Raw genomic sequence first — 72,089 nt, 5'->3', positions numbered from 1 at the left:
CAGATGAAGCGTAGTTTTGTTGAAAGTCGTCTTCCATTTCCAAAAAGCGAAGTTCCTCTGGAGATATCTCTAGATCATTGTTAAATAAAAAACTTTTTCCACCGTGCCGTCAATCATCATAGTAGAAGGCATATCCATTTTCTTTAAATATTTCTTTCATCAACCTGAATTTGGCATCGTCAGATACCGACTTGGCCGAGAGCTTTTTGATTAACGGAGGGATCACGAGATTTCCTGGAAGCAATTCCACTGCAGCAAGTTCAAACTTATTCCCATACCGGTCACCAAACAGCCTACGTAGCTTAAGCAGCTCAGGCAAATCACCGCCACATCTTGCAGAAGCATATATTAAACTTGATGCTGCTCCATTAATGTCATTCCGGAAGTCCCTGCTTTTCCAAATATACGGTAAGTTGATCATAATGAATTCACAGAAATTTTCAAGTAGTTCATAAACATCCACTGTACCCTGGTCCTCGTAAAGCTTCTCAGCTCGGTCGAAGGCTCTTTGGTTTTGACCATTTTCTAGAAGTCGAAGAATGTCTTCACGCGACTGTCTTATAATTAAATCGCGCTTGTCCTTCAATAACTTTAATCGGCATTGAAGTCGTTTTATCACTGTCTTGCATTTAGACGCTTTGCTCCATCTAGAGAAAACTGAAAATAAGTTGTTCATGTTCTTAAACACTAGTAAAACCACATGTGCTATGCACATACTTGAATTGGATTCTTTTAACAACATCAAATTTGATAATAATGAAGAAAAAAAATTCTTAAAATAAAAATTTAATATTCTTGTTTATACTCATTACGTAGATAATTTAAAGAGCTTTCCAAATATATTAATTTACAAAAATCTGATGTGTATTTTTAAAGATAACTAAGTTTAATTCTTTTTGATCTATTTTTAAACAATGGCTGTGAATATACAAATATTGATTAAAGGCTTAGTTAATGGGAGTATTATTGTCATGTGAAAAGGCTTCACCAAAATAACCTGGCTAAATTAGGGTCTATACCACTTAATTGGGGCCTATAGGTTTTTCCTTCTCCCACCCCAAATTACTCTAGGCACCCAAACCTTATAAAAAATACTAATTTACCTCCACATTAATTTCTAAAACTCACTCATATAAATTTTAATCTTTCTATTTTCAGTAAATCCAAAATCAAAAAAACCTAAACCTAAAAAATCTTTCCATTTCTATCATTAACTTTCCAAATTCTCAAAACCCTAATCATTTTTTTTTTTCATCCTCTACTCCGACGATCTTCGATCCAACCAAGAAGAAGGTAAATCTCCATCAACCCATCTTCTTATCTTATTGATTTACATCTTTAAATCATCGTTTTTGACAAATCAAAATTCTAATTACACCCAGAATCGGTTTTTATTGACCTATCGAATAAACCGATTCTTGATTTTTTTCGACCATGAAGAGCATGCATAGTAATTGGTTTACATTAGGATTAACATTATCCGATTCTGGCTTAGAAATGAAATATAAAAATACATCTCCAGAATCGGTTTATATATGTAATATGTATAATCCGATTAATATGGTATTTTCATCTTTCTTTTATAATCGGATTTTATACATGTACCTCATAAACCGATTTTAGTGGTCTCTTCAGAATCGGGTTACATATATTTCTTTATGTACTGATTTTTAACTTGATTTTTGTTTATTTTTTGTGTAGAATGGACTTCGGACACCTACCATTCTACAATCGCGATTTAACCCTGGAGGATATCTTGAGGCAACAGTGTCGGTGAGGAACCTATACAAGTTTGCATTCGGAGCTGAAACCCGGCTTGAACAAGCCCTGGCATTGATTGATAAGCTTTCGCTTGAAGAGCTTATTGAGGTCATCACCTTCGCCAGGATGAGGAGAAACATGATTTCATCTGGGAGGGAGGTCCATGCAGAAATGCAAGATATGTGGGAACTAATGGCTGAAGCACAAGTTGCTTCTCCTGATGGTGGTGCTGCTGGTGATGATGGTGCTCCTGCTGATGGTGGTGATGCTGGGCCGGTGCTCCTGCTGTTTAAGTTTTAGATATTAAAAGTTTAAGTTTACAAGAATTGTGGTTATTTTAAGTTCTTAACACTCTTTTAAGGTTTTTATTTTGGATGATATCTGTGTTGAACTTGATGAACTTGAAGCTTTAATTATAATTATGTGTTGCTCTATAATTCTAGCTTGACATGTCAAGAATCGGTTTACTCGATATGTCATTATAAACCGATTATGCAAGACAATCTTTCTGGATGTTATAGAATCGGATCACATGTGGAAATATATAAACCGATTAGTGTCGATGAAATTCAAAATTTAAAATGACTCTAATCGGTTTACTTTGGTCGCAAGAAAGACCGATTCCTTGTGGCATATAAACACAATCGGATTTTATAGTCCTTCTAAAAGACCGATTATTTCAAATTATTACACGTTTTTCAAAAAAAAATAGTCGTTTTGGACTTTCTCTATAAATAGAGACCTCACCCTTGGACCCTATTTGCTCCAAAATTGATCATTTTATTCCTCCTCACTCCATATACTCCACAACTACTCATTTCATACATATACATACAAGAAATGGCATCATTCGACTCCGCGGAAAATTTGACAATCACGAAAGCATGGTATGCGGAAAATCGGCTTAGACGTCAATCCTCCGAAAGAGAGGATTCAACAACCTTTTAGGTTAAAGTACACAACAAATTTATCCAAGAATTTGTAAATCCTAACGCAGTGTTCAAGCCATCCATGAAAGACACCTAGTCATCGAAAATGCGATACTTGCTTTTTTATCTCTCCAACATCCGATTTTTAACGCTCGCCCCTTCACCTTGTCCGTTGCACAACTTTTAAGTAATTTTGTGGGTTTTTTTACGTACCCTATGTTGTGTTATCTTCCAACGAAACACCACTAACAAATGTAATCTTGTTTTTGTATTTTTGTAGCACGAAGTCGTGAAAGCGCGCTACTTGGAAGTAAATGGGGAAGCATTCGCATTCGATGCAAGCTACCACTTCTTGGCAGATAGAATCCCGGAGGATAACCCGGACTACTTGGATGTGGTATCGTCTTTGTCGGAGGAAGATTGATGGCTTTAGAAGTTTTTGTAAAGGTTTTGTGGGTAGACCTCTATGTAAATCCTCACGAGACTATAACTCGTCCACTAGGGTCACCTACAGGTTTAAAGGCTTGATGCATGTGCTAAATGCATCCTACAATAATAATGCGATGAATGAAAATTGGTAATGAAAGGAAACAATCAGTTTATATATGTCATAAGAAAAATACGATTTTCATAATCGGATTATAATACATGTCAAAGTAAACCGATTATGGATGTCCTCTGGTAATTCTAAACACCAATCCAGAATCGGTTTACAAGTGTTCGAACATAAACCGATTCTTTGTAACTTTTACGAAAAAAAATCAAAATGTTGATGTTTTGATGAACTCTCTAATATTAGTTAATCTCACGTCCAAAATAAAATTAACCCCTAATATGATTAATTAGTGCTAATTAATCATGGGTAAAATAGGTAGTTTGGTAATTATTTTGATAAGGGGTGGTGTGAAGTGATTTCTAGTGACCTTTTTGTCGTCTAGCTATAGGTCCCAATTAAGTGGTCTAGGCCCCAATTTAGTCAGGAAATATAAGGCTTCACCAAACAAAGGGGTCTTTTCTCTGTATCAGTATAAGATATACTACAAATTGTTTTTATTTATTTTTTGGGGTCAATTACAGAATGGTCATACTTTTTGTAATTCAGTCACAAAATGATCATACTTTTGTAATTCATTTACAAAATGGTCTTTTTCCATCCGATTTAACACTTTTGAATTAAAACGGTGTTATCTTTTCCGAAAATACCCTCCTTTAAAATACCCTTCCTAGTTAACTAATTGGTTGAAGTGGTGGTAATGAAGCGACAATGGCGGTGGTGGAGCTTAAGAATCTGCTAAACCCCGCAGGGGAAGCGGTGAACCCTTTGGGTGATGCGGTGTAACGATACTGAATGCGGTGTAACGAACCTGAATGCGGTTTTACGATCCTGATTGCGGTGTAACGATATGTAAGCGGCACCATCACCATCTACAAATAGCACCGCCGTCAAAAAATTATAATGAAAGCAAAAATTAAAATTATGTATGGAGGGATAAATATGAAGGACACATAGATAATTTCATTAACATATTTAATTGTGAGTCACCACTTAACTCTCTTTTTAACGGAAGTATGATTATTTTGTTAATAGTTTGTAACAGTAGGATGCTTTTGTGAATCGGATCATAATACTAGGACTGTTTTGTACATTTTCCTATTTTTACTAGGAGACCAATCAAGTATATATATAGCTTTAACTATTTCTGAATAGGGCAACAACTTCTAATTACAAACATAAATGTGAACAAGGCAACTAATTCTAATTACAAAACATAGATAGTCGTCACGTGGCCTACAATCTGTTTGGTGAACCCGATTTTTTTTAATTTTTTTTAAAAAGAATCAGTTTCAAATGGTTTTGAAATCTCGTGTGGATATTTCTTCTCTACCATCTTCTCTCGAAGCAGTAATAATATACACAAGATCGTCAAGCAAGGAGAGAATCGAAAGTCTAAGGTATCGATATTTATCTTAATACGGTTAATTCATCCGGTAGAAATGAGTTGGTGAAGAGGGTTATACCTATATAAATATTGGTAGACATCATCTCTAGAGTACCGGTTGGGGAAGTTTTTGCAAGCAAACTTGTATGCAAAACTTGGTTAGGTGCGTGTAAGATGCCTGAGTTTGGCGAAAAACATCTACATTCTCAGTTACTTCGATTTCTCCATTTCCGTAATCATAAATATTATCCTCATTTGAAGAATAGTAATGGTTCGGGTGATATGAGAATCCTGTTTTACGTTGTAGAGCGTGATGTGGAAGATGAAGATTAAGATTATTACGGTCTGGCTTATGCACAGTACAATGAGAATGGTAATAACGAGAATACTATTACATATCCAAAGAAGTTGTGGCACATTAACATGTGTAAAGCTGATCAACTAATTGGTTCGTGCGATGGATTAGTTTGTTTATCCAGAAAAACTGATGCATGTCTCTATATGGAATCCTGAAATGGGAGAGTATATTGACTTGCTAGGATGTGGAAAAAATAAGGAAGTATGTTATGGATTTGGTTGTAGTGATACGAAGAATTACAAGGAGGTGAGAATAATCCATGACAAAAAAGAACAACATGAACGTGATGCGCTGGTTCAAGTTTACACTTTGGGTAGCGGTGCTGGTTGGAGAAACAAGGGAAGAATTGCACATTCTTTCATGAATGATCCTGGTGTATTTGTAGATGGTTCACTTCGTTGGCTGGACAACAATGGGAAAATATGGGCTTTTAATTTGGCTGATGAAGAATTCAATTTTGTCACACAGACTCCCAGCGAAAATGGGAACTTTCGTCTAGCTATTCTTGGAGGGTGGTTGTCTTACTTTCAGCATGGTAGTAGTCGCACTCGCACAACCTTGTGGTGTTTCAACAAGATTACAGAAGAGCAGCAATCTCGACAATGGAGTGAAGTTTTCTCACGATGGATACCATATAACTGTCTGCCATTTGCTCTTACAAATACAGGTAGAGTTCTCTACTGGGAAGATAACAAATATGTCTGTAACCCGGAAAATGAAGCTCCTGGGAACTTGCATATCAAATACTTGAGAAAAATGAATTCCAGGTTTTTAGGAATCTTACATGTGAACAGTTTTCTTTCGTTAAAAACTATAGGAGAAAAATATGTGAAGACAGTTGGTGCTGATGGACGTTCTAGAGTTTTAAGAGATTAATGTTTTTTGAATTTGTAATTCTTTTGTTTTGATTTGAATAAACTTGCTCTGTTGGACCTTGATATATTTGCCACAGTTCATGTCTGCTTCTCTTAAATTTATTTAGCAATGCAAGAGTGGTGGCCATCCCTTGGAGAAACATGAGCCTGGATTTTTCATGGCAATGGTAAAAAATTGTTTCTCTGACAAATTTGTACCATCTCTAACCTTTGCTGTCTTTCTTGATATGTTGACTAAATTAGCTATAAGCCATTGCAAAGCTGTTGATGTGCACTATCTCGCCATAAAGCTTCATGGATTTGCTCATACTTGGTCTGATAAAGCATGCTAGTGAGTACTATATGCTCCACACTTTTAAGCTTGGCATTGCTAATAAGCTGCATGAAACAAATGAATGGTTTGATATGAATGATTCATTTTCATATGTGCCTCTGGAACAAATAGCCACACTTTCTATACAATTACTTGAAGGAGGTCACCGATATGTACAGTAAAAGTACAAGGATTGGCTTCATACAACAATTTAGTAAAGGTATCCGACAATTCCAACATATGCTTCCAATGTGCAGTTACTATATTTAATATTTAAGGGTGTCTCTCCAGTTAGCATATTATAACTCCTCAAGGTTTGTTTCTATCATATTTCCCTTCTCTCTCTCTTTCTATTTTTCTGTTCTTTCTTTTTCTAAATTTTCTGATTTCATTTTTTAGGGTTTATGATTAGAGAGTTTTGTCAGAACATAGCGGCAACAGCTGAGGAAACAGTGTTAAGATTTGAAATGATGTTGAGAGCAATGATAATTTCACTAAGATTCGACATGAATTTGATTCTGCTAGAAGGAGCTTTCTCCAGATTCCAGAAGCACTAAATCTTATGCCTAAAATGAATCCTGAAGGTCAAATTTTCTCATTTTCGTTCCTTCATCTTATTTTGATTTTATTGTAATTCTGACAGTAATTTTGTGTCTTATGGTGAATTTTTTTAGGTATATATGTGAATAAGAATCTTAGATTGGACAATATACAAGTCTATGGTTTTGATTATGACTATGCATTGGCTCATTACTCGGCTAACTTCCAGAGTTTGATATATGATCTTGTAAAAGACCACATTGTAAATGAGGTTAGTAGTACGAAGGATGTTTTTGTATTTGTTTGTTGCTTTCTTTGACTGTTTTTAAGATGAGTTTAGGAACAAATGATTTAGTTTATTTTTGGGTTTGTCTTTGACAATCAGAGGACTGTATTATGATAAGCTAAAAGAGTGTCTCTTGGAATTGGATTTTTTTGGGTCTATTGAGCCTGACGGATGCTTCTTTGGTCGTCGAAAGGTGTGCATTATCTGTAGAGTTATTTTTAGTTGCCTGTGTATGAATGATTTTTGCTTAATGATTCTATGCTTTATTTCTAAATTCACATTGTTAATCTTCTCTGTGATTGTCTTACAGCTTAATTAGCCGAAAGGAAATAGAGAGATGTATGGGACACGGCATATTGGGCGAGGTCAAGCTCGTGGACTTGTTGGATTGAGGTTGGTATTCACCATTCATTGCTTTTTAAATAGTTTTTCCCTTCGAATGTTCTGTACTCTATGTTTTTCATAAATCTTATCACTTCCAATTTTCCATGTCATATTCGTATTTAGGAGGTTAGGCTGTTTCATCTTATGCCAAAGGTTATTTCTTTTAGATTTTTATATGCATAATGAGGCATTTTGAAACCTTGCAACTTGTAAACACAATGGTCTGCAGTTTTTCCGCGTCATTATCCTGATTAATTGCATTTCAATTGTTTGATCTTTTTATTTTCCACCATAACAGTGTCAAGGATCTTGTGTATCTGTATTGCAGATTTGTCCAGCACTTTGTAGATGCTAAATTGCAGTTTGATGCTTCCTACTTATATGAAGATCTCAACCATGCAATCCAGCATGTTCAACGAAGTGGTTTGGTTCACAGGGTAACAGATCCTTAGAGATACTTAGTAAAAAATGTAAGTCATATCATATACATGTAGGATATTGTTGTCTTGGTTACGAGTCTTATGACTCATGATAATTTCGGTTTCTAAGCTTAAATTTCAGACATTATGTTAGTTGTTCTTTTACATTGACCAGCAATAAGCTGGTTATTTTTATTTTTATTTCGTGTGCAATAACCTTGGTGTTTCATGGATGTTATTCAGGGACAGATGCTACTCTTTTTAAAAATGCTCAAGGAGAAGGGAAAGAAACTGTTCTTGATGAATAATTCTCCATATTATTTTGTTGATGGGGGGATGCGTTTTATGTTGGAGGTGAGTTGATATTAAATTATCATTACAGTTATTGTCTGACCTTGGTTTATAAATTTCTACAAAATTATTAATTACTTCGACCTTCTTTGAAATTGGTCCGAGGGTGCAAATAGAAACAGAACCAGTCCAACTACCTGTAGGTTTATTGCTATCAACAAGAAAATATAAAAGAGAACTTTATTAAAATCAAGGGCGTGATTTATATTGGTTTTCCACATTTGATGGTTTGACCACACCTCCACTTCGAGTCTCCACCACATTCTTATAGAACGAATGTGCTAATAACTATCTAGTTACATGTAGATACTTCTTGTCAATCTCTTTCCTTCAAAAAAAACCTTAAACTGGGCACGCAAAAAAGGAAGTGGTCAACTTCAATCTTCACCTCACCTATCACCTTACAATTTTGTGGTTCTTTATTACTGTCTTTTCAGAGCTTAATATTTTGAATGTTTTTATGGAGTAAAAGTATATTTTGGTTGTGGTTCTTTAAATGGCAATTAGGAGATTCTTGGAGGGATGTTTTTGACGTTGTGATTGCCCAAGTGAATAAGCCAGAGTTTTACACGTCAGAGCATCCATTCCGGTTTTTCTCCTCAACTTCCTAAATTACTGCACATGTTCTCTTACATTTAACGCGTACAACATATAGACGATGTTTACTTCAATTCTACAATTTTATATACTTAAACAATCTACATCCGCAACTTTGAAGATGCCTCTGTTAGGTGAAACTTGTAGTGCTTCAGTTTATCATACCTAATACCTAAGCATGTAACCATCTTTAGATTTCAGTAAATCATTTGAAATCATTGCATTCTGCATGCCGGGGCATATTAATACTAGTTGCGCTATCTTCCTTGCGACATTTGTAGTTATTATGATCCCGCAAAGGACACCTTAGCCTTCTCTAAGGTGGATGCTTTTCCTCCGAATCAAATTCATTACCATGGGTGTCTAAAATCATTCCTCTAAATTACCAAGTGGAATGGTCCTGAGGAACACTCTTAATTTGCATGGTGCATATGATTCAACTGCAACAATGTTGTCCATTAAATCACTTCAATTCCTCAACTGCCCTCGGATGGTCTTTTTTATGCTGTATTAGAAATAATATTGGATTTTATTTTCTTCATCAGGTGATGTATTTTGGGGATCATCTTTTTAGTGACCTGAGAGGACCCTTGACAGAAAGAGAGTCGCCGGAAACTCACTTTTTCCTGTACATATCCCAATGCTAGAAGGGTTGTCCAAAAATCATTAGATCTTCTCTCGGGATTTTTTGCGGTGGGTTTACGGGATTTGTTACCGAGAGAAGATCTAATAGTAATTGATTGATGCAGTCCTTCTATCATTGGGTTAGGTGCTGGAGAAGTGGGTCACCCGCTCTCTCTTGGATTTTTCTGTGGGATCCAAATCAATGAACTGCAAAGAGATTACACACCACTTCTGCTACCATGCAGGTTAGACTCTAACAATATACTATAATATGTCCCTAAACTCCTTGTCCATGTCATGTGTATCATTGAGAATGATATGACTTGGAGGGTTTAGCTCCCATCCGAGATTACAATGTTGACTCTAGCAATCTTCGCGAGAGCATCAGCTACTCTGTTTTGGACATGATGTGGGTGGATTCTAACTTTGGACATCTCCCACAAATCCAATATTTAGATAGTGAATAATTTACAGGACTAACCCTAATATGTGATGCTCAATGTTTACAGACTTGCACTAGGTTTTTTCGGGCTGTTTAGAACAAGTTCTGTTTTGATTGATTGTTGTTTTGAGCTAGGTCAGAACTGTTAATTTGTTGATATGGTACAGATTCTGTTAGTCATAGCTAGGTTTTTTTTGGTTGCTGCAGTTTTATTGCCGCGCATGTGCTTGAGCCTGGTGTTGTTGTTTTTATTTCTTCATGTCTTTTTGTGCAAAATTATTGATTGATTCTGGATCTGAGGAGTTTTAGATTTTTGCATTTTAAACCCGATTTCTTATGAGTGATTAGTGATCCGTGTGTTATTGCAGTTGTGTTAGCTTGTCAATGCTCACGTCTGCTGCATTTGGGATCTCACAATTTGTTAAATGGTGCAAGGCTTAGTCAATGTTAAAGCTTAATACAGTGTTTGACATGGTTACAAGCCTAGTATGTACCCTACACTTATTTATTGATTTCCCGTAGATTCTTTCATGATTTACATAACAATAATTCTAGATGCCCCGAGGGAGGAATCCCGATTTTTCTCCCAAATCTCAAAGCTTCATTGGACCCGTCACCCATAAAGTGGCCTTGTTAATCTCCTAGGGGTGCAGGACCTACAAAACTACGAGAGTCGGGAGAAATCTCGGGGTTTCTCCCCATTACATCTAGCACCACTGTTTGCATATTTTGAATTTTTCTTTGCTCAACTCGTCTAACCAGATGATAAACAGGCCTATAAAAAGCAAAACAAAATTCCAGAACTTCGCCTCAAGAATAATATGGGTTCTTGGTGTCTCTAGATTTGTGGAGTCCAATAGATGTCATTCATCCACCACAAAACAGGACTAACATGGCTCAATTTGAGAAGAAATGAATGAAATTTTCTCAAAGATCTTGCTGGATCCTAGATTAGACCTCAAATGAATTTTATTCTCAAAACTCTGCCTAGTATTGCAAATCTTATCTTTGGACCACCTAGAGAAATTTTATGATACCTTTTTGGGACGTGGCTTTAAGTTGGCTATGAAAGTCATGGCTCAATTGGGCATTGTCTTTCACAACCAATTTAAAATCACGTCTTAAAAGAATTATACAGGATTTCTCTCGCTGGGTGTAGAAAGACAATAATCTTTCAATTCCACTGCTATCACCATTACATATGTACCTTACATTTTTGAAGCATGTTTTACTCATAGATTCGATTATGATTTGCATAATCCGAATTTTTCTTAGCTCAACTCTTTTACCCTGATGAATAACAGGCCTAGCCGCCTAGAAATGCAAAGCAAAATTTCAGAACCTCACCTTGAAGCTAAAATGAAAACCCAATGACACCCTATACTTGACTTGCTTTTGAAGGAACTAAATGAGGAGAGGCAGTTGGCACGGTCTAAGATGAAGAGAATGTTCAATAGCTCTTTTGGTGCTACCTTCCTCACTGATACTGGTCAGGAATCTGCTTTTGCCTACAACATTCATCAATATGCCGATGTCTATACCAGTAAACTGGAGAACTTTATGCTGTATCTGCCAGAAACATGGCTTCATGTTCCTTTCGACGTGAAGATCATGCCACATCAGTGACATCACGTGAAGGTAAATCTTTTGACCAGTTCAATGTATGTTTTGAATTAGTGGTAAATTGGTGAAGCAAGATTGTATTCTAGATTAACGACTTGCAGGTATATTGCTCTGAATTTACGCTCTTAGTAGGTCGGATGTGTTTTGAAATATGTTATTTATGGATTTATCTCAATGCTAGAACTTTATGATCCAAAATTTTAAAGTCTTCACTGTTATCTATCTTTATAATCTAAGATGCCCTGCGGCTCAAGATTGCCTAGTATACAAATCTACCTGGTTACTGGCCTACTCTAACGTACCCAAACTAAATCATTGGAATATACAGGTGAGTCTATATTTTTTTGGATCATACAACAAGTTTTTTTTAAAGATTAGAGAGTACATAGGATATAGGGGGATTCAAAAGGATACAACACCCAAGAAAAGAATAGGGGAAAAGAAAGATAGCAGCTTACAACACCACAAACATGAGGAAGCCTCGTATTTCCAAAAATCAAGAGGAAGAACTGGTACTACTTCTTGAATGTTCTCTCTTGATAACTAGAAATTTGGCTTCTAAATCATCGCCGGTAGTTTTGGATGGACATGGCTGGAAGAAGAGGACCTTATAAACTGACCCCTTGGTGTTTTTCTTTCTGCTTCTGAGGTGGTGGCAGTGTCATGGTCCTCAAATACGGTGGACGTGCATTTTTGTTCTTGCATGAATTCTTTTCCCGGGTGATTCACGAGACGAAGCATAATTTTCTGAAAGATGTCTTCCATTTCCACAAGGCGAAGTTCCTCGGGAGATATGTCTTGACTATGCCGTGAATCATTATAGTAAAACTACCACAATCTAAATAAGGCAACAACTTCCAATTACAAATATATAAATACTATGAATAACGTAACTAATTCTAATTACATAGTCACATGGCCTAAAATCGAAACCCGAACTTTACTTAAAAATTTGCCGTTGTACCCGTTTTGATGACCCAAACTCTTCAGATATACTCCGTTCCATTTTAGATGATGTTTTAGGGTTATTTTTTTGTTCCATAATACTTAGAGTTTTCATTTTTTTTCACAAAACTACCAACACTCTAACTTTTTTTGTTGGAACTATAAGTTTTTGTTTTAATGTACTAATAGTAATTAATGTTTGAAGACTTTTCTTAAGGATATAGATGGAAAATCTTCATTTCTTAATCTACGTGAAAACTCCAAAAACATCGTCTAAATTTGGACGGAGGAAGTATATAACAGCAAAATCCGCAGCAAACCCAAAGTGTGAAAGTGAAACCCTAGTTGATTGAAAATAAACACAGCAAATCCCCGTATGGATATTTCTTCTCCGCTCCAATATCTTCTCTTGAAGCAGTAATAATACACCATACGGTAGAAATCAGTTGGTGAAGAGGGTTATACCTGAAGAAATATTATTAGACATCATCTCTAGGGTACCGTTTGAGGGAGTTTTTCAAAGCAAACTGGTATGCCAAACTTGGTTAAAGGTCTTTAGGAGGCCTGAGCCTAGTTAGCAATTCGGGATTCGGCAAACGTACGGAACGGCAAACGTACGAGTATTATACGGTTTTGTAAAATTCAGATTCGGTCCAAAATTCGGTCAACGGGACGTGATTCGTCATTAATTCGGAACGGCATACGTACGTGTATAATTCGATTTATAAATGTGAGTTCGGCTCTGAAAATTCGGTATCTATATATAACAAATAATTTGTATTTATAAGGTCATAGACCAATTTTTATGCATATGTGTGAGTTATTTAAGGAAAAATAAACTCAATATGATGATATTAATAATATATACAACATTAGTTATCCAAAAGGACGTCGTATGGTGGTTTAGATGCTTGGTTAGTGAGTTTGAGATCTCTCTCACCTTCACCTTCAAATCTCTTCAGTCGTTTTTGTTTCATAAAAATTACAACACGTCTAATATTCGGTCGTGTATGTTCGGGAGGCAGTAAAGCCCAAAAAGTGGAGTCTTTGAAAAGTAAAAGCTAAAGAATTTATGGCGAATTAAGCGGACGTATCATTCGGGATACGTAAAATTCGTGAACGATTCGCGAATAATCCGGGAATGCCACATAATACACGACTTGGGTTCGGAGTTGCAAACGTACGCGAATAAGACGGTAAAATTTGTGATACGGAAAAATTCGCGAATGATTCGCGAATCATTCGCGAACTTACTAACTAGGGGCCTGAGTTTGTCGAAAAACATTTACACTCTCAATTGCTTCAATTTCTCCATTTTCATAATTATAAATTTTATCCTCGTTTGAAGAATAGTAATGGTGCGAGTGACATGGGAATCTTATTTTACGTTGTAGAGTGTCATGAGGATGATGAAAATTATGATGAGGAGCCTAATGATGATTATTACGATATGGCTTATGCAGAGTACCGTGGAAACAACAACAATGAGAGTAGTATTACATATCCAAATATGTTAACATACCTTAATATTTTTAGTGTCGATAGACTAATTAGTTCATGTGATGGATTAGTTTGTTTGTCTAAAGAAAATGATGCATACGTCTCCATACGTAATCCTGTGATCCGAGAGTATGTCGATTTGCCAAGATGTGGGAAAAATAAGCAAGTGTGTTATGGATTCGGCTGTACGGATACTGATACGAAACATTATAAGGTTGTCAGAATAATCTACTATGAAAAGAAAGATGATGAATGTGATGCGCTCGTTCAAGTTTACACTTTGGGTAGCGGTACTGGTTGGAGAGACAAAGGAGGAATTGCACATTCTTTCGGGGATGATTCCGGTGTACTTGTAGATGGGGCGCTTCATTGGTTAGATAACAAAGGGAGGATATGAGCGTTTAGTTTGGTTGATGAAGAATTCAAGTTTCTCACACAAACTCCCAGCAAAACAGGAAACTTTAGACTAGCTGTTTTAGGAGGCTGGTTGTCTTACTTTCAGTATGATACCAAACACACTACGTTGTGGTCTTTCAAGAAGATTATTGAAGAGCAGCAATCTCCACAATGGAGTAAAGTTTTCTCGCTATGGATGCCACAATATAGTCTGCCATTTGCTCTCACTAATAAGGGTGAGGTTCTCTATTGGGACATCTCTCCGTGTGTATAACCCGGAAAATGAAGCTCATGGGAAGTAATATATTGAACACTTCCAGAAAATGCATTCCGAATTTTCAGGAATCCTGCATGTGAACAGTTTTATTTCCTTGAAAACTATCGGAGAAAATGAGGCGGTTTGTCTTGCTTTCCTTGTCTGTACGTGTTTGTCTTGCTTTCCTTGTCTGTACATGTTTGTCCTGGCTTTCTTGTCTATACGTATTTGTTTTGGGTTTCTTGTCCGTACATGTTTGGCTTGGCTTCTTAACAACACACTGCTCTAAGCCTGACAAAAGCAACACTGTTTTTAACCCAACATTACCAGTATTTCTGTCATACGCATGGTTTGGTTGCATGCATTTTTCCTCTCGTTTGTAACGTCTTAAACACTATATAAGGGAGGAGTCTTGAGCTCATTTGATACACCACAAAGAAACATCTCTTCTATTCTCCCTCTGTTTTTTTGTAAACATTTCTTCTACTGTTTTAAGTTCTGCCAAGCTCTAAGGGTACCCTCATTGTATGCTACATTAAGGGGTACTAACTGTAGTTGTATCCTGGAGGTGACTCGTCAACTGCTGTAGCATCTCAGAGGAGTGGCAGGCGATATTTCCTTTAAGACAACGTAGTTTACGTGCCTCTACATTCTCTGTGCAGCAACATCAACAACATTATTTTGAGCTAAGTATCTTCTTCTCAGTTACATTATTAGTACTTTCTCCAACAGTAAATAGCCATACTTACTTTGTTGATACAATTACCAGTATCAGTACCAAGGATAGGCTTGGCACTGAAGCAATGATTCTTGATGCAGAAATTGAAGGCCAGTAATATTATCTTGAAGAAGAATTATGTAGAAACTTGGGTCTGACTGCTTGATTTTACCTGGACTTGGCGGATAATAAACCGTTCCATGTTCTCAAGTGGTCTTGCTGCAAACCTAGAGCTTCAGACAACAATTTTCTAAGGGTGTCTGACAATTCCATCATATGCTTCCTATATGCAATTACTATATCCCAGGGATATTGCTTATTAGCTGACAGTAAAATGAACTTATGAATACATATAACCAGCTAGAAATAATTATAGTACAATGGATGAATCAATTTATTATAGTGTATAGATGAATCAGTAGATGACAAATTATATGTAAAGGTGTCTCGCTGGTTAGAATTTTTTTGATCAACTCCATTGGTGAGACCATTTGAGTGAAGCTGCTTCTTTATCTCTGTATCTCGCTCACGAAATCGTTTGACCCCATTAATTATCCATGGCAGTACACTTACTGGAACTCCATGATTCACCAGTTGGAAGAAGCTGAAAGTTTCTGGTGCATATCGAATTTATAAATATTTTCCTCTCGCCTTGGAGATTATCTTTCACACCTTTTGGAGGTCTATTTTTGGAATTTCAAAGCTACTACCATGTTCAGTATGAGTTGAGTCCTTAGTGAGCTCATCTTGTGATCGACTGAACATTCTTGGAATTTTTGCAATCCCAGCATTAACTATTTGACACCCAATGTTGGCAGTGCCAAGCTCTGGAAATATGAACTCGGTATGAAGTAACTTTATATACAAGGCAGTGCACACATAAACTTATCATCCGTTGTGCCCAGATATTTAGTTTACATATTTTAGTTCGGCTGCTAACTACATATTTTAGTTCGGCTGCTTACATATTTTAGTTCGGCTGTAGTTAGTTCGGCTGCTAACTACAAGACTCAACCATGTCTGAAATTTTGTACACTTACTGGATCAGTTCAAATATTGCACAAAACTTCAAATACTTCTTAATGACTGACTAAAATTGCTAGCTCACTTAAAAAAAATCTGTTTCATGACAACAAATCTGCATCCAAACAAAATTTATTTGAGACTTAAATTATGACTACCGTTAGTTCGGATCAAAAATTAGCATCAAAACTTGTCACCACGACTCGGGGATATTTTGCCATCAAAATTAGGATCTCTTATTGCATGCGGTTTGGATCTGCATTTGCACAACACTTACCACAAACAAACAGGATAACAGATTAGAGTCAGAGGAACAAAAAAGAACAGAAAGAGATGCCAGGACTCGTAAAGTAAATACGAAGAGAAAAAAAAACAGAATGCATCCCAAAATAATTATCCAATTAGGTCATATCCATCTTACGCTAGTTAGTGTTAAACAAGGTAAAGCCTGTGAGTTACAACTACACTGTGTCTTACTGCATTTCAACTCTACATGGCTGAAACATCTGCCATATCTGTATGTTGCTCCCACCAGTTCTTCTCTGGCTGATGTCTCTTCTGCCAGACGTCATTCCTTAGTTCCTTCGTTGCCATTTATAGGATTACTAATCCAACTTCATAAAGTCGCATGGTTGCACTAAAGAGAGTAGGTAGCTACCAAAAGCTAAATTCAAATTTTTTTTTCTTTATCAACAAAACGATATAATTATATATAGGAGAAAAGAACGAAAGAATTACAATCCCAGAACTGTTTTATAGATAACAGTTTGAAAACAAAGTCTCAGGAAGAAATTATCTCCCAACTAATTCTTCCCATTTGAAGTCTAGTTCTTCGAATCTAACATTCTTAAGACTATGAGAGGAATGAGACCAATACAAAATGATTTGCTTTTATGTTCGCGATAATACTATGCACATCCTCCTCTCTAGCCCCTTGACAGAGGGAAGAAAATGAGGCTAGAACATGATGAAAATAGAGGGAAGAAAATGAGGCTAGAAAAAACAGGGGAAAAAATGACGCTAGATACAGGGATTGAACCTGTGACCTTGTGGTTAACAGCCATACGCTTTAACCAGCTGAGCTATTCCAGCATTTTAGCCAATGTTCTGAATCCTTGTCAACTTTTATCATGCCCTGGAATCTGGATATGTATAATTTTTTCCAAATGGCTTTTGTTATGATAAACGAGGAGCTAGGATCGTGGGCATGGGAAACAAACTACGCATAAAAGGAAATAATAGGCTTTAAAGCTTGCAGTGGTGGGACAATTATGCCCCCACTCCCCCATCTCAACATTAACTTCAGTAACTTGAATGCTTTTATGAGTTTGAGGACAATGCTTCTGAAAATGAGTAACTTAAATGATTTCAATTCCAGACCACTTACAGTCAAATACTAGCTGCTAATTTTGTTTTTTAATTGATTACTGAGAGTTATGCTGAATATAAATATATAGGCGGAGCCAGAAAAAGATTTCAAGGGGGCTAACAATTTTGTAAAATTGCAGGTACTTTGTGTGTACTAAATTTTATATTTACTAGTAAAATCGCACGCGCGATGCGCCTGCCGTTCGGAACTGCCGAAAGAAAAAACTGAATTTCAAAAAAAAAGCTACATAATACGACATAAAGACTACCACATACATTTTGGATTATTGTTTGCCTAGCATCAAATCAATTAATATTACTCCAAAATATTTATGTCGGACAATCAAAATAGTAAACAGACTACATCATTTAGCATTCATCTCAGCATCAAGACCCCTAAGAGTTTCTCCTCACAATATTATTCACACGTGCTTTTTCTAATGGCTCCTAAAGGTCAGCATTGTTGTGATTTAGCAAAGGATCAAGACAATACCACGCAGTTACTGGATGATAAAGGAAGGATCAGAAGAACAGAGCAAGGCTTGCGAATAAATGTAAAGGTGATTGCATGACAGTATACTACATTTCTTGACAGTAGGTTGATGATATCTATATTCAATCTGCACCCATAAATTAAAACCTTAAACCGTTTACATAACTGTCAATAAACTTACCCATTGAAAATAAAGAAAACCAATTCATACACGGATCATCGAGGCAATCTTAGTGGATAAAATCGAACTACTCAATAAAACAAACAACCAAAAATCAAAATCACACATGAGGCAGAAGTAGGAGAATCCCTATGTGCCACTCAAATGTGGAAATTAGCAAAATACTATCTCCGCAAAAACGCTCAATAGTTCATATCCGCAGATTCAATAAACACAAAATAAAAAGGCAAAGAAATACACTTTGTCATATGTTTCTCCATTCTAAAACTAATCAGCAAACTTCCCAAATTGTCATGAAAATAAAATACCCTTAGATACCTATCATATTTAAACCCAGTAGTAAATATCAAATAATATGTACTAAGACTGATCATTTTAGGAAGGGACCCTAAACACATTTGTATAGCCATTGAACAACAATGGATCCTAGTTAGACCTGATAAAAACACAAAGAAATATTGGACATCTAACTTCAAATGTCAAATAGGTATATGATTAACCTAAGCCTCCATCTAGAGTTGTGTTTCTATAATTTGCAAGATGTACTTCTTGAGCCTGTGTATATTGCATTACCAACTACCATAAAGCACGACGGACAATTTGACATTAGATTTTATATGAACTCGTGACTTATTTAAGAACTAAAGCATAACTAACGTTATATTCTATTAGGAATTTCAACAAACAGTCAGAAGTATGGAAAAATATTAAAACCCCAAACTGAAATTAGGGATCTGATTTTCTAAGTTTCAACTGAAATGGAAGTGATACCTGCAATCAGCTCTTCAACACATATATATCCAAAACACAACAAAATTACCAAAACCTTTAGGTCCTTTACACATTTGAAAATCATACCCGAATTTTTTCACTGAATGAAACAATTGAAACGATTAAAAGAATCAGATAACTTCGTAATTACAAAGAATCAAAATACATGTAGCCTTTAATCTAATTCCTGCACCAATTCGATTTGATTTGATTTCTCCTTCAAATCAAAATCAACCCAACATCAGAACAGAAAATTAATTAATTGGATTATAATTTCCCCTATTAATGCTGAGATGTTGTCTCTATCGATTCTCCTTGTTGAAATTAAATATACTTTGAAAATAAGATTTGATCATAAGTCACATTGTGTATCACTTCTTTTAGAATTTGAGTATGGTTTTCGACTAGTGTCAAAGAGAAGTACGATCGAAGAAGATGGAAATTTAAAATCGAAGGAGATAAAAGAAAAAGAAATGTAAGTTTGCAAAAATGGGTTCACTGGGGTTCGATCGCGGATTCGTTGGTTGTCTATTTTACGAATATGACTTTCCTAGTTTAGGATTATTACATCTCGTACCTCTGGATGTTATAATCATGAGGGATAATTTAGACATTCCGCCATGCTACACCAAAACCACCCAAAAGGGGGTCTTTTCTTTATTATAGTATAAGATAAGATGGACTAAATACAGAAAATAAGAAAAAAGAGAGGATTTTTCTACAATTTTGGATATTTTAGGGGGCTAGATATAGGATTAGTCAACCCTCGGCTCCGCCCCCTGCAAGTTGTACACACTAGCACAAACTTGCTAGGAATCCCTGACTTAAAAAACACCTTGTATTTCGGTTTGCAGAAAGAAAATAACTCTTCAGTTAAACAAGAACCGTTTTCATCGCAACGAAGATGTCTACTTTCCAACAACTTTTACAAACTACCTGCATATGCTTACTTACCGTAGAGTTGCCTTTTTGGCTACTCAAATAGGGCTAAACAACCTTCTCTTCTTGTATAGTTAGCCACTGTATTGCAATAAAAGCTGGGAAGACTTAATGCATTTCTTTAGTTTAATCTAAATATACAATCATTTTTTAACGGTATAACAATTACGGCCTTACAATTCTACCTAAGGAAGAAATTTTGCTGCGCTAAATTCGTCCTCTACGAAAGTTTAATTTAATGTTGAGTCTGAGATCATCTTGGCCTAATTTTTCTCGACCATACGGTTAACTATAAGTTTGAATATTTGTAATCAATTTAAGCAGTACAAAACTTCAAAAAAGTTCCTTAGAAAACAAAACTTCAAAAATCCACCAATTTTGCAAAAACCAATGAAAAAGGTGTAGTGATAACTTGGCTTTGATCACTTTAGACGTGCGATCTTAAGTTTACAATTTTAATCTAGTTTGTGTCATGACTAAAATTCTACATCGAAATCTAAAATATGTTTGCAGACTTAAAATCTGACCAAAAATAATCACAAGTTTTTCTAACACAAAATTTATATATTGGAGCTAAAAATTTGCTTTGCAATCCACGGTGACCCAAAAATTGCCAGCCTAACCTAAAATCTACTCGTTATTTTGAAGTCCATATTGTGATCTAAAATTGCTCATGTTTTCAAAAATCTGCTGCGCTGAATAAGTGACATGAAATTATATTGTGACCCTCTCTCAGAGCCTTTCCTCTTAAGAGATTAAAAAAGATAGAGCTACATAGATTCAAAACCTGAGGACTTAACCATCGGAGTGCCAATTTGTTAGTCATATTATATTATATATAAACCTTTAACTAAAAAACCTCAACCTATTCGATTCTTGTGAATGAAAAACGATTCTTTAAGTTTTCCTCGTCATATTTTGGGGTTTATTAATCGACAAGAGAAAAGTGTTTATTTATTATTGTATCATCAGAGGAAAACAAAATCGATTATATAAACAAGTCCTGTGATTAAATTCTTCTAGACTCAGGATCGGCTCGGCCCTTTTTAGTTGGCTAGTCATTAGTTTATTACCTATATTATGTCATATACACTCTTTATTTCAAGAAAAGTGATACTTTCATTTGTTTGTTACTTATATTCGATCGTACTCTCTCCATTTCAACAAAAATGACACTTTCATATTTTGTTTTTCAGCCTGACCTAGTTTTAAATAGAGATAAAAAAAAACTTGGTTAAATTGGGGCCTACTTTGATTAATTTGGGTCTACCACTAAAAAACAAAAAGGTTCATTAAGAAGTAATATCTAGAAACCCCTTATCATCCTATTTATGTTAATGGCTAATATGCCCTTATTCATTAGTGATGATTAATTAAGTTAGTATTAGTGAATTTAATTAGTGGTTGAGTTTGATTATAGTGTTAGGATTAGAGTAGAAATTCATTTCCTCTTTTAAGATTTGGAGGGAAAGAAGAAGTAAAAGGAAAAAAAAAACTAGGGTTTGTGATTTTCTTAGCAAAAATGAAACTTTATAGTGATGGTGAAGACTCTAATAGTGATGAAGAAGTGGGTGCATCTGATAGTCTTGATTTCAATCCTACCGAATTGGATAATTTGTTGACTGAAGAAGAGAATGTCAACCAAAGAATGCTTGAGGATATTATTCAAGCACAAGAACAATATCGTCAGGAAGAAGAATGTGATAAAGCTTATAATAAACAGGTATGAGATGTAACGATCTACAAACATGTATTTGCACGTCTCGATCGCCAAAAATGAAAAAAAAATGATTTTTTTTTCCCAGAATCGGTTTATTCGACATCACCACATAAACCGATTCTGGATAAAATCCCCAAATTGGGTATCATAATCGGTTGTTGTTCATCACCATATAATCTGATTGTAGTAAATTTTTGGCGCGATGGGTACGTGACCAAAATCAGTTTATGTTGGTGATGTGCATATGCCGATTCCTTCACTTGGATTTTCCAGTAAATTTCACGAAGTTCACAATCGGTTCATTGACGTATATATTTAATTCGATTGTGGAGACGAAATGATAGAGAAAAAAAGATGACCAAAATCGGATTACATGTTATGCAATGTGAACGGATTGTGAAATATGGAAATTTTTCTCTGAAATCATCAAGTCCTTAATCGGACTTTATAATTGCTCATATAATCTGATTCATTACAATCGATTGTCTCGGCTGTGACACATAAACTGTTAGAGCATTGCTCGGTCGAACTCGCATGCGTTACTATCTCAAGCATGTTTTTCAATGTTAGTGATCAAAACTATAAGTCTTGATTTCTAGTCTACTGTAGCTAAGGTCTCGGACTAGGATAGAAAGTGTAGTTGAGCTCAAGAACTCCATGGCGATCATCATACAAGACGAAGAACTACTCAAAGAACCGGTGGAACTTCATCGACTAAAAGGTATGTGGAGACTTGAACTTATCTATCACTGAAAAGTCTATTTATCTCCTATCTTGAGACAAAAGTCGTTTTGCTATATAGACTTAGATTATACACATTTGATATTTCGAGTTGACTTTATCTCGCCTATCTATTTCTCGAAATATGTGTTGGTAAGCTTTGGCTTTAACCAAGTTCATCTTACCTAGTGACGAAAGTCATGTTATGTTTTAATCACTTTGAAAATTGCTCTGATGAAAAATAGTTTGTGAATAACAACTATATAACGTTCTGTGAGAATGTTTCAATGATTGAAATGAGAGTTTAGATTATATAACCATTGATGGATATAAGCATTGTTGTGGAAACACATATATGTATAAGTCATATTCCTTTAACCAAAGTTTGTGAACTTTGTTGATCAAGAGAACCGGAAGTTTGCACAGTTTGCAAACTGGCAGACGTTCTCGACCCGAGGATATCTGCTGGAGTTTGAGAACTCACTCAGCAAACTCAGTCCGCGAACCCAATCCGCGAACTGACGATAGTTCTCGACCCTAGAATCTCTTTTGGAGTTTGAAAACTCTTTCCGGGACTTAAGTCCGCGAACCCAGACCGCGAACTTGAGTAGGTTATATCTAAAAACGATTGTTCTTGAACTCATCTTTATATTTATTAAGAAATGCTTTTGCAAACCGTGGATATAAAGTTCATGAATCGATTCGAGTGAATAGAATCATTTTTGCTTCGATTGTGTCTTGTGAAGTTACATAAGATCTAAGCAATTGAACACCTCTCTAAATAGTTCATTTGAGTCATTTGAACTAGTTATGATGAAGAAGAATATGGTTTAAATGAAAGTGATCATATGGCTAACCATTTGGTTAACTATTGTTGAACCAACTAATGTACAAGTTTGGGTGCGATTACACGAGCCTAGACACGTTCATTGCATTTGTGTATAACAAGCTATGTTTTCGATCTAACAGTTGATAAATATTAGCTTGAATCTAATCATGTTTTCATCTAATGGTGAATATTGAATTCTTTGTTACTAAGATAACATTGATTGCAAACCCTGATTTGAAAAACTATATAAGGGAGAACTCTAGCAACTGGGGAACCTAATCCACACACCTTACGTATGATACTAGTTGTAATCTAGAGTCGATTCTCCTTTAATCTCCGGTTTTCTTTTCTCAAACCGGGTTAATGACTTAGAGACTTAATTGGGATTGTGAAGCCAGACCGATACTACTTTCTTGTAGTTGTTTGATCTGATCTTGCTGTTTTTATCATACGAGTACAATTATAATAATTGGCTTGAAATTTCTATCTTCGATAGGCAAGATAAAAAGTAATCACAAACATCTTCGTCTCATCGTTTGTGATTCCGCAACATCTTGTTTCGCTACCATACAATTAAGATTGTTGTGAGGTGATTGATAATACTAGGTTGTTCTTCGGGAGTATAACTCCGAATTATCAATTGGTTCCTGGTCACCTTGATTTATCAAAAGACGGAACAAAACTCATAGGTATATTCGTGGGATACGTATTTATCTATCACCGTAGACTTTTCTGTGTGATACATATTTGTTTATTAAAGTCTTCAACTTTGGGTCGTAGCAACTCTTAGTTGTGGGTGAGATCATCTAAGGGAATCAAGTACGTAGCATCCTGCTGGGATCAGAGACGTAGGAGCATAACTGTACCTTGGATCAGTGTGAGATTGGTTGAGGTTCAACTACAGTCCATACCGAAGTTAGTTTGTAGTAGGCTAGTGTCTGTAGCGGCTTAATACAGTGTGTATTCAATCTGGACTAGGTCCCGAGGTTTTTCTGTATTTGCGGTTTCCTCGTTAACAAAATTTTGGTGTCTGTGTTATTTCTATTCCGCATTATATTTTGTTATATAATTGAAATATCACAGGTTGTGAGTTGTTCAATCAATTAGAATATCCGACCTTTTGGGTTGTTGATTTAAATTGATTGACACTTGTATATTGGTCTTTGGTACCATCCAAGTTATCTCTCTTTGATAAAGACTCGCAGATTTCTATTTGCTTGAGTATAGATCAAATCGAGAGATTGAGATATAAACTCTTTGATATACTTATATCTAGATTGAGTCTGACTATCTAGTTGATTCTCTAGAAAGTATATTGGAGTTTGTCCATACAGATTGCTAAGCTAAATATTGGGTGTGATTGTTAGACCCCCACTTTTTCAATTGGTATCAGAGCAGGCAAACACGTTAAATACCTTACAAGTCTGTGTTTGTAGCGATCTGATTCTATGGACAAGAGTAGTATCTCTGATAAACGCGTCACCAGAAATAAAAGCAATGTCTCGTCTAATTCTAATAAATAGAAAGATACTTCAATCTCGAATATATACGAACCTTGTGTTCTGACGAGACAGACAAATACTGACATGCGTGATTCTGATTACTCTTCAAAAGAGACTATCTTTATTAATGAACGGGAAACAGATGAAGAGATTGAATTGATTCTAAATATTGTTAGAATCCAAGCTGATAGAGTTGATCGGTTGAAAGACCATGTCAATGTTCTTCTTGGTATAGTAAGAGACTACAAATTCAAAGAAAATACTGAAGATCACTCTTCACTATGTCTCTTGAGGCTAGCCTCAAAAAGGATGCCTTGGAAATTGAACATCTCTTGAGTAAACTCTCTATTCAAGGATGCTCTAAGCAGTCTAATATACCAAGTACTTCTGTTACGACTGAAAACGTTCCTAAACCAGAAATAAAATCAGAATCCCTTCCTAAAAGAAATGATGTGATTGTGTCTTCCTCTAATCAATTAATTTCCACACCATATAGAAGGAAGAAGTCTCCTAACAATGGTTGTAAAACTGTTTATCCTGATCACCTTTTTGATCAGAAAGTGTGCCTCTTTTGTGATTCTAAAGGACATGATGAACGGGAGAGAAAATCCAGGTTGAATGACAAATCTATTGATCGTCTTCAAAACACCTTATATTTGATTCTTGAAAGTGTAACTGACATTCGCATGTCTAAACCAATTGGTTTTAGTACTCGCCCTGTATTCTATACCAGGAAGGTCAGTTCAAGATGTTCCTCAAATGTTCAAAAGAGAAACAGTTTTCCTAAATCATTTCATCGAAGAAGAGTTCATAAATATTCTTATGGTAGAAAGGGAAATGATGTTGTTCTCGATCTGAAAAAAGAACCAGAAGAAAGAAGCAAAGATGGCGAAGACAATCTAAAAATGATAATTGAAGGATATAGAGAGATCATTAACAGGTTGTCAAATTTCCCTGGTCAAGCTACTTAAGGTAAAGATAACAACTATGCATCTTATTTTGATGATAACAAATTTTATGATAACTTTTCACATCATAATCGTTTTTCCTCAAGTTTTAGGAAAAAGAGAGTCAACCGTAATCTACGGTCATTTGATGAGCTCAAGGCTCATACTTGTGTTAATTAATCACAAGGTTGGAATCTCATTCACAAAAATCCTGGTTGAATGAGATATAGTCAGGTATACTTGATGGCAAAGTGTTTTCTGATTCTCTAGCTATTTTCTTATCGTCTTTAGCTGGAGTATCAATCACAAAAAAATTTGCATAAGTATTTTTTGTTCTTTTTGTTATCATGATTTCATCTTGAAATTTTATGTTTAAAAAAAAATGAGTATACAAAATTTATTGAGCTAAGACTACTGAGACTTCTCATGTTGGCAAACATTCTTTTTGAAAATATTTTCTCTTCCTGAGTTGTTTATGCATAAAGGGTCAAGTTGTACTTAAACGGATATCCTTGTTCCTGTACGAGTCAATTGTTTAAAAAATTATAGAATTCCTTCCTTAAGAAATCCTTTAAGTACCCATCCTATTGAGTTACGAAGTCACATACGCATACTCTAGGTTTCTTTCTGGGCCATCAAGAATGTCTTCTTCTTCATCTCGCTATGGTGATTTTGCAATGGGATTTCTTAAGAAAGATTTTGGTTTCGAGTCCAAGGGAAGGAAGAAAAGAACCCTGGTAGATGAAGATCATCCTAATGCCTCATGTTATTATGCCTATACTTATGAGGATGTCGAGAAGGGAGATATGGTTTCTGCTGAAGTAGTTCATGATTTTCTTAAATACTTTGAGGAATCCAAATTGAAGCTAGTTGATACCTTGAAAAGTCTTGATGTGTTGAAAACTGAGTTGAAAAAGGTCACCACTCACCTTGGTCTCATAAAATCTCACATCAATGATCTTCACAAAGAGAATCTCTTCTCTGAAGATGCAAGGGATGTTGTCAATCATAAGCTCGAAGATCTCAAGACTCGTGAAGATTCTGAACCGTCTATATGATTGTAGTTCGTGTTTGTGTTCGGCCTTGGCACTGGAGTCTTTTTTTTTAGCTTGTTGATCATGTTTTCCTAGTATATCTTCTTTTCTTGTTTTGCTTAGAAGAATAACTAGAAATTGGAATAGCCATGATTGTGATTACACATAGCTATGTCCAATGTTTTCATCTTCATGTTTTTAGGTTTATTTATTTAAATTCTAAAATTGTTTGAAAGATGATTTTTGCAGTATTAATGTTTATGGTTTTATATATTGCAACATTGTTATGGGATATGTGTGTTTACGTCCGTGAACTTGATTGTCCCATATTTTGTCAAAAGTAAAGTCGTTCATGAGTTGATATGCATGTATTGATAAAAGAATGAATTTAATTTTGACAAATACAAAAGTTAAGCCTATTATGTCAATTCTTGATGGAAGATAGGTTAAAATCTTTTGTGTTCAAGGATTATGTCTATTGAATGTCATTGAGCAAATGGTGATGGAAAATAGAATGAGTCTTTGCTTATTCCACGGTATTAGGTCGATCTCCGATCCACAATTTTTGTGTATATATTGTGTTGTTCCATAAAGTGTCTTATGTCGATCTCTATAGACTGAGTTATTGTTTTAGCTTAGTTGTTGTTTCGTGAGGTACTTTATGTCGAGCAGTTTCAACTAAATTAATCATCTTGTTTGGTTATTTAGTTATGGATCCGTAAGTTTTCTTATGTTGAGCACTATTGACTGAGTTGATTATTTCTTATGATTAACTTAGTAATTGCTCCATAAATTCTCCTATGTCGAGCATTACAACTGAATTGATTACTTTTTGTAGTTAATTTGGTTGTGTATTCCGATTAGATTATTTATGAGTTCTCTTGTGGTTAATCTAATTGAGTAATTTTGAGTCTCCATTTAATGGTACACTCAATGTCTGTGGCCGAGTTCGAATCTTATTTGGAGAGTTTTATTGGGCTATGGAAGAAGGATTACGAGAAATGTGTGGTTTATTGCTTGAAGGAATTATTGGATCCGTACAAGGAAATATTTTTCTATGCTTACACCTACCAACACATGCATTATAAGAATGAGGCGACAAGTATCGCGGAAGGATCTCATGGACGTTTGAAGAGCTTGATCCGAGGGAGCCAAAACAGTGTGGTTACGGTACAACAAGCCATCCATGAGTACACCAAGTCTGATATCGTCAAGACAACCACGCAAATGAAAGAGAGTATGATGAAAATCATCACAAGCTACAAGGATTACCATTGTTTTATTAGACGTTTAAACTATAGGGTGTCTCACTGGGAAATCATTTCTATGATGAAGGATTACAAATATTATGTGTAAAAGGAGATGGGGAGAAGGAGAATTGTATGTTCATGTATGACGATGACGGCCTTGGGATTTCTGTGTCGTCACATGATTGTGAAGTACCAACAAGTAATTCCTTTTGAAGTCATTGATCCGTTTTGGAAGCAACTAACTTTCAAACCACCCCCAACCGAAGAACCACTTGAATCCTTTGTGTAAACGAATATTGGAGGAGAGATCATCGAGAAATTCGTAAAAAAATGATGGCTTGGAACGAAAAGTTTTGATGTACGACTTAAAACTAGACGCTAACCCCCATATGGTACCAGTCAGAGAACCAACGGTGCTACCGCCGACGGGTATACCACCTACCAACATCGATAGGAAGGAAGAAAGGAAAGAGCTTAAGGTTGCAATGAGTACCGGAAAAAACCCGTTATTGAGTCATAAAAGAAAATTTTCTAAACATGAGTATGAAGACGCTAAATATGAAGAGGCGCAGGTTCCAAAGAAAAAGGGTCGACCAAAGAAGGGGGAAAGCGGGACAAGTAGCGCACAAGCCAAGACAAATGTTCCAAACGTTCCTACACAAATTGAGCATGAAGAGGAATCGACTAAGAGGAAAAGGGGTTGACCAAATAAGGGAGAAAGCGGGACAAGTAGCGCACATATGGTCCTTTCAAATGATCTAATCGCTCCTTCGCAACATGAGGATCCAATCGATCCTTCTCAAGAAAGTCAAGCGCCAACAACAAACGATGAGCCAAACGATCGAATCGTTACTTTCTCAAGAGAGTCAAGTGAATACAACACGACTATCAAGGATATGTGCATGAAAGGGACAAGCAATACAAATGGGTTCTATGGTGACTCTAAGGGCCGCTCTTGGTGATGGAAGCACGCCTAGGGATGAACGAGGTAGACCCCATCGAACGTGTTACACCATATTCAAGCTAGGAGTATTATTCGAAACTTCCTGAATTCATTAAGCCCTATGTTTTATCTACCGATGATGTGGATGCGGATGGGAATTGTGGTTATCACATTGCGTCGGAACAAATAGGTCATATAAGTTTGGTGGATGATGAGAACCTAACCCAATCCCAATATTTTAGAAAGACGATGGCCTTGCGCCTACAAGAAGACAAGGATTTTTACATTTCAATGATGAAGGAAGGATCAAGAAAGGATAAAGAAGTGAGATTTGATGAAATGGTTGCTAGTGTACAAGCGCCAAAGGGGAACGGACCAATTACCCCAGGTATTGGATGAGCATGCCTCTATGTGGTCATCTTCTGGCGGAAACGTGGAGTTGTGATGTTCATTTAGTTGGTCAAGGAACATATTATACATACGCCCCCAAGTACACCATTTGGGATGAATCGCTTAAGGATCGGAGAATTGTTTTATTCAACCCTAACAACATACATTATATCGGTCTTAGCCTACGTGAAGATTGTCCATTACCACCCTTGTGTAGTTTTCTTTATGACTCGGAGCTCACCAAGAAATGGCTTGAAAAATACGAGCCCGACATGAAGTGTTGAGAAGAGTTAGTCGAGCCGGATCAAATGAAGGTCTTCAAGTGTTGGAATGAGTATTTTCTTTTTGTTAAGAACTTGAACTATCATATGTTTATATTTTGTCGCTTTCATATATTATATGTTGCAACCGGAACCAAGATTAATGAATGAAAGTGATTTGTCTTTTTTGGGTACGTTGGACTCATGAAATTTGTAACATAATCAGTCTTATAATACGTTTTTAAAGTCCGATTTTGCAGGTAGTTTGCTGCAGCTTTTTCGGAATCGGTTTGTATTACAAGTTTTATAAACCAATTTTGGCTTCACACAATAATTGGTTTACTAAGGAACTAAACCAATTCTGAACAAATTTGTATGGGATTATTTCAGAATCGGTCTTTATGGACGATAACGTAATCCGATTTTGGGAAGAAAAAGTTATAGAAGAACATACAATTTGTAACTCAATAATCGGATTACATACGGTCCAACATGAACCGATTGTGGATCATTTCCACTTTTCATAAACTCTTAAAATTGAAACTAGCACGGTTTTATTTCTTAGTGTGAGCTTCAACTATCAAAGCCGCTTCGAAATGATAAAACCGCTCTTCTTTCCAAGCTTTATATGCATCTCGTGCAGCGAACCTGTCCCCTTTGTATCTATAGAGAAACTCATTGTACCTGATGCATAATTTCCTAACATGATTCGTCCTTGAAAAAATGTGGGATGGTTCATAATCATAGCGTGGTTTTTTGTCGTCTGTTTAACGAAAGGACCCCAACCAACTTCAATCCAAAATATAGCATGATCTTTAGGATCTTCGGGAAGATCCTTGAGAATGTAAAAGTTTCTAATCCATTCGGTCTCTTCATCAACCTCCTTCATTCTTTCCCTTAGTTGGAATTGCTCTTGACCTCGTTTCTTTGCCTTGAGTTTCTCTTCATATTTTGTCACAGCCGATAATGATGATATGATTTCTCTTGTATATTGTTTGCTTAATACTTCTTACATCACCTTGATCCATTTGGAAGGTGATGAAGACGTAGTTGCGTTCTTAGTTGCTTGTTCGCTTCTTTTGTGTATCTCTTCTTCCATTGTCGTAATTGATTTGGTTGTTCGCTTGCATCTTCTAAGTATGTGTTTCACTGAATTGGTAGTTGATAATGACGAACTTGACATCTTCAAATGAAAAAAAAATAACAATGGAGAAAGATTTCTTTGGATTAGGTAGTGTATGATAGAGAATAGGCTATCCTCTTTATATACACAAAGTACCAACGACTATAATTTCAAATTCAAAAAATAGCCGTTAACATTAATAATCGGATTATATAAATGCAATAATAATTTGACTCTTGATTTCTCTACAAATCTGAACTTGAACCCAGAATCGGTTGATGCATGCATTAACGTATACCGATTATGGTTGATGTACACCCAGAATCGGTTTATGTGGGTGCACAATAAAAACCGATTGCTTGTAACATCAACCATAATCGTACTAATATGGTGCACACATAAACCGATTCTGGGTGGGTTTTCAGAAAATTTAATGAGTGAATTTCAAAGATTTAGAGGTAAATCATTATAGAGTACCTCTTAGAAGGAATGAATTAAAGGGATTTAAATCAATCACTTCAATTGTTTGGTTTTGGGGTTTTTTTTTTCAAAACCCAAAAAGGGTCATTAGATTTCAATTGTTGTTTGCGATTGATCAGGATTTAGTTTTGATTTTGATGGAAATTAAAAAAAAAATTGAGTTTTGATTATTGATTTTTTATTTGTTAATTAAGTGATTATGATTTCGTATTTGTATTAGAATAACTAAAGTTTCGTTCAAGGTTAATTTAGTATTTCTACCATCATTTAGACACCCCATATCCTACTCTTTAGGTTAGTTGAAGTAATTGATAGGCCCAAATTAATCACAGTAGGCCCCAATTTATCCAGGTAAATATAACCCCGATAAATACAAACAAAAAATTAGTATTCAGGATTTCACAATCACACGAAAATTATGTCGTGCAGTGTTCACGTAAGGGTATTGAGATATCAAACTGATTTTGATTAAAATTTGATCTAATCAGAGATGTTAGAGCGATAGTTCATAAAATCAAATCGTTTTGATCAACCTTTATTTTACTATCATCAAATCATTATGATAAGTCTTACCTTAACTAATATTAAACAAATATTAACAAAACATGGATCAATGTTTATTTTACTATCTACATCATCTTTTAGATGAAAAGTACAAGCTTTGAGTTCAAGATCTTTGGGTTGATGGATAACATTAAAAATCAAAATATACAGAACTAATAAGAATATCAAATTTATTCGTGAAAACAAAGTAATTCAGATAATTACTTATTAATGAAGACGGAATGGCCCTTTGATACATTACGAGTTAAACATCAAAGTCTTCTTGAATTTATTAGTTGGATTTTTCAATACCGTAGTTCACAATCACATAATGACAAACCAACAAAAATAATGGATGCTTCAAAAAAAAAAACCAGAGATAATGGAGAACTTTCAGATGCAGCAGCCGAGCATCATGAGGTTTTGATTATTGAACCCATCGATGAGATCATTATCATCCATTATGTTCATGCTCTTTAATCTCCACTTCAGATTTTATCAATTGTTACTTTTTCTCGCTTGCACAGGGAAGTAGCGGATTAAAAAATGGAGAAAAAAATGAAAGAGATAGAAGACTTGTTTGGCATACGGATTGTATTTAGCCTTTTTTGTTTAGGAATACTGAAAAGTAAAATATGGGTTGTGTTTAATCAAAACGTGGGTTGTATTTAGTCACTGCCTTCCTTTTCTGACAATAAAATCATTAGTTACAATTTTTATCTCTTCTATTGATCATTTCCTGGGTTTGAATTATCGCTCATTATTTTCTGAATACTCTGAACTTTGTAACACTGTTGTTTTTTTAGTTATGATAAATCAAAATAAAATGGGATACTTTTCCAAAAACAAATATTTTTCCTCAAAACCCAATTTGTTTCTGGTTTTGATCAATCCAATTCGCCTCTCGTTAACTGTGTACAAATTTCCACTCCGTAACATATACGACATCAATTACCGAATCTCCACTGTGATGTTATGGATGGGTTACCTTAGTTCAATATTTTTTTTGTTACCAAATCTGTGTTAGGGTAAGGGTTATTTCTTCTTTGTTTTACATTCAGTCTAATAGAAGATAGACGATCTTCATTAAGTAGATCATCACCAGAAAATGATTTAAAAAAATTATGAAGATCTTCTACCCGATGAGTTTAAACTAGATGACCCTGCCACGGTGGGATGGACGACCGAAAAAATTGACGTAAAACTAAATTTTGTAATCACAATTTAGTTTCGCCATAATAACACGGAGTCGTAATTGTAATTTTTCTTCCTCCTCTTTTTCTACAGGGTATATACGACACGTATCGTGCGTGTGCAATTGCAACAACATATGTTAAGGAGCCACACGTGACACGTCATAACTTCAAAGCCTCATAGACACGTCATAATCTTCCCTTTCATTGAATTGAATCAGGAAAAACCACAACCATTTCTTTATTACAGTAGAACCTCTCTATATTAACATTCTTGGGCATCCACAAAATTATTAATATATGGAGGTTATTAATATAGAGAGGTACCCATAGAAAATGTAAAAATTTAAGTTCAATGTATGCGCAATGTATTTGTAGTTGTATTCAAATGATGTATATATATATTTTTATAGTTCCAATATACAAGTGCATGTATAAATCTTGGAATTTGTAGTTCCAAGAAGTTTCAAACATGCTCGAAAAGTTGGAAATATTTTGGCTTCACAAGAAGGTGTCCATGTTGATGAGATATTACGCATCCACAAGTTAAAAGATGTTGTAGTAATTCAAAAAATTACTTCTTTTTCTCAAACAACTATGGATAAGTATTTTGTTTAATCATAAATTTAATGTAATTGGTTTCTATCATCTTCTTCTCTCCTCTCTCTCCTAAGAAAAAAAAGAGGAAAAAAACTCTAGAACTTCTTATTCTTTTTGCTCAAATTTAGTCCTTTTGGGCTAGATCTGAGCAAGGATATTTAGTTTTTTTATGAATAAAAGTAGTCTATTTTGTAGTTTTAGGTTTTGTTTTTGTTGTTTTTGGTGTCTATGGACATATTTCTTCGCTATTTGGGCGATCTTTTCTTCGTCTTTAGGACGATTTTCTCTTCGCTCTAATAGCGATTCTCTCAGATCTCCATGGTGTTTCTTGGCTTGCTATTCTCGATTCATCATGAACATCAATGATTCTGCTCGGATTCGCTTTGGATTCATCTTCAATGAGAGGGATTTAGGGCATCCGGATTCGTTTGGATCTACAAGATTTTGGGAAAATTACTCCATTTTAATTGGAGCATCTCTTATCGAATAAGATAATTATTTCTAATGGTCGGAGTTGATTCCGGTTCGCACCATCATTCGTCAATACTACTGGTACAAAAATTGGATATCTTTGCGGTGCGTGGCTCTTTCTCTTCGCGATGTATTTGAAATTGGTGTCATCATTTGTATTTGGGTTTTGATTATCTTGTATTTTGGTGTTTTTGATAATCTTGTAAGCAATCATGTAATCACTATTTTGGTTTGAATGAATTGAAATGTGATTTCCAAAAAAAATAAATTTAATGTAACTAGATATATATTTTTTTAATATAGTATTGATTATTATTATTTGGAGATAAATTCTTTAAGGCGGAACTGGAAAAAATGATTAATATTAAACTGAATAGGTTATTACTATTTCTAACTGGTCCAAGTTGGGACCATAAATTTTTATTAATATGTACAGGTTATTAGTATATAGAGGTTCCACTGTATTGTCGCCGTCGTGGTAACATATGGAATTTTTTTCCATTAAATCCATCTTCCCAACTCACTCCGTCAGGGTATACAGAGAAACAACAGTGTGTCATGGGAATCGTGAATTCATCATGGTCATCTGTTTGTGAAAATAGTTTCGCTGTAAAAAAGAAATTCAAAACGTAATTGTCGATTTTTGTGAATTTCTAACACCATTGATGACCCATTATTAAAAAGAAAATATTCTCTGAAATCAGGTTTAGCGAACCAGCAAGGGGATTTTTAGTTTGAGATTTTTCTTCGTCGTTGGTGAGTTTTTAAATTTTGATTTTCATGAAATCTGGTGGTGATGGTGTGTTGCTGGTGAAAAGAAAACAAAGGTGGTGCTGGTCTGTAATGGTGGCGGGGGATATGGTGGTGGTGAACGATCACTTATTAAAGGTGGATTTGGTAGACGATCACTGAATATGATGGATATTTTAATTAATGGGTAGAGTGGTGGTGGCGATTAAATCTGTAACAATGATATGGAAGTAGGTGGAGGAGAGTGGTGGTGGCGGTATTTTTCCTTCAATCATCAGTTACCGAAGAATTGGAGGAAGAAAAAAGGATTCGAGAGAGATTTCTGCTGTTGTTTCGAATCCTGTTTGGTAGAAAGAATATATAGAGATTTCTGCTGCTGTTTCGAATCCTGTTTGGTAGAAAGAATATATTACGGATAGGTAGAGGAGAAGAAGAAAAAGGGAGGAAAAACAATAATTTTGGAAATGGCAGGGATTCAACCCCAGGACCTCTAACTTTATTCCATGTTTTTGTTTTTTTCATTTTACAAAAATGTCCTCAACATTGTAATTATTTACTTGTGTTTAAAGAAGGGAAAATATCAAGGAGGGGCAGTGAGGTCATCGTTGAACCAAATTCAATATTTTTTGTGAAATTGCAAAAAAAAAAAATCATGTCCCATATTGACATAAAGTCACCATATATAGAGTCCCCTCGCTTCGCTCGGTCGGTCTAATTAGAGAGATATCAAATCATAATCTTAATGATCAAATATAAAACGAGATTCATTCAACCTTAATCAATATTCAAAGAAAAATATATTTGAATTGTTGAATATTAAACAAGAACTTAGGATGATCAAATTTAATTAGGATGATCAGATTTAAAAGAGAAATAAACTTCTAAGAAAATATGATTGAATTTTTGCACAGAGATAAGAGAAAAACTTAATTAGGAAAGAGAAACCAAGATGAGTTATATTTTTTAATAATAATAAATCTTTTAGAAAACAACTAAACGTTCGTTAAATTGGTCCAATGTAAAGATACGGAACGTGCACCCTCGAGTGCACAAAATTGCACTCGCTATAATATATCCAAAATATATTAGGTGGTAGTTGCAATATGAGTCCAAATTTGTTCAAACTCCTCTAAGAGTTTACAATGGAGCATGAGTCTCCAAAAATATCGATGTCATTTTGGATTTTACAAACTTTTATCAAAAAAAGCTTCTTCAGTGATGGTTGGATAATTAAAATTTAATATGGTATGGAAGTTTGAGTTTGGAGGAGAGTATGAGTTTTTGGAAACTCTCATACATACCCACGTCATCAATTTATTTTAGTTTTAGTTATTTTTTTAGATTTTGTGAATTAATTTTTCAACAAATAATCGATAAGTGTATCGAAATAAATTATTAAATTTGGATACAACTACTACTGGAGATGCTTCAAGGATATAAAATAAAGCATGAACAACTTAGCTTAGATAAAGGACGCTCTGGATTCATTATTGGGAAAGCTAAATCGATGATTGTGGTTGTTTACATCATTATTGTATCATTAAATTTTTATAATGAATATTTTATTAATCTCTCATTGTAAATATGTTATAATTATGTTAATAAATATACTTTCATTAAATTTTTTTATTAATTTTTCATTATAAATATCTTCTTACATCATAAATATCTTATAATTATCTTCATAAATGAATTTTCATTAAATATTTTATTAGTCTTTCATTATAAATGTCTCTTAATTAATATACTTTCATCATTAAATATGTCGGGGATGATGGTGATGAAGTAGTGGTGATGGGCGGTTCTGGTGGTGGTAGTGTAGGTGGCCAGTGTGGTAGTTAGGTAGAGGGGAATTCTTACTCAATGTGAAAATAAGCGTGTTATAATACAAAAAAAAGAAAGAAAAAAATTGTACAGGCTGCCAGCAATTTTCCTTAAAAACAACCAGAGAAAAATTTAACGATGATAAGGTAATGTATCTGCTATTAGGATAGCAAAGGTTTTCAGTTGGTCCCACGACATGTTTCACTCGGTCGTTTCTTCTCTACACCTATAACGGTCAACGTATCAATTCTCAAAAAAAAACAAAAAACAATGGAAACAAATTGTCACTATATATAAAGCCAACAAAAAAATGACAATGGTCAAAATTGACATAATTCTTCTTTTACTTATTATGGAGGACGTGCCGCTACGACACAAGTGAAACTATAAACTGGCTTATAAAACAGAGTTTAGAAAACTTAGGCAAGATAAAGGACGCTCTGGATTCATTCTTGGAAAAATTAAATCTATGACTTTAAGATGATCAGTTTAATTAACTTCCAACAATAAATATTCTACATTGGAAGCAAGGTAGTGATGAATCCGAGTAGGAAAAAGAAAGTGCTTTGTTTTTATGAATATAATAACTAGAAGAAATACCCAATTTCAAACTCATTTCAACTCACACCAGAATTTCTAAACCTCTCTTAAATGTTTCTCCTATTAATCAAATAAATACATTTTCATTAATACAGTACATAATAAGTTTATTTTATATTAAATCAGTAGGCACTAATGGTGGTTGTGATGGTGGGAGAGGTCGGTGGGGATATGATGGTGGGTGTTGGTGAGAATGGTGGAGTGATGACATTAATGGTGGAGGTGTAAGAAGTAGTTGTAGTGGGATGAGATAGATGTCCTAAGGAGTGTTTTAAAACCCGGACCGGACCGGCCGGTTCGACCGGTGAACCAGTGGAGAAAAAGGGTTGGATCACGCTTGACCCACTAATCTTCTATAAAACCTAACAGACTGGATGAACCGTCCGGTTCAACCAGTGAACCAGCCGACCCAGTTGTATATCTAAATCTTATACCGGTATCAAATCTGAAATTTTCGCTATTCTTTGATTGTTTTTATGATTTATTCTCTCCTGAGATTAAGAAGAATTAAGGTCAAAGAATAGTAAACGTGTATTCAAGAATTAAATCCATCATCCATCAAATCCATTCACTTATTTAGGATCTAAAAAGTTGGTCTTAGATTAACTTACATAATTATCAGTTCTAACATGATACGAAGGAAGTTAACCTTTAAGGTAATACAAAGATGTTAAACGAATGAAGAAGAAAAGGAAAAAAAAAGGTTGCAGTTTCTTGGTGTAAAGTTAACAGAGTTAACAGAGAGATGGAGAATGGAAAAAGAAATGAGAATGGAAGAAATCTGTTAGGTATGTACGAAGAAGAAGAGAGGAGTAGGTAAAGCCCTTAAAGGTGAATTTCAAATATTAATATTTTACTTCTACATCCTTGAATTTTATTAATATATATTACTAACCCTACGTTTTATGTCATTATATGTGTGTTGGTCGTAGAAATTGACGTTTAATCCCATATTAGATGGGCTTTAGACATTCTAGTCCTGTCTCCTCAAGCCCAGTACTAGGAGATCCAAATATGTAAAATTTTGTACGAGTTAATCCGTTTACGAACGATTCAGTCCAAAAATATTTTTTTATTATGGCAAAAATAACCCTCGGTAAAAAATCGCGTTAGATTTTTTCTCTAAAATATTTCATAGTCCATTACAGAGCTTCGCAGCTAAAATCCATCTCCTATTTCAGATCAATTATCCTTTCGAATTTCTTTGATTTCAATCTCGATTTCTTTTCTATCTCGATCTAGTTTTCTATGAAACCCTAAATCTCAATCTCTTGTCATTCTCGATCTAGATTCTCTGAAGACAAATTCTTCTCTAAAATTGTATTAGGTTTCATCAATAGATCAGCGGAACTACGATTCATAAATTTAGTTTAAGAACAATTCAATCTCCATCTTCAAAACCAAAGTTTGAGTACCAATTAGCACTTGATTCCATAAGCCTGAATCCGACGTCATCGACATTTGTTCTTGAAGAATTAGCTTGAAATTGACGTGGAAGGTCGATAAAATCACCAACAACAAGTGAATCTTAAGATATCATCAACAGAAATGCTTAGGGACAACAATTACTGATAGAATCCCGATTTATTCTCCATCTACATCACCGATTAGGTTTGCTGCTACTCCCTCTTTCACTCCTCATTTTAATAGATATGATTTGTCAGATTTACATTCTTTCCAATTTTGTTTTTCTTTATATGATTTGTTATTTTTTATTTTCTATTGTTGATTTTTACTGTTTGAGATTTCTGGAGAATTTTTTCAAAACAGTGATATCAATTTAGTTAGTTGTTTCCGTAAGACGAAATATATAGGATTACACAGTTGTGGTTAATTTTGGAGTGTAGCATCTCCATAAAAAATTCATTTTTCCCCTGGTACAGAACATCTCTGTGTTGTTGTTGTTTTTCCCAAGTTTTAATGATGGAAAAGTTAGTGGAAGCTACAAAATGTCGACTCTGAGAGAAAGAAAGAATAGTGAAGTTATGTTGTTGATTTTTGGTTCATAATTTTGAAGGAGCATCACGTGTGATCTCACACAAAATCCAAACCAAATCTAATGTAAGATCACAAAGAACTGTAAGGGAGGTCAGCTATAAGAAAAGTAAGAGGGGTAGGGTGATAGCAACTCATTTTAAGAGTGAAAAGATAAGTTACAGCATCAGTGGTAGTGTTATTAAGATGAGAGGACTTTATGTATCATCACTACTAGTTTGTCTTATGTCCCTAGATAAAAGAAAATGCCCACATATTTGTAGCTCACATGACATTTTTTATTTTCAAAGTTTCCATCCTCCATTAAAGCACCCCTGCAACAAACTTTTTCTTTAAGTCTATTAACTGCCCTACTAATATAAGTGGATGTAATGTCACTTCAATTTCTACTTCTAAATCTAGTGTGTAAAAACAAACTCACGTTTTTTTTCTCCCTATTAGAGAAAGAAACCAAAAAAATTCAAAAATATGAAGAAATAATTCCTTATAGAACTCTATCATTTACAAATCTTCCTTGGTGTCTTCCATGTCTCATATGTTTCAGTGAAATGTCAAACACTTTGTTAAGCTGTCATTGAATATAGGAGAACCCAACTCAGGATAGATGTGCGCTGTAGTGGGAGACATACTGAAATAAATGGATGTTAATACCGTGAGTATTTCTTGCACTGTCCTTTTTACTGATTATTTTTTTTAGACAGTGCATGGGACCTACCATTTATCCCGAGTATGAATTGGAGTTCCTATTTGTATCTATGCTTTGTTAGAATTCATTTTGTTGTGCATCTGGCATGAATGACAGATCTTCTAAAATGATCAAGTCAAAATATAAGATCACGTCCGAAAAATAAGTCACGCTAGTTATAATTAAGAAATACCATGTCAAAATGCTGGGCTGGAAAATATCCCATGAAAAGTGAAAGACCTTGATTTAAAACGGTTTCCTGATAAATATACATTCTGGAAATGATGATTGTTAATGTGTACATAATTATACACATGTTGATAGTTAATGTGTATATAGTTGTATACCGGTTGATTTTTAATGTGTACATAGTTGTACACATGCTGATTTTTAATGTGTACATAGTTGTACCCATGTTGATTTTGTGTGCATATAAATTTCTACCCCTTTATTTTCTATTGATGACCTAGTTATGTTAATGCAGGTTGGCTTGTGTCCTCACACTGGTACTAATGATGTAATAAGAACAGCTTGGTGAGTTTATTATTTTGATCCCAATTTGCCTTGTGGATTTTTGATGTAGTGGTCTCATGTCCTTAAGCATGTTATGCTCGATTTATATTGCATGACTGATGTAGGGTTTACATAATGGACAAGTCGCATCCTCTGAATAGGCGTGTTGTTTAAAATGCAGTGGATGTTTGCATATTCTCTTCAAAGTAAAGGTGTACATAGTTGTACACCTGTTAGATTTTTTACGTGTACATGATTGTACACATGTTTTGATTCTAAGATACTTCTTTTATTAAAAGTTTATTTGAAATATTTTCTTGTATTACTTAATTAAGAACTTCTTTAGGTGAGAATGTCCGGTTTCTTAATGACGTTATTACTCTCCCAATTTTTTTTTAAGGTTTTGAAGTTTTGGTTTAACCACATGAGATTTCTTTTAACAAACATTGAGATTTTAAAACAATCCATCAGGTATTGTAAAGATTGAGTTTACAGATTTGGGGTAAGTGACAAATGTGAAAATGATCTTAGAAAATACAATAGGTTGGTTTGGCTTCCTGGTTAATGACCAACTGCATATCCTAGATTTTACTAAAAATATGTTTCGCAGGCTTTAAGGACTGCTTTCACTTAAGGTTTTCATGTGTACATAATTATACACATGTTTATTGTTAATGTGTACATAGTTGTACACATTAATAATTTTTTAATTTCCTGCGTCTTTTTCTTAGCTCCTTTAGAGATAATTCGAGTATCAACCATTGCATTGATGCCGCATTGGACTTTTATCAAAACTTATGAATTTTAAAATCGCTCATTCTTGTTGAAGTTGTTTATGACATTGCAGTAGCTCCTCTCTTTTTTTACACCCCAATCTTAGTAATTTTTTGAAAAGTATCCTTCTTTGTGCATAAGATTGGAATTATCTAGCCAGATTTGACATCAAAAAATTTGTTCTGTGTTCAGCAGAATTCCTGCATTGTTGTCAACATTGTTAGCTTTGTATTTCGCTTTTCCATCTCGATAAGTGTTGGCTTTCTTAGAAAGACCAAATCTTGCATTTTTCCTTTTCTGAACCATGTGCCTTACAACTGTTGCACTGACTATGCTTAAATCTTTCCTTGTATTCTTCTGGTAGTATTTGCAAAGATCGAACCACACTAAGTTTCAAATCTTACTCAAATTGGCAAAACAATGAGCACAGTGTTGTATCATTTTTCCCATTTGATGACTTAACTTTATGGATAGTGTATTGTGTGATTCTTTATAAATTTTGTAATCCAACTTCAACAAAATAACAAGTCTGGACTGAAGTGAATTTTATAGTTGCACCTAATGAATTTCAGATAGACATGTGTTTGGCTCACATCTTTGGGTTGTTCTCTAATTGTTAAACTGACTGATCTTTTTTCACAATTGCTAGGTTTCTTGCTGGGAACTCCAAACCAGGGGTAAGAAAGCTAATTAATTGCGATGAATATCCACAATGATCTCCCCAAGAGTTGTCATCTGATCCTAACCTTGATTTTCTATGGAATACTCGTGGTCCAAAGCGAGGGGAGCCACGACATTTCACTTTCATTCAGTTCATTACCAAATAGGTATATCATCCATTACTTCAACTACTTTGGATCGTTATAGTGTGTACATTCTTTATAGGAAGATTGGAATGCTTGAATAGCAATGTAGTACAGAGCGAGCAGGTTCGCATAAACTATAACCAGGGTGTACAATCTGGTGTACATGTGAAAAAATGACTTCATAAGCTTATTCTTGCATAAGTAACTTGGGTGTACAAATTGGTGCACATGGGAAAAATATTGACTTGATAAGCTTATGCGGCATAGATGCCTACTGGTGTACGTGTAGGAAAACAACCTTGTAAGCTTATGGTTGTGTTTCCCGTTAGTGCACATTTTTTTTGAACTGTTATTGTGCACATGGTTGTCATATATGTTGATTTTTAATGCATATAGTTACACAAATATTGATTGTTAATGTGTACATAATTGTACAGTCGTTGATTGTTCATGTGAACGTAGTTATACACATGTTGATATAACTGTATTATATCTTGATGCGTCTTTGATATCAATCTTTTTTGTAGAGGGTGTGTGAATCATAGACAATATATCACTTGGTCGAAGTTAATGAAGACAGCTGGACATGGATATGGCGTAGAGACGATTTCCTTTTGATTGTTCTGATTATAAATGGTGGATATCATTAGGGTAAGTTTTTTTTTTATTTTTCAGTGTAGTATCTTTTTTCTGGACTTTTGTAGATGTGTGCATAGTTTTACAACATTGTTCTCTCTCATGGATGTATGCCATGTTTAATTTTATGGATGTTGGATTTGCTAGGATTGTTATAGAGGTGAACATGCCTGTACAATAGTATATGTTTTTGTTTATATATCATGTACACTTTAATGTACACTGTATTTGTTTTTTATTTATGTTTTTTTAATATACAGGGTATCAACCATGTCGGAGAAGGTTGTGTATGCTATTCTGAACCATGGTGAGCGTTCAGTCCTATTTTTGGTAGAGGTGTACATATTTTATACACAGAAATTCTCTATGATGAATGCAGGGATTGTATTGTTTGAATCAATATGCTACTTTGTTATATTTTTGTAGATGTGTACATACTCCTACGCTGGTATTATGTATGCATGGCATGTTCTGTAGGCCCAGATGGATTGTGTCTCTCTAAGTCAGTGACTGACTAACTTTTTACTTTGATCATTTTCTAGCTTGGTTTCAACCCGAGATTTCTTATTTATACCATTTTGTCCTCAATACAGGTTGACTACTAAACCAACCTCCGCAAATCTGGCTATTATCCAACTAGAACTTGGCGTGGTTGATATTTTGGTAAGTCTGTGTGGACTAGAGTGGCAGTCTGGCTATCATGGATACTGGATTTTTGCAGACGCGTACATACATGTACACTAGTGTAAATTAAAAAAAATTTAAAACAAAAATTATATAGTCATATAGGTACTCTTTTTGTAGATATCGGAAAATGCTTTCCAAATATATAAAGTTTGTGAATTTTGGATGTGCGATTTGAAAGATAAACTATTTTTTTTATATTATTTAAATTTGCTGACATCATCATGAGTCACTTTGGACTAAATTGTAAATATTTGGACTAAACTATAAATTAGGAAGGTTATTTGTGTACTGTTAATGAAAAAGACTAATTTGTACCTAGTTGAATGGGTCAGGACTAACTAGTATATTTGGATGGGATTGTGGACTAAACCCTATTTTTCCCGTGTTGGTTACCAAGTTACCAACTTTTTATACTATATATTTGACCTAGTGACCCGGTTGACCCACTGGTTAAACCAGTTGACCCTGACCCACTAACTTTACCGGTTTGATGTCCAGTCCGGTTTTTAAAACATTGGTCCTAAGGTAGAGAGGTCCAGATTTGTCTAGGGAGAAGATAAATCAGTGTGTTATTAATTGCTCATGATGATTAATTAATTAATTTTTCATTATAAATGTCTCCTTAATTAATCTAATAAATACATATTTTTATTAATAAATAATTTTACTAAAAATGATATCAATAACTATTAATGGTGGTATTGAAATAAGTAGTGGGTGGTGGACACAGTGGCAGGTGTTTGTGAGTGGTGAAGGTGGAAGAAATAGTGGATGTGGCTAATTTTTACGGTGGTTGATGTTGGTGAATAGTAGTAGACAATAATAGTTTTGTATCTTTATTAAATGGGTAACATTGTATTGTGATATATATAGTTTGTTGTTTCTAGCACGACTGGTAAGGACAAAAACCAATATTTCAAAATAAATATAAAGGCTAGATTTTTCCAAGGAAAAGATAAATCAATAACAGTGGTTTTAAGATTTGTCAGATCGGGTCAAGGCTACACGCGAATCAGTTGTAATATATAATTTAGTTTTTCATATCTCTTTCTATTCCCATTTTTTGTCATGATTTATGTTTCTACCATTTCTTCTCGACTTCATGTGATTAGGCATACTTGAGAAATAGTTCATAGTAATAGATAAAGAGGGAAGATAAGTAGATAAGAAATGAAAATGATCAAGAATTACAGATTATTAAACTTTAGGAAAATAAATAAACACAAATGTATATAAATTTGGAATAATTTATATCAACAACGGGAGAAAAGTAATTCCTGAAGCTAACAGATTTTGTAAGATTAATCTGATTGATAGACAACTTACGCAAGATAAAGGACACTTTGGATTTATTCTTTGGAAAGCTAAATCTAAGGCTGTAAAATGATTAGCTTAATTAAATTTCAATAATAAATTTTTTATTGATATATTTCATAATAAAATATTTTTTTAATTAATCAAATATATATATTTTCATTAATACAGTACATAATAAATTTATTTTATATTAAATCAGCAGGCATTCATGGTGGTTGTGATGGTGGGCGAGGGTGGTGGATCAGCGGTGGGGATAATGGTGGTGGGTGTTGGTGAGAATGGTTGAGTGATGACGATAATGGTAGTGGTGATGAAAGAAGTAGTGGTAGTGGGATAAGAAGGTGTCCTAAGATAGATAAATTATTTAGTTACCCTTGGTTAAATTTTTTATTTGATATCGATTTTTTTTTTAATTTTTTTTTTAATTTTTTTTAAATAAAATAAATATTAAAGGCCAGATTATTCTAGGGAGAAGATAAATCAACAGCTGTGGTTTTAAGATTTGTCGGGTCGGGGCAGGAAAGAAGATGAAACCTATAAAAGAAATTGACGCTATACAAGGCTACACGCAAATCAATTGTAATTGATTTAGTTTTTCGTATCTCTCTTTATTCCCATTTTGTCATGATTTCTGTTTCTGCCGTTTGTCCTTAACTTCATGAGATTATGCATGCTTGAGAAATAGTTCATGGTAATAGGTAACGAGATCGAGAAGATAAGTAAATGAGAAACGAAATGGATCAAGAATTACATATTATTAAACTTTAGGAAAATGAATAAACACAAATCTATGTAACTTTGGACTAATTTATATCATCAATGAGAGAAAACTAATTGCTGAAGCTAAAAGATTTTGTAAGATTAATCTGATTGATTTTGAAATAATTTTGGTTTTCAGTTTTGTTAAAAATTTGGTGAACGACCCTTGATGATTTATTTGTTTTCGAAGTAAGGACACTACTTAGTTTTGAAGAAGTGAATGATGTAGTGTTCTATTACCCGTAGGCCCATAAGAATTTGAGGGGTTGGTTAACGATTAACTATGTTTGTCCTAAAGGATTGTATGACTTACAGACATAATATCAAAAGATTTGAGGCTAATAACATGTTTATTAACTAACACCTCAAAAACATTTAGACTTTTATCGACTAAATCGATTTTTCTCCAACGGTTATGATATCTATGAACCGATGGATATATCTGAAATACATATTATTTTCCATGTCGTAACGGGACGGGTTAAGCCCTAGTATCAATACAAAACTTGTATTTGTGTTTTAAGCTATTAAATCCTTTTTTTAGGTCTCCACGTAGGATACATATCTATATTCCATTGGAGATGCTCTAAGGAGTGTATATTTAACATATTCTTCCGACTGGTTGATTATTTAACTGATGTCAAATGAGTCCAAATCTGTTCACCCTGCATGTTTAGAAGCTCGACTCGTTACATACCAAATACCAACACGTCAAATTCAGACTCTTGTCAAATACCAACACGTTGTTACACGTGTCTACTCTTCATTCGCTGGCACAAATGCACGGTGAAATTATGGCACATATGAACTGGAACCTCTTTAGGAATGTCCTCATAATTTTTCCCTCCTCAAATCCATTGTTTCCCTCCTATTAACATGACTCTTTACTTTTGGAAGATAATTTCCAAAAATATTGTAAAAATTAATTACAGATATTATATTTTGTCTTATCAATTATGGGTAATTATTTTCGTGTTCTTTTTCTGGGGTTTATTTTGGTATCACCACCCCTACAGTAGTGATATTATGGGGTTACCCCAATATATAAAACTGCTGAGCTTTCCCCACTGTTACCATTTTCCATCCAAATCTATTAGATTTCACACATACGCCATATACACATACGTACTATGGTAAAAACTCTATCAGTAATTCCATCAAATACGATGTAAGGCATTCGTTAACCAGTCGATATAACTATACTGATCTATGTTATGTTAAACTGTTGTAGAGAAAGAGTATATGTTTCGGGCGTCATTTAAAAATCATCCACACACGAGTGAAAAAATAAAAATTTACTCTTTCCATTACTAAAGAAAATGATCTTGTTTGGTTTACACAAAAATTAAGAAAATTAATCATTGTAGCCACATTTTCATATTTTCTCCTAATTTGTCTTTGGTCTTATTCATTTGGTATTAGGGAAAGTCTTATGGTATAAGAATTTCATCTTCCAAATTTTGTTCCACCTCATCATTTGGGATTGAATATAGAAGTGCAAGCCTAGTGGTGGAAGAATTCCAAAATGAGAAAAGAAATAACGTTTAGCGCTGTTTAAATTCCTAGCTAGTTTGTGGCTTAGGAAGTTTATTCGGGGCTTAATACTAGATGTCAAAAACGGTCCATTATGAAATAAATCCAGAAACCCCTTAACCAATATTTTCACTAATGTCTAGTTTACCCCTGATTAATTAGTGATAGTCAATCAGTTTAGGTGATGGTATCACCTTCCCCTTCGGAGGCGGATGAGGAGTCTGCGGATCGGACTGAGTTGAAGAGAGAGACGCTCTGCGGATTGGTTCCTAAAACTTAGTGCTTTCGTCTCAAAATATTTCTTCGATCTCTTCAATTTTCTCAGGAATTCAACACCAAATCAGGAAGTACTTCAGGAATTTTAAGCAGATAGTTTAATCATGGGTATTAAATAGTGGTTTTCTGTTGTAATAAATGGATTTCCACAATATTTCTGAAGATTCAAACAAGGTTTCACCGGTGGATATTTCAAAAAATATTGGATAATCTCCACCAATCACTATTGATGATGATGATAGGTATGTTTATTGGAGATTTTTTTTAATAGGTCGACTAGATTTTCTGCGTATCAAATTTGTAGAAGTTGCTGGAATCTTTAGGAGCCAATGGAAATTATAAGGTAAATGTCATCTTATTCATTTGGGAAAGGTTTTTTTCACAATTAAGTTGGATACTGAGAAGGATAAACAGTATATTAAATCAGGAAGATGGAAAGTTGATGATCAAGTTTTGAGAATCAGAAATTGGATTCCTAATTTCAGGCCATAAAATCAAAGATCATCCTATGCAATGCCGTGGGTAAATTTTCCAGGGTTAATTTTAGAATATTGGGATGAGAAAACATTATTCAAAATTAGCAGAGCCATTGGTACGCCAATTAAAGTTGATGAATCAGATCTCTAGTATGAAAGTGGATATTCTGCAAAGGTATTAATAGATATTGATTTAGCAAAAACAGTTCCTAGTAAATTATGGATCATTACAAAGTTTGGAGGTTTTATGCAGAGTTTTTTACTTCCACAACTTCCAAAATTTTGTGAAAATTGTAAAATTATAAGTCATCTACAATCTCAATGCAGGTTTAAGCAAAGCAAGGAAGCTGATACCCCTTCTAAATCTATTCACAAAAGTAGTGTTAATGAGCAGGTGCAAGACAAGCCTCCTAAAAAAATTGTTCAACCTTTTCATATCTGTCAAACTCCTATATCTCAAACTCGGGTAAACAAAGAAATTATTCATGCTAATGTTAGTGGTATCAAAACAACTAGTGGGAGATATAATCCTTTGATTGAAGCAACAAAATGTGTATTGGAAGAAGTAATCATAGAGTTTATTCCAGATACTTTGGATTCAGCAAAAATCTCTCAAATATTAGATGAAAACTCAGTAGATAAAAGTGTGGTCAAATTTGTGGATGATACAATTGGTTCTTTGTCTACAACAAAGATTCCAGATACTTCTTGGTCTAAAGTTTTCAAAGGCAGATATCTCCAAAATTTCAAGATTCTACAAGCAACACTGAGGTTCTAAATATATTACCTGATAAGGTAACTTCTCAAAATCCAATTAAGTATAACTTTAGGAAAACTCAAGAAAAAGGAGGTACAAAAAACCTCCAATACAAACAACGAAAGTTTTTTATTGGAATCTAAGGGGCCTTAGAAGAACCAGGGCTCAAAATAAGTTGTGGACTTTAGTTAATCAATTTAATCCTTCTTTAATTTTTGTAGGTGAACCTAAAGTAGTATGTAGTTCATCATTTTGCAATAAATTGAATTTACCCGGTATGCAGTCAATGGTAATTCATAATTCTATTTCTAATAAAAAGGGTAATATCTGGTTGTTTTGGACTAAATCTTTACCAACTCCAACTGTGGTATCTATGTCAAGTCAAATGATTACTGTCAGTGTTAGAGACACTCTTATCTCAGGTGTCCATACTCATGTTGGTGTTATTCAAAGAAGATTTTTATGGGATGAAATGGAAGCAATAAGTGAAATGGAGAAGTCATGGTTAGCTATTGGAGATTTTAATTCCATCACTTCTATTGATGAAAAACTAGGAGGTAGAATCCCAAAAATGAAAGTTATGCTTGATTTTACAAAATGTTTAAATACTTGTGAACTGATTCAAGCTCCTCATACTGGATTACAACTTTCTTGGTCAAATTGTCAGCAAGGTGGTAAAAGAATTCTATGTGCATTAGACAGAGAAGTCTCTAATCATTTATGGTTGCAAAAATATGGTGATTGGGGTTACAAGATTGGTACAAGAATTGCTTATGATCCTGCTCCTTTGTTAGGTGGTTGTGTCAGCATTCCAAAGCCAAAGAATGTTCCTCGAAAATTTCAAAAAGTCTGGTTATCTCATGTAGGATTTATTGAAGTTGTTCATTCATGTTGGTCGGAACCTATAAGTGGAGATCCAACCTTTGTATTTCAAAACAAATTTAAAAGGTTGAAAAAAAGTTCTAAGAGGTTGGAATTGGAACGTGTTTGGTGATGTTCATGTTAAGATAAAAGAAGCTGAAAAAGAAGTTCAATAAGCTATGAATATCTCATATAACAATCCTTTTGGTGTTGAAGCTCTGAACACTTTGGTTGAAGCTGAAAATGTATACAATTCTAGAGAAGCTCAACTTAATACTTTATTAAAACAAAAATCAAGAATTAACTGGGTCAAAGATGGTGCAGCCATTACATTATTTCTTCATACAAGTTTGAAAGTTAGAAAGGCAAGAAATTTTATCAGTGAATTAGAAATGAGTAATGGTAATATAATTACTAAGCAAAAGGATATTGCAGATGAATTGGTCAAATATTTTGAGAAAAAATTTGAGTTTCAACCTGTTTCAGTTGAAGAATCTTTGCTTAAGAACATTCCTGAGGTGATTAATCATGAAGATCAAGTTATGTTGGATACAATTCCTGAAGAAGAAGAGATTAAAACTATTATATTGAGTATGGATCCTAATAGTTCACCAGGTCCAAATGGTTTCTCTGGTTGCTTTTACAGAGCCTATTGGCATGTAATTAAAGTTGATGTGGTTCAAGCTGTTCAATTCTGCCGGTCAAGAATCTTCATACCAAAATGGCTGAATTCAAAAAATTTAGTTCTATTACAAAAAGTTGAAGGTGTTAAATCTCTGAATCAGTTTAGACCAAGTGGTCTGAGTAATGTGAGCTTCAAAAAATTTGCAAAAAATCATCACTAGCAGAATGAGAGGTTTGATGACAAAGATTATTTCTCCTCGACATGCTGCTTATGTTAAAGGAAGGTGCATTCAAGAACAAATTTTACTTGCTTCTGAAACGGTTAATGAAATGAAAAACAAAATGATATGTGGAAATGTTGGGCTCAAACTGGATATTTCCCAAGCTTATGACTCGGTTAGTTGAAATTTTCTTTTCCAAGTGTTGCAGAAATTTGGTTTTTCCAAAGCTTGGTGTGAGTGACTTCATGTTATTTTTCAATATGCTAAAGTATCTGTTAGGTTTGTCAACGGAACCTATCTAAACGGTAACTGGCTTAGCCGGTACTGTTAACGGTAATTTCTATCGGAATTCCGATACCGATGATTTCCGACGGAATTCTCAAAATCCTATTCGATACCGTTTCGTTAAGGTTATCGGATATCGGTAAAATTACCGATAAATACTGTTATCCAACAGAGTTCTACATAACCTTTTTTTCAGACCCAAATTCAGTTCAAAATAAGAAACTTTCGGCCCAAAATCCAGGCCAAACACAAAGTAAACACATGCAAATGTTCCAAATTTGCTTAGTTACACGTTCTTGCAGAAAAAAGTACACAAAGAAATTTAAAAACAGTTACATCCTTGGACAATAACTAGCGCTACAGGTAAATACCGTTATCGATAAGTATCGTTATCAGTATCGGTAGTTAATCGACTGTTATGTTCCTCATCCAATACCATTTCATTAAGACGATAATTACCGATTACCGTTATGTCAAAAAATTACCTATAAGAACTTGGATTATCGGTAACGGATATCGGAGTTTGGTATCCCATTTACATCCCTAGTATCTGTTATAATAAATGGTGGTCCATGTGGCTTTTTTTCTGTTGGAAGGTGCTTAAGACAATGAGATCATTCATCTCCAATTATATTTGTTATCGTGGAAGAAGTTTTGAGTAGAAGTTTAACTGAAACAGTTAAAAGTGGACTTATAATTTCAATGGTTATAAGAAAAGGCATACATCCAACCCACTTATTATTGCAGATGATGTGTTTATTTTATTGAATGTATCAAAGAAAAGTACAATTAATCTTCTCAAGTGAGTTCAAGTCAGATAATAAACAAAATGCAGGTAAATGTTTTATTGATGGAACTTCTGCTTGGAGGAAATCTATAATTAAGAAATTCATTCAAATGGAAGCCAGTGAGTTTCCAAAAAAATACTTGGGTGTGGTTCTTATTGCTGGTAGGGTGAAAGCTTCTACTATTTGGCCAATGGTGGAAGTGATGCAGAAAAAACTTGCTACCTGGAAAGGCAAGCTATTGTTATTTTAAGAAAGGTTAGTGCTCATTAAATCAATCATGTGTAATATTCCAGTTTATAACATGGCAATCTACAAATGGCCTTCTTCAATAATCAAAGCTTGTGAAAAAATTATAAGGAAATTCCTTTTGTGTGGGGACAGTGACATGAAAAAATACACTGTGTTATCATGGAAAAAAGTATGCACCCCTTATACTGAAGGTGGTTTAGGCATTCAGAGGCTTGCAGTTATTAATAAAGCTTTCCTTATGAAGATGATGTGGATATTAGTTAATTCTCAAGAAGATTGAGCCTTATTTTTCAAAGCCAAATTTAAAGATAAGCATAACCAATGGAGCACAAACTGGCAGCTATCTTCAGTTTGGCCAGGTTTAAAATGGGCATGGCAATCTTTACAAGAAGACTAAAGATAGTATGTAGGCAATGGTCAGACGATCTTTATATGGTTTGATGTCTGGATTGATGAAATTTCACTGATTAATATTATGGGTCATTCACATTATGTTAAAAAAAATATACATCTAAAGGTGGCTGACATTTTGAGCAATGAGAATTGACTCATTCCTGCTGAAATCAAAAATGCAATATCATCTCTTACTTTACCTGAAGTAAGTGGTATGAATGATGAATTGATTTAGAAAGAAACTCTTTCAGGGAATTTTGCAATTTCAGCATCTGTAAATAAGCTCAGGTTAAAAAAATGGGAAAGTTCACTGGTCAAAATATATATGGAATGCCTTTTTACATCAAATCTTGCTAGCAACGTGTGGAAATTAGTTCAATGCTTATATATTGATGATGTTATAATGGTCAGTAAACGATATGAAATGGTTTCCAAGTGCTGCATTTGTGAAAATGTTGAAGATAATATGCATCGTCTTCTTTGGGATTGCAAATTTAGTGTGAATATATGAAATTGGTTATGTTCAATATTCAACTTTACTCCTCCAAAGTCCTTTGATGATGTCTGGAAAAGTGCAAAGATTAAAAGCTCATTGGTTCAGGAGGTATGGATCATTGTTTCATGTTTTACCTTGAAGGATTTATGGTTTCAAAGAGCAAAAGATTCTTTAAAGAGATAAAACCTAATATAACAAAGTTCAAAAGTAAACTCCTGAAGACAATTTCTGAGAATGGTCTTGAAAATGCGGGGGTACAACAACGTCACCCAATATTTCGATTAGCAATCTGTATGGACTAACTCCAATATACTTTCTAGAGAATCAACTAGACATTCAGACTCAATCTAGAGAAAAGTATATCGAGGAGTTAATATCTCAATCTATTGATTTGATCTTTACTCAAGCAAATAGAAATCTGCGAGTCTTTATCAAATACAAGGATAAAAACTTGGATGGTACCAAAGACCAATATCCAAGGATCAATCAATTTCCAATCAACAACCAAAGGTTAGATTTCACAATTGATCGATACAACGCACAACCTGTGATATTTCAATTATATAACAAAATATAATGCGGAATAGAAATAATACAGACACCAGAAGTTTTGTTAACGAGGAAGCCGCAAATGCAGAAAAACCCAGGGACCTAGTCCAGATTGAACACCACACTGTATTAAGCCGCTACATACACTAGCCTACTACAAACTAACTTCGGTCTGGACTGTAGTTGAACCCTAATCAATCTCACACTGATTCAAGGTACAGTTGCGCTCCTTACGTCTCTGATCCCAGCAGGATACTACGCACTTGATTCCCTTAGCTGATCTCACCCAAAACCAAGAGTTTCTACGACCCAAAGTCGAAGACTTGATAAAGAAATCTGTCTCACACAGAAAAGTATATAGAATTGAATAAATCTGTCTCCCATATAAATACCTAAGAATTTTTGTTCTATCTTTTGATAAATCAAGGTGAACAAGAAGTAATTGTTAAACCGGACTTATATTCCCGAAGAACATCCTAGTATTATCAATCACCTTACAATAATATATATCATATGGTAGCAAAACCAGATATTTTGGAATCACAAACGATGAGACGAAGATGTTTGTGATTTCTTTTTATCTTGCCCTATCGAAGATATAATCCCAAGCCAATTATTCAGTTGAACTCGTACGATAGAAAATGGAAAGATCAGATCGCTCAACTACAAAAGTAGTTTCGTCTGGCATCACAATCCCAATGAAGTCTTTCCGTCGTTAACCTATAGGGTCTCGAGAAGAAACCTAAGGTTAAAGGAGAATCGACTCTAGCAAACCAACTAGTATCATACAGGAGGTGTGGGGATTAGTTTTTCCAGATGCTAGATGTCTCCTTTATATAGTTTTCAAATCAGGGTTTGCAATCTAAGTTACGGTAACAAACATTCAATATTCATCGTTAGATGAAAAACTTGATTCAACCAAGCTAATATATTTCAACCGTTAGATCGAAACTTAGCTTGTCACACACACAAATGAAATGTATTCTTTTAGGTTTGAGTAACGTACCTAAATGTGTACACTTAGTTGGTTCACAAATAGTTAACCAATGGTTAGTCATATGAGCATTTTCATATTAACCGTATTCATCTTTCTCATAACTAGTTCAAATGACTCATAAGAACTAGTTGAAGAGTTGTTCAATTGCTTAGGTCTTTATTCATAGACACAATTGAAACAAAATCGGTTTGATCCACTTGAATCAATTCATGAACAATATAGCCACGGTTTGCAAAGATTGCATTCCTTATAATTTATTGTTTTAAGTTCATGAACTACCGATTTGAGATATCACCAGCTTGATTATGCGTACGGGTATGCGTACCTTAGCTACCGGATTTGAGTTTACAAACTCAACATAAATTTTCGGTTCGAAAACTCCAGTGAGTACGCGTACCTAAGGTGACTGGTTCACTAGTTTGCAAACTTACAAACTCCAGCAGAAATTTTCGGCATGAAAACTTCTGTGGGTACGCGTACGCGTACTCAACTTGTCTCCTTCACCAATACCGCATGCACACATATGCACGCACTTGGCTTCCGGCACATGGATTTATACACGAATGTGAGAACACACTATATATGCTTATATCCATATATGCTAATCTCAACTCTACATTTCAATCATTGAAAAATTCTTCTATAATGTTATAACAATCTTTATTGACGACTATAGTCATCAAAGCTATTTTCAAGATTGAAACGTCATCATGACTTTCGTCACGGGTAAAGATGAAAATGGTTAAATCGAAAGCTTACCAACACATATTTCGAGAAAAAGATAGGCGAGTAAACTCGGCTCGAAATAGCAATTGTGTATGTATGAAAACTATCATACTTATACTACTTTGTCTCAAGAGTAGGAGATAGAATAGAATTTTGAGTGATAGATAAGTTCAAGTCTCCACATACCTTTTAGTCGGATGAAGTTCCACCGGTTCGTCGAGTAGTTCTTCGTCTTCGTAAGATGATCGCCATGGAGTCTGGAGATTCAACTACACTTGACTATCCTAGACCGAGACTTAGTCATAAGTAAACTAGAAATCAAGAAATATAGTTTTAATCACTAATATTGACAAACATGCTTGAGATAGCAACGCATGCGAGTTCGACCGAGCAATGCTCTAACAATCTCCCTCTTTGTCAATTTTAGTGGTATAACTATCAATATATATGGATTACAAAAAAGATAAAACTTTGTAGCTTCTCGTACACATGCTTGATCTCCTTGGTGCTTCAACATTACTCGAAATCTTCGTCACTTCCAAGTACTACAATGATTCCAAAGGTTGTACATCGTTGTTGAAGTCATGTAGCCATAACAATGAGAAAACAAAATCTCTCGATCATTGTTATACAGTGTCATAGTATTATTACACAACATCAAAGTTCTCTTATCACAACTTCGACAACAATACTATGGTGATATGTATCGCTCCCCCTTAGTCAATACTTCGTATCAACACGAAAACCACCCCCCCTTACATAATGATCCGAAAACCATATGTATTTGTAGTGTGAACTACATATTAATTCTCCCCCTTTTTGTCAATAAAATTGGCAAAGGTACGAAAAAGGGATCCTAATTAAATTCTCATGGAGACACTTCAAGACCAAAGAAAAGTACATATCAACTTTGTTTTGATGCAATCATAAAGCCGAAGCTAAATGCATTCATCACGGAGTTTATAAAGATACAAGATAGCTCCTCAAATATTCCACAGCCGCACTCCCCAAAAAGATATGGAAATTAAGCGCAATTTCAAAAGAACTCTCCCCCATTTGATGTCATTCCCGAAAGAACAACAAGAGCTACCTTACTTTTACAAGAAAATAAGGATTTATTTGGACACCAACAACCAAAAAATGATTTTGTTATCCAAAAATTCTCAATCAAATTAACCACAAGAGAACCCGTGATTAATCTAATCGGAATACACAACCAAAATAATCACAAACGAATCTATGATTAGTTTAGTTGGAAATGCTCACACAAGAAGACTTATAGAGCCACATAGTATATACATAAAATATGGATCAGGGAAGATCAATACTTCGGAATATACAAGGATTCATTCTATTTTCCATCGCTATTTGCATAACGACATACAATAGACATCATCCTTGTAAACAAAAGATTTTAACCTATCTTCCATCAAAGAATTGACATAATAGGCTTAACTTTTGTTTGTCAAAAGTTCATTCATTATTTTATCAATATGAAAAAGCGGGGGTCTAACAACACCACCCAATATTTCGCTTAGGAATCTGTATGGACTAACTCCAATATACTTTGCTAGAGAATCAACTAGACAGTCATACTCAATCTAGACTAAAGTATATCGAGGAGTTAATATCTCTCTCTTGTTTTATTTACTCAAACTAATAGAAATCAGCGAGTCTTTAATCAAACACAAGGAATAACTTGGATGGTACCAAAGACCAATATCCAAGGATCAATCAATAACAATCAACAACCAAAGGTTGGATTACTCTAATTGATGATCTGATGCACAACCTGTATTATTTCAATTATAAAGATAAAACAATATAATGCGGAAATTGAAATAACACAGACACCAGAAATTTTGTTAACGAGGAAATCGCAAATGCAGAAAAACCCCGGGACCTAGTCTAGATTGAATACACACTGTATTAAGCCGCTACAGACACTAGCCTACTCCAAGCTAACTTCGGACTGGACTGTAGTTGAACCCCAATCAATCTCCCACTGATTCAAGGTACAGTTATGCTCCTATGCCTCTGATCCCAGCAGGATACTGGGCACTTGATTCCCTTAGCTAATCTCACCCACAACTAAGAGTTTCTACGATCCAAAATCACAGGCTTTGACAATAAAAAAATCTGTCTCACACAAACAAGTCTATCAAAGGATCAATCTGTCTCCCACAGATAAATCCTAAAGGTTTTGTTCCGTCTTTTGATAATAATCAAGGTGAACAGGAACCAATTGATAATCCGGTCTTATATTCCCGAAGAACAGCCTAGAGTTATCAATCACCTCACAACAATCTTAATCGTATGGTAGCGAAACAAGATGTTGCAGAATCACAAACAATGAGATATCAATCTCAATCCAATCAATCTGATTGTACTCGTATGATAGAAGATGCAAGATCAGATCACACAACTACGATAAAAGTAGTATCGGTCTGGCTTCACAATTCCAATGAAGTCTTTAAGTCGTTAACCTGGTTTTAGAAGAAGAAAACCAAAGGTTAAAGGAGAATCGACTCTAGTATGCAAACTAATATCACACGTAAGGTGTGGGGATTAGTTTTGCACAATACTAGATGTCTCCTTTATATAGTCTTTCAAATCAGGGTTTGCAATCAATGTTAGCTTAGTAACAAAGCATTCAGTATCCACCGTTAGATGAAAACCTGATTTAGATTCAAGCTAATATTTCTCAATCGTTAGATCGAAAACTTAACTTGTTACACACACTTGACAATGCACGCTTCTAGGTTTGTTAACCGTACCCAAACGTATGCACTTGTTGGTTCAATAATAGTTAACCAAAATGTATGAGCATTTCATATCAACCATGTTCTTCTTCACCATAACTAGTTCAAATGACTTCAAATGAACTAGTTAGAGAGTTTTTCAATTGCAAGGAAATATTATGTACTACACAAGACACAATTGAAGCAAAGATGATTTGATTCACTTGAATCGGTTTATGAACTTTTATAGCCACGGTTTGCAAACTGCATTCCTTAGTATTTTTAAGTTTAAGTTTAGAAATCATCTTCAGATATATAACCTTCTTAAGTTCGCAGACTAGGTTCGCGGACTTAAGCAACCGGGCAGAGTTTACAAACTCCAGCAGAAAATCTCGCAAAAGACCTTCCGCCGGTTCGCGGATTGGGTTCGCGGACTGGTACTCACGCAACTTGTTTTTCAACTCCAGCAGAATTTGTCGGGATGAGAAGTTCGGCAGTTCGCAGACTGAGTTCGCGGACTTGGAAACAAGCCACTCTTCCGATTTCTCTTGATCAACAAAGTTCACAAACTTTGGTTCAAGGAATAAGACTTATACATAAATGTGTTTCCATAACAATGCTTATTTCCATCATTGGTTATGTAATCTAAACTCTCATTTCAATCATTGAAACATTCTTAGAGGACGTTATATAGTTGTTACACCATTTCTCGTCAAAGCAATTTTCAAAGTGATTGAAACATATCATGAATTTTGTAACTAGGTAAAGATAAACTTGATCGAAGCGAAAAGCTTACCAACACATATTTCGAGATATAGATAGGCGAGGTATACTCGGCTCGAAATACCAAATGCGTATAATCCAAGTCTATATATATAGCATACGACTTCTCGTCTCAAAGAGTAGGTTACAACTAGTATCACATGTAAGGTGTGGGGATTAGGTTTCCTAGTTGCTAGAGTTCTCCCTTATATAGTCTTTCAAATCAGGGTTTGCAATCAATGTTAGCTTAGTAACAAAGCATTCAATATTCACCTTTAGATGAAAACCTGATTAGATTCAAGCTAATATTTATCAACTGTTAGATCGAAAACATAGCTTGTTATACACAAATGAAATGCACGTTTCTAGGCTCGTGTAACCGTACCCAAACTTGTACATTAGTTGGTTCAATAATAGTTAACCAAATGGTTGGCCATATGATCACTTTCATATCAACCATATTTTTCTTCACCATAAATAGTTCAAATGAATCAAATGAACTAGTTAGAGAGTTGTTCAATTGCTTAGATCTTATGTAACTTCACAAGAAACAATCGAAGCGAAAACGATTTGATTCACTCGAATCGGTTCATGAACTTTATATCCACGGTTTACAAAATCATTCCTTAATCAATATAAAGATGAGTTCAAGAACAATCGTTTTTAGATATAACCTACTCAATTTCGCGGACTGGGTTCGCGAACTTAAGCTCCCGGAAAGAGTTTTCAAACTCCAACAGATATTCTCGGGTCGAGAACTATTGTCAGTTCGCGGACTGGGTTCGTGGACTGAATTTGCTGAGTGAGTTCTCAAACTCCAGCAGATATTCTCGGACTGAGTTTGCAAATTGTACAAAATTCCGGTGATCAACAAAGTTCGTAAACTTTGGTTCAAGGAATAGGACTTATACACATATGTATTTCCACAACAATGCTTATATCCATCAATGGTTATATAATCTAAACTCTCATTTCAATCATTGAAACATTCTCAGAGAACGTTATATAGTTGTTATTCACAAACTATTTTTCGTCAGAGCAATTTTCAAAGTGATTGAAACATAACATGACTTTCGTCACTAGGTAAAGATGAACTTGGTTAAAGCGAAAGCTTACCAACACATATTTCGAGAAATAGATAGGCGAGATAAACTCATCTCGAAATATCAAATGTGTATAATCTAAGTCTATATAGCAAAACGACTTTTTTTCAAGATAGGAGATAAATAGACTTTTCAGTGATAGATAAGTTCAAGTCTCCACATACCTTTTAGTCGATGAAGTTCCACCGGTTCCTTGAGTAGTTCTTCGTCTTGTATGATGATCGCCATGGAGTTCTTGAGCTCAAGTACACTTTCTATCCTAGTACGAAACCTTAGCTATAGTAGACTAGAAATCAAGACTTATAGTTTTGATCACTAACATTGACAAACATGCTTGAGATAGCAACGCATGCGAGGTTGACCGAGCAATGCTCTAACACAATACATGCATATCGACATATAAACGAGATAACTTTTGACATCATATGGGACAATAATAGTTCACGGATGCAAACACACATATCCCATAGCATATTGCAATATATAAAACCATAAGGATTAATACTGCAATCATCATCTTCCAAAACAATTTTTTAGAATTTAAACAAATAAACCTAAAAACATGAAGATGAAATCTTTGGACATAGCTATGTGTACTCACAATAATGGCTATTCCAAACCCTAGTTATTCTTCTAAACAAAACACAAGAATAAAATTTTCATAAGAAGATTTACTAGACATTAAGACCTTTGAAGAATTCTTTATCGTCCCCGAACTCCTTGTCGTCAACAGCCATTGGTACATATGGTTCATGAAGATAGGATTTAATATCAATAAACCTTCTTGGCTGATGATGTCGAACCAGGGCCTTCTGAATTTCCAATGATCTTAAAACACAAGCCTTTATTTCCTGAATCTCTTTTCTTGACAGCTTCAACTCTTCAAGAACATCAGAAAACTTCTAAGAGTTTGAAGGAACAGCTCTTGGCTTCCTCACATACCTCCTTTTCCTTTTTAAAGTTGGAGACAATAGAGACTTCTCTTTTTCCTTAGTGATTGATGGATTAACAATCATATTGATATCTTTCCCATCAGAAGACAAGGTGCTTGGAGTATCCATGAAAGCACGGTTTTGTGAGAGGATTTCACAATCAAACCTCAACAAGCAGTCTTAAGATATAAAGAATATCAGAGAAGGAAAAAGGAGTGTAGGGTTTGGAAACCTTTAAACAAGTTCGCACACGTCCAACTCACAATCCTATAAAGTGTAGAATTGTCAACAATAACCCTCTTTTAATGACAGACGGGGAATTCCTAAAAACTAAAAAAAGAAGAAAAAAACTTTTCCTAAAGCCTGAGAGGTACAAAATCTTGTCTCTTTTGATCAAGCCCATGAGACAAAATTTACAAATCAACATAATCAAGTTGTGTTGCGGTGAACAAAAATTTGTCCACCATGTTCCTCGAGGGAGGAATCCATAGACCTATGTCTATCAAAACGATTTGACCATACTTTCTTCTCTAATGGTCTTGTTTTGTTCTTGGAAACTAATTTCTTAGATGAAGATAAGATCTTACATACCTCGGCTGTTTTCTCTGCGAGTTTAAGCTTGGTGGCAAGAAGATATGCTCTTCGTTGAAGCTTGTTGACATATCTCATCTTGTGTTTATACTTGAAACACTTTGAAAATTCATGACCCTTAAGAGAACAATAGGAGCATGTCAACGTATAAGATGATTCAGGCGCTTGTGAAGTGCAAGCTGTTAGGCACAAAGTAGATCCCGAAGCATTAAACATAGAGTTTCCAAAAGAAGGGTCAATTGATTCTTCCATCTTGAGTGGGTTCTCTTCTAAAAGATTATCAAGATTGATGTATGTATTTCTACAATTATCAAAATCAATATTTTCACATAGAAGAGCAACACTTGATTTTTTGTCTTCATCGGAATCATAATTATCAGACATCTCATCAAGTGTCGCAGCAAAACCTTTGTTCCCAGTGTATTTTCTATGGTTTGGGCACTTGTTAGCAAAATGACCAGAAACTTTACACTTAAAGCACTGAGGCATATCCTCGTCATCAATTTTATCTGTGTCCCTATTTTTAGGAGGATACGATTATGAGGTTTGACTGATGTTTTTGCCTTATCTCTGGAGAACCGTTTACTTCTCTTCAATAGAAGATCTCTAAACCGTCTTGTGATCATCGAGACCGATTTGTCAAGATCTTCATCTGATGAATCTGTCTCAGAATGATCTTCTCCAGAGATATACATATTTTTACTTTTATCAAGTAATTTTGTGTCTTTTAGAGCTTTGAACGCAACATCCTTAGATTTGGATGAATGCTCGTGATCAAAGATCTTAAGCTTCCCAACCAGCGTATTTCTGGAGAGATTATCCGGGTTATTTCCCTCAACGATAGCATGCTTCTTAGATTCGTATCTAGATGGCAGCGATCTGAGAATTTTCATCACAATGTCCTTTTCAGGATTAGTCTTACCAATACAAAAGATACATTAACAATTTCAGAAAATTTGTGATTAAACTCATCAAAATCTGCCATACAAAGGTTTTCCCAATCGGAATTAAGGTTTTGAAGCCTAGTTTCCTTTTCACTGGTATTACCTTCGAATACGGTTTCTAAGACATCCCACGCATCTTCAGACCTAGTGTGGTTTGACACATGGTGCTGAAGATTTGGGGTAATTGGTGGCTCTCTAAAAGAGTCACAGAAATGATACCTGCAAGTGCACAGGGTCAGTTGCAGTGAGTGTGCAAGCAGGGTTTGTCCATAGGGACAAGGTGGGCAAATATTGCTATTTTTGGTTTCTTGCTTCTTTTGCTAACTTGCTCTAAGGGGCAGTGAACAGTGAGGTTGTGTGGTGTTATTAACACCACAGTGGACAATTGATGGGCTGTAGAGACAGCAATGGAACAAGAGAAAAAAATTGAAGGAAAACAGAAAAATAAAAGTGGACAGTGAAGGTGGATGAGTGAAGATGTTATGGATGAAATAGGTGAGAACTAGGGGTTTGAATTCACCCTAGCTTAAGCTATGCATTCTCCTATAGACATGTTAAACTCAACTATGTTCTATTATTTCCAAAGCACTAATTGTCTTTCTAAGGTACAACTAGTCAAAAGATTATGAATTCAGCTTCAGTTGCAGCTTATCAACAGCTCATGAACCTAACTACAAAGTATACTAGGCATACATTGTGAGAGTGATCTGTCACTAAACTAAGTTCATTCAAACTTGCTTAATATTCAGGAATACTACACAACAGGGCTAGGGCTTCGTCAAGTTTTAAACAGGAAATTAAACTAACTAACATGTGAGAAACAAAAATTGAAAGATGGAATTAAACAGCAAAGAACAAACATGAACAGAAATTGAAGAACCCTAAATATTAAATTGAAAATTAAAACTAAAATTAAACAGTGATTAACCCAAATTTGGGGGTATCTCGGCTAACCAAGAACACCTTTTACATTCCTTGCAACTTGCCTTTTATAGCTTTTCAAAAAGCCCTAATTTTGTGAAACCCTAAAATCCGAAAACCTAAATTTTTAATTGAAAAAATTCCTTACTGTTCTTGCGATTTTGATGTCGACCCATGCTTTATCTTCTCTTCCTCCTGCTCCTGCTACGTTTCTAGCTTCATAGCCATCAACCTAGTTCGTCACTTTCACACGCCAACAGTGAGAAGAGGGGCGTGAAATAGACGAACTCGACTGATAGCTAGTAGGGGAGGTCAGTGGTGATGATGGGTTTTAGTTGTTAGGGTTGGTTTGGTGGCGTAGGTGGCTGGTAAGGGCGGAGAAGGTGGTGGCAGGGAGTAGGTGGATCTGTTGCAGAGGGATGGGGGAGAAGATGGAGAAGAAGGTGGTCGATGGAAAATTGGGTAAGGTCTGTTTGGCTGACGGGTATAGGTGTTAGGTGCTCGGGTGTTGGGCGGTTGTAGCAAATTGGATGAACAGCGAGGATGAGCCGTGGGATGTGGAGATGATGGATCGATCTGACGACGAGATGGAAGGAAGCGAGGAGCGACCGTTGGATGCGGAAGTACAACGAAATTGACGGCTCAAGATGGAGTTAGGTGCTATAGTGTTTTTCAGGATCTTCAGATTTTGATGCACTATGATGAAGCGACCGTACGATGCTGAGATGATCCAATCCGACGGCTGAATATGAAGGCGGGTATGGATATTGGAAATGGGTTTGGGTGAGGGTTTTGGGCCTTGGGTATGCCAAGCTCATATCTTCTTTAAGAACAATTCTTCCTCTTCAAGCCCATTTCTAGCCTTTTGGTCTTGCGCACAACATTCCTCGCGGCTTCCTTGTGTGATTCCTCTTGGCTTCCACCACTTTTCTTCTCTTTTTGCTCCGCTATTCATCCAAACTTTATTTATTACCTAAAAATGCAAAATTAGTTAATAAAAATATTTATTCTTGAAAACAAAGAAAATACAGAATATGGGATAAAATGTAGAATTAATGCACAAAAGATGAGTTAAATGCCAACAAAAAGATATAGAAATATGCATTTTTTAGGACTCATCAGTAATGGCATGTATGATGGCATTCAAACCGTCAGAGTTTTACTTTGCAGCATCGTATTCGCCAATATTTTTTGGAACATTAACGTCACCTACTGCAACAACGGGAGCATCATAGCCATTAATAACATATACCCATGATTCAAAATCACGCACTTGAAGAAAAGCTCGCATTTGTAATTTTCCACCATAAGTAATTAGAGCCATCGAAGGTTGGTGATACGTTAATAGAGATATCACCTCTGTCCATAGAGTCAGATCGCTACAAACACAGACTTTTAAGGTCTTGAACGTGTTTTCCTGCTCTGATACCAATTGAAAATGCGGGGGTACAACAACCTCACCTAATATTTCGATTAGCAATCTGTATGGACTAACTCCAATATACTTTCTAGAGAATCAACTAGACAGTCAGACTCAATCTAGAGAAAAGTATATCGAGGAGTTAATATCTCAATCTGTTGATTTGATCTTTACTCAAGCAAATAGAAATCCGCGAGTCTTTATCAAATACAAGGATAAAAACTTGGATGGTACCAAAGACTAATGTCCAAGGATCAATCAATTTCCAATCAACAACCAAAGGTTGGATTTCACAATTGATCGATACAACGCACAACCTGTGATATTTCAATTATATAACGAAATATAATGCGGAATATGATTAACACAGACACCAGAATTTTTGTTAACGAGGAAACCGCAAATGCAGAAAACCCCCGGGACCTAGTCCGGATTGAACACCACACTGTATTAAGCCGCTACAGACACTAGCCTACTACAAACTAACTTCGGTCTGGACTATAGTTGAACCCTAATCAATCTCACACTGATTCAAGGTACAATTGCTTTCCTTACGTCTCTGATCCCAGCAGGATACTACACACTTGATTCCCTTAGCTGATCTCACCCACAACCAAGAGTTGCTACGACCCAAAGTCGAAGAATTGATAAACAAATCTGTCTCACACAGAAAAGTCTATAGAATTGAATAAATCTGTCTCCCACAGAAATACCCAAGAGTTTTTGTTTCGTCTTTTGATAAATCAAGGTGAACAGGAACTAATTGTTAAACCGGAATTATATTCCCGAAGAACAGCCTAGTATTATCAATCACAATAATCTATATCGTATGGTAGCGAAACCAGATATTCTGGAATCACAAACGATGAGACGAAGATGTTTGTGATTTAATTTTATCTTGATCTATCGGAGATAGAATCTCAAGCCAATTATTCAATTGAACTCGTACGATAGAAAATGGAAAGATCAGATCGCTCAACTACAAGAAAAGTAGTTTCGTCTGGCATCACAATCCCAATGAAGTCTTTCAGTCGTTAACCTACAGGGTCTCGAGAAGAAACCTAAGGTTAAAGTATAATTGACTCTAGCAAACCAACTAGTATCACACAGGCGGTGTGGGGATTAGTTTTTCCAGATGCTAGATGTCTGCTTTATATAGTTTTCAAATCAGGGTTCGCAATCTAAGTTACCTTGGTAACAAAGAATTAAATATTTACCGTTAGATGAAAATCCTTATTCAACCAAGCTAATATCTTTCAACTGTTAGATCGAAACTTAGCTTGTCACACACACAAATGAAATGCATTCATTTAGGTTTGAGCAACCGTACCTAAACGTGTACACTTAGTTGGTTCACAAATAGTTAACCAATGGTTAGCCATATGAGCATTTTCATATTAACCGTATTCATCTTTCTCATAACTAGTTCAAATGACTCATAAGAACTAGTTGAAGAGTTGTTCAATTGCTTAGGTCTTTATTCATAGACACAATTGAAACAAAATCAGTTTGATCCACTTGAATCAATTCATGAACAATATAGTCACTGTTTGCAAAGATTGCATTCCTTATAATTTGTTGTTTTAAGTTCATGAACTACCGATTTGAGATATCACCAGCTTGAGTACGCGTACGGGTATGCATACCTTAGCTACCGGATTTGAGTTTAGAAACTCGGCAGAAATTTTCTGTGCGAAAACTTCTGTGAGTACGCGTACGGGTACGCGTACCTAAGGTGACTGGTTTACTAGTTTGAAAGCTTACAAACTCCATCAGAAATTTTTGATATGAAAACTTCCGTGGGTAGGGGTACGGGTACGCGTACTCAACTTGTCTCTTTCACCAATACCGTATGCACACATATGCACGCAGTTGACTTACGGCACATGGATTTATACACTATTTAATGTGCGAACACACTATATATGCTTATATCCATATATGGTAATCTTAACACTACATTTCAATCATTGAAACATTCTTCTATAATGTTATAACAATCGTTATTCAAGACTATCGTCATCAAAGCTATTTTCAAGATTGAAACGTCATCATGACTTTCGTCACGGGTAAAGATGAAAATGGTTAAATCGAAAGCTTACCAACACATATTTCGAGAAAAAGATAGGCGAGTAAACTCGGATCGAAATAGCAAATGTGTATGTATGAAAACTATCATAATTATACGACTTTGTATCAAGAGTAGGAGATATAATAGACTTTTGAGTGATAGATAAGTTCAAGTCTCCACATACCTTTTAGTCGGATGAAGTTCCACCGGTTCTTCGTCTTCGTAAGATGATCGTCATGGAGTCTGGAGCTTCAACTACACTTGACTATCCTAGACCGAGACTTAATCATAAGTAAACTAGAAATCAAGACATATAGTTTTGATTACTAATATTGACAAACATGCTTGAGATAGCAACGCATGCGAGTTCGACCGAGCAATGCTCTAACAGGTTTTAGAATAAAAGGCAGCAAATGGAACCAAGACTATGCTTTTCAAATTATATCCTTCTTCAAGCTGGGTCCAAGAAATTCCAAATTTCAATATATTGAAGCTTGTCAGTGGACTTCTACTGGTAGTGATTTCACTCTTTTTTGTTGTGACGAAGCTTTTTCTAGCAATCCAGGTGCAACTGGCTTTGGAGTTATTGTTAGAGATTATCTAAATCAGGTACTTGGTTCAATCATTGGAGGATTAAGAACTGCGACTAACTACATTGTTGAGGTATATGCAGTAGTAAGTGCAGCTGAATTAGCAGGTGTTTGGAAATTGCAGAAGATTATCATAAATTGTGACTCTAGCACAATTTTGAACCAATTTTCTAGGAATCAGGTACCTTGGTTCATAAGAACAAGGTGGTTGAATGCAATTAAAAAGCTCACTATAATCAGGTTTTCTCATTGCTTTAGAAAAGTCAATTTCTCAACAGACTGTGCTGCCAAAAAAGGAGCTAAATTACAAGCAAGAGAACGACATGTCTACATTGGAAGACCTATTTGGTTGAGAAGAACTGAAATGCCTGGAGTGCTCTATTCCAGATTTAGTTAAGCATACGTTTTCTGGATCTGTTGTTTTGGAAGTTTAGTGAGTCAGTTTTTGAGCTAGTAGCTGGCTCTTGATTTTGATTGTAATTGTCTCTTCCAGTTTGTAATTCTCCTTTCAAATCAATAAAATTATATAGTTCAGAAAAAAAAGTGAAATTTTTTGATTTTTTTCCCAAAATTACCACCAGAATCGGTATATGTTAGTGTACTTATGGACCGATCTGAGTTGGTTTTCCTCATTCACAAAGGACACAAAGAGTCGGTTAATTTAGGTAAGGTTATATACCGATTCCAATATTCGTTGAGTTAACAAACTTATATAAACCGGTTGTTTCACATAAGGAAAAAAAAAATATTCATACTTTCAAGATAATATAATATTAAAGATAAAATATAATCAATTAAGATAACCAATATCCTCTCCAAAAATAAACTTCTTTTTCTGTTTGTGGAAACAAAATCTGTTGGAAAAAATTAATTGAAAAGACACATGTTAACATCTGATTTTTCCTCTATGCACCCATCAAAAACGCCCCTATCATAAATTTATCCATAATATACATTCATTTCAAATAAAACTAGACGCTTTCGTGGGCATCACAGATGCACTTAGCACCTGCATCAAGCCTTTAAACCCATAGGTGACCCGGTACATTGAATGAAATATGGTCCGGATTGAACTCCGGAATTTTGGACTTCATGAATTCATAGCTTTCAAAAATATGAATTCTTTACCTTTTTCCTCCAAGTAGTGCCTTTTTGCGACTTTCTCCTACACAAAACCAAACACATACTTTATTTTTTAGTGTTCCAGTGGAAGATCAAACAACCGAGGTCGTGCAATAGAAATCACCAAATACCACAAATTCTCGGATCGATAAGCCTAAATGGATGCGATAAAATATCTTCTCTTGTATGCCTATATAATCAATATTCCCTTTCTGGATAAGTTGGAACCATTTGTATATTTTTCGCCAAAATTGTTCCCCTTGTATTTTCATAATCTACCGCGAATTTGAGATACATCTTGTCCCCAAAATATTTCAGGGGTTACCTTTTCGGCTAAGATATCTTTACATCGGGATGTTTTGACTATGGCCAAATCTTCGTCGAAATCAAATGATGCCATGCTTGTATGTAGAGATATTAAATGAGTAGTTGCAGCACACCTGGAGTAGGATTGAATCACTGAAAAGTATTTCTTATTGATCAGTAAAAGTTGTGTATATTGTACTTGATTTACAAGCATAGCCTTTATGGCTATTTATACTAGTGTAGCTATCACGTAGGAAGTGTGCCTAATTGGAAACCGCCTTAATCTAACTGGAGGTGACGACATTATCCAATCAAACATCATCTCCTTATCGAATGATCTCCTCGACCTGGGTACCCCTCCTTGTCATGTGACTCTTACTCCAAGTCGTGGGCTCATAGTCTTGACTTCTAGCCGTGTCTTCGGTCTATATCTTCGTTGAAGGATCTAGAACTCAGATCGTGCACGTGGTTTAGTCATCGTCTGCATGTCGTAGTACTGAGAGTGTGATGTCCTCTAAATCTTGCACGTACTAAATACTCGTCTGCCCGACCCCGACGTTGGTTCTCTCTCAGCACTCTAGGTAGATGTTATATTTTGTCATCTACATATTTTCCCCCATTTTACTTAAAGTTTTGTCTTTTATTGTACTTGATGTAAACTTTGATTATAGTTTTATAACGTCACAAAATTAAGCTAGTTACTAATCCAATGGACTAACTACATAACGAGGCATTAAGGATTCTAAATCATTTATATAAATATTCAATCTAGAAATCTGCCGCGGAATCTAACCAAAACTAATGGTCGTTGTCGTATGCTTAAAAAATATATTCACTTTCTTAAGTATGTGATAAAAAGATTTCTTTCCACGGGAGGCTATTGTTGTTAAGCAATTTCAGTTTCTTAGTAACTAATGGGGGATTTTTTAGATTTTGTCCAACAATAAATACTAAATAGAAAGCAAAGTAATAATTGGAAGTAATCAATAAGAGAAAGATATTGGTCAATGGATTGTATCATTCACAAACATGTATTTTCATCAAGAATTAGAATTGGAAATTTAATTTCTCATTTATTAAAAGTCCTAGGATATCTTGATCGCAAGAATATCCCGTTAATTTCCTGATTTCATCACAAACACATTAAAAGATGCACATGTGAATCCTACCTAGAAAGCAACCTAAAGTGTAAAAGCACAATTAAGTTTAAATTATTAAGAGCACTAAATTTTATGAAATAATACTAATCAACGCAATCGAACGTGTAAAATCACTAATCCGATTGAACCAAGGTTATGATTCATACGTAATTATAGAGATGTATCGCTACAAGTAATAACCACACTATGCTACTTATAATCATGAACTGACAACTTTTTCATATTGAAAACCCTAATATAGCTTTAGATATGAATGCAAATCTAATTGATTACGGACTCAACCAAACATGCAATCAAATCATGTGACAATATAAACAATGAATCATGAACAATAAAGTTGGGACAAAACTAATTCATTGATGCATATATCATATTTGATAAATCAACTTAACCCTTAACCAATAATATGTATTTAATTAGCTACTCATAGCTATGGAGTTCATCGTCATAATAATTATAGAAATAAATTAAGGAAAACGAAAATAAAGCAAACCCTTAAAGTGGCTATGTCCAAAATATCCCAGTAGAATACGTGATCTCTCAAATTTATAGAAGTCTCTTCTTTTTATAGCTCTTCTTGTTTCCAAAACTAGGTCAAGTCTTCAAAATCCCATTAGATAGAAATCCACCAAGCTCATATGTGAGAAAAATCCATTCAAAATTCTCAACACAAAACATATCACTAGAGGTCCACAAAAGTAGCCGGCAAATGACCGGAAAAAATAACTCAGGTGACCAGAAAAGTCAATGGTCACCGGTTAAAGTCAGTCAACTCAGTCAAGGCTAGATCGAGCCAGGATGAGTCATCGAGTCAACTCAGTGATGTCTGTTGAGTCTAGTCAGATATGAGTCAGAAGCTAACTCAGCTGATTTGGTCTAGGCCAAAGCCATTTTTCACAGGCCAAATTTTTGTTGCATAATTATGGCGCGTTTCAGCTTGATTCCGGCCAAGATGGCACTGCATCCTCCACTTCAGCTAGCATTCATCTAACACCCCTCATTTTTCATAACCAGTTCAATAACTCAATATCTTAGGTTACACTCTTACAATAACCACAGTGTACAACTTCAACTCCAGCTATTGCTCTGCAACCAGTTCAATCTCCACTGCAATCTCATTCCAGCAGTCACAAAAAAACTCCAGCTACTTCTCTACAACCAGTTCAATCTCAACTTCAACTCCAGCTACTGATTTCTTGAACATATTTTTCATGCACTAGTGTACTCAAACTAACTTCGCCATCCTTAATGAATTTTCCAATTCCAGTTTCAAGAATTCTCATACTATGGTTAGGACAATAAATGATACACCCTTTGGATTTTTCAGGAAATCCAATAAACTAATTGCTAACAGTTTTCATATCCAATTTCCTTTCTTTGGGATTACAAACTTTCGCTTCTGCTGGACAACCCCAAACTTGCAGGTTTTTAAAAGGAGTCTTTGGAACTGCTTTGTTCGGAACTCTATTTATAATGTACACAACATAACGAAAAAACATACATCCACAAACTCAAGGGAACTCGCATGACTAATCATCCTTCTATCCATTTCCATTATAGTACAATTTCGCCTTTATGCTACACTATTCTGCCAAGGAGATCCCGGCGTTGTGTATTGAGCAATAATTCCAAGATTTTAAAGAAGTAAAGTGAAAGGTCCTGGATGTTGTCATGTTTCGTCATACCTTCCATAATATTCTCCACCTCTATCAGACCTAATGATTTTCACCTTCTTTTCTAATTGCCTCTCAACTTCGGTAATGAATTGCTCCACAATATTCACAGCTTGAGATTTATCATGCAATAAGTAAAGATAACAATAACGTGAAAAAACATCAATAAAGGTGATCCAATATTTTTCTCCTCCAAAAGTTGGAACGTCGAAGGGTTCACAAATATTTGTATGTATAATTTCAAGGAGTTCGGTACTTCTTGTGGCACATTTCTTTGTGTGTTTTGTCATCTTGCCTTTAATATAATCCACACAACTCTTATATCAGTAAAATCCAGGTTCTGTAGAATCCCATGTTTTATCTTTGAATCTTTTCACGAGATATATGTCCCATCTTCTTATACCAGAAGAATGAGAAATTACCTTCAGCATGTTCAGATATATCATTATGATGCATGGTTAAGTAGGTTCCAGGTATTGATGATGACGATAAATGTAACTTGTAAAGACCATCAGAAAGATAACCAGAACCAGTAACTTTAAATTCTATAAACAACTAAAACATCCATTGGAAATTTGAAATTGAAAAACCGGTATATCTAGTTGAGAAACTGATATTAAATTGCAGGAAATAGTTGGAACATAAAAAGTGTTTTCCAAATCAAGAAAGTATCCATGATCTAGAATCGGACGATAGGTGCCTACAACATTAACTGGGGATTTATTGCCATTGCCCATAAAAAAGAAGTTTTCATTATGGTTTGTGATTTGGGTTGAAAGGTATCCCTGCATAGAATTAGAAACATGAATGTTGGCACTAGATTCAAACCACCATGATGAAGAAGAGTCTTTAACAATCAAATTTTGAAAAGGCGAGGGTACCCAAATATACCACAAGCTAAAACTTTTCCTACCTATAAGTCCTTTCTCCGAAAGTGATTGTCTATGGACTGAGTCGAGACAATACAACTAACCGGTTCACACTTCGTGTGATCGTCTATGGGTACGAGATCGAGACAATGCAACAACGAAGTATGTGTACTTGATAGAAAGGTTCGGACTTAACCAAACACAATAGGATTGCTTATCAAGTAAATAGGAATTAACGTTTGTGTAATTTACTTTAATTGTAATAAAGCA

General features: G+C 35.0%; 1 protein-coding gene and 1 long non-coding RNA gene across 2 annotated transcripts; one reads left to right on the top strand and one right to left on the bottom strand.

The window, feature by feature from the left end:
• Positions 1–109: 109 nt before the first annotated feature.
• Positions 110–676, bottom strand: LOC113305990 (IST1 homolog). The gene has a single exon (XM_026554981.1). It carries the CDS (start codon positions 674–676, stop codon positions 110–112), a length of 567 nt encoding a protein of 188 aa, XP_026410766.1.
• Positions 677–38,436: 37,760 nt separating this feature from the next.
• LOC113302983 lies at positions 38,437–43,328 on the top strand. Its single transcript, XR_003337253.1, has 6 exons — positions 38,437–38,822; positions 40,376–40,425; positions 41,828–42,005; positions 42,512–42,635; positions 42,881–42,927; positions 43,214–43,328. It is a non-coding gene; the product is annotated as an uncharacterized LOC113302983 (long non-coding RNA).
• The last annotated feature ends 28,761 nt before the right edge of the window (positions 43,329–72,089 follow it).

Source organism: Papaver somniferum, chromosome 8, assembly GCF_003573695.1.
Source record: "Papaver somniferum cultivar HN1 chromosome 8, ASM357369v1, whole genome shotgun sequence".
Lineage (NCBI taxonomy): Eukaryota > Viridiplantae > Streptophyta > Magnoliopsida > Ranunculales > Papaveraceae > Papaver > Papaver somniferum.
Note: the sequence above shows the minus strand (reverse complement) of the source record. Positions and strands in the feature narration are given on the sequence as shown.

What these genes read in the sequence shown, in the direction of transcription:
- LOC113305990 (XM_026554981.1), bottom strand. Translation starts at nt 676, where the DNA reads ATGAACAACTTATTTTCAGTTTTCTCTAGATGGAGCAAAGCGTCTAAA.